This window comes from Lepisosteus oculatus, chromosome 11, assembly GCF_040954835.1.
Source record: "Lepisosteus oculatus isolate fLepOcu1 chromosome 11, fLepOcu1.hap2, whole genome shotgun sequence".
NCBI lineage: Eukaryota > Metazoa > Chordata > Actinopteri > Semionotiformes > Lepisosteidae > Lepisosteus > Lepisosteus oculatus.
Window position 1 is genome coordinate 27,101,795 of NC_090706.1, and position 60,948 is coordinate 27,162,742.

Consider the following 60,948-nt stretch of genomic DNA (forward strand, 5'->3'; position numbering starts at 1 on the left):
AGAACGGATGGGAGGAGAATCCAATCAAAACTGCAAAGAAACAAAAAGAGAACCCAAGGGGAAAGGAAAACTTCAAAGTAATTAGTAATTAAGTAGGTAATTGATTGCATGCACCCGAAACGCCAAGAGAACTATGAATGTAATATAAGAATTAGACGTTACTCCACTGGTTTGTTACTATGATGCAATTGAAATTGCAGAGCTATTTCCAGCAGGAAATCATGGCAAAGAATTTAATAGAGATAGGAAAGGAAAGAAGTAGAGGAGTGGCAGTGTACATTAAAATTAACAGACGAAAGATCAGTCTGGAGTCTTAGAATCTACATGGTTCATACTGAAAAGCAGAACATTCGAAAGGTAATAATCTTAGATGAAGTATGTCAAATTTATACATTTAAATCTAATGTATTTATATGTAATAAAAAAGTTATGTAACAGAAAGAAGCCTAGGAGGAAAGCATTCTTGTTGCCGTTGTCTAAAACATTCTACTTGTTTTTACTGCTTTCACCCATTTCTCTTGATGAGGCCATAGAAAGACCTACATAAATCCCCTTTATATGTGCCTTCAAACAGCTCACGGTCACTCAGTCAATATGCATGGTGTGTGTTGCCACTTCCAGCATAGACCACTTCATACTTGCTAATGATAAATTCTGTTTATCAGTTGTCTGCTCACATACTACAATGATTTCTGTTAAATAGTTGTCAATCAAAGTGAATAAATTACCTAGGATTCCTGCAGCTTTTAGTTCAGGAATAAACTTTTTTAAGAGGGATTTTTTCAAATGTCGTATGTTTTAGAAGTATCATTTTTTCTTGTTGCAAGTTAAAGCAATTCTAGGAGTGATGATTCTACAACACTTGAAATCAACTATTTTGTCTGCATTATTCTATTTACCATAACATCACAAGCGACAGAAGACAGATCAAGTCTATGGGTACAACTCCTGTCTTTAGTGACAGTTAAAATATCCAGGTTACACGGCCAAGCCCCGGTAATTTATTAGTTTTAAACTGCCCTAATTCCTATAGCACCTGGGTGTCAGTTGTGCTAAAAAAAAAATCGGTACTGACGGAGATCCATCTACAGTATAACCCGCAACATGCTTTTTTGACATCTTCTGTAAAAACCTGCAATTAATTTAACACATTTACCAATATTTCATATTGTGGAATAAATCCCCCATTACAACATTAAGTTAAATGTTCAGTCTTTTTACCATAAGATGCATTATTTTTAGCTTTTAGCGTCTGCAGCAATTCTTCACTTTCTCTTGGGTATTTCAATGGCTTACTTTCAGTCCTAACTGTAGCTTGGTGTGTTTCTTTCTTTTAATCTTAGGTCCCTCTGTAGAGTTTACTTATTAATTTCACCCTTTAACTACTTATTACAAACTTCAATGATTTGCTTTATGGAATGATTTTGTTGGAGCTTTAACATTATAATTCTAAGTAAATTTCTCTTCAGTCTTTTGTCACCAAAATGAACTTCACTAATCACAAAACCAGATGACTGAATACCAAGATCATAAATTGGTCTAAAGGGACCAACCTTGCTATATTAAGGGGTCAGTCTTCCCCCATGGGAGTGAAATAACCAAGCAACCATCTACAGACTAGGTCTAGGCTGGACAGGTAACTGGGTAGTGGCAGCTTTCAAGATACTAGTAGTAAACCTGTTGTAAATGTAAATGGGGAACCACATAGCCAGTATTCAGATGTACGCAACTGGGTGCTATTGAAAGGAGCAAGGACCAAGGTGCACAAGAAATGGCCTGCTGGAATATGCTTACAGATGTGTAAAAAAAGAGGTACTTTAGAAATATTTGCAAATATTGGTGGTGGTGGAGGGGAGTCCCTGTCATTACCTGTAAAGCGCTTTGAGTGGAGTGTCAAGAAAAGCGCTATATAAGTGTAAGCAATTACTATTATTAATATTATTAAATATCAAGAAGGAGCTACCCAATCATGTTGCAAAAGCCAATACCCTGTTTTTCACAAAATAAACAGATGTGATCCTTGTTTAAATTAGGGAAGTACAATCAAACAAGACAATCCAGATGACCTCCACTCATTTATGGTTCATGTTTAAGAAAGCAAAGCAATGGAATGACTGATTCAATGGCCCAGTAAGAGAATATGCTAACATCCTAAAGTCTGGCAGCCTGATATACTGTTTAAAAAAGAACATAGAAATATAATTTAGAGAAAGGCAAGTATGCTTCCATATCTACCAAACTAAAATTTTGGCATCACATTTATGATCCTGAAATCATCTGATACAACATATTGTACAAAAGCATACACAACTGCGACACCAGCACACTTGGCACCAAAGGAACGACTGCAAGAGAGTCACTTGTTTTCTTCTATTTTAAATAGTCTGTCCTGGTGTTTCAGAACCTCTCTGGGATCTTAGATCTAACACATTGGTTGTCTCGGAAGCCTGTATGGTCATCTTCCTTCTTGGTTGCTTTTTTTGTCGAGTTCCACTAACCCACAACCAACAGGAGTATTTTCATATTTGCTTAGTACACTGTTGTACTGAAAAACTGCATTAGGATCTCACACCTCCCATCAGCCCAGGTCCAGCTGACTCACCCTTAAAATGTATTTTCCTCAAGTATCCTCGATTTACTGAGGCCCACAGGCCTGTAAATCCACTCAGTGGGGAAGGCTGCTTCAGCACTCGTTTACTCAGTCTAGACACAACCTAAAACCTTTGCTCTCCCAGCTGGATTTATAAACCATTTACTGTAACAAAGAGGTGTGGCTAATTCCACACACAGCCTATCACTGCAGCTCCTTTCCTTCATGTGGAACTTCACTCTCAATGAGTGCTAACTACTTTCTCAGAGCAGCTGTATTTGCAGGTTTGCTGAATTAACAGCAGGCCATCTTGACAATGATGGAAGATGTTTTGTTCAAAATAAAAGAACAGTTGTAGAGAATTATTAAAACAGATGTTAATTGGTTTCTGGTATGGTGTGCCTTCTGTCTGTCCTGTGATAGCACTGTTGGAGAAATATTGAAAATGCTTAACCCAAAACCTACTAATCTGATAACTCAATGTAGTTGAAATTATCTTACTATGACAAACCTTGGCTTTGTTATTTTTTGATAAACATTTAAAAAAAAACTTTCTAAAATCCAATAGACAGCAGAATGGGGTATGTCAGCATGGTTTAATAAACAAAAAATGCTTATAATGTTCCAGAAAATACTTTGAAACATTTGTTCTAATATGCCTCAATGTACTTTTTTATTTCAAATCTTATTATCTTGTCATGCATCTGATCTTGATTTTCAGTTAACTTTAGTTCCTTTCCCTTGCAAAGAGACCTTTTTCACAGATCTGACACAGCAGTCTGGTTATGACAATGGAAATATTAAACCTTTCACAAAATCGTGAAACTAGCCTTCGACACATTGATAAGTCTGTATCCACTTTAGTTTGTTATTCAGGGAGCTCAGATCCAATTTCATTAACCATTTCATGAACTTTACAATACAAAACGAAGTACACAAAAGGATTTTGTACATTTTGTTCTAAGATCTATGATAACACAAAGGATATGGACACAGACTAGAAATCACAGAGTATCCCTAATGCCCTCCACTCTACAGCACACTCCTTAGAAATGTGTACTGTAGCTTCTGTTGTTGCATCTACAGACCAGTCTTACAAAATACTGTAAATACCTGAAAACTAAAAAACATGTATTGATGCCAAAACCCAGGAGCTTAAGATCTGCAAGAAATCAATTATGTAGAATGCACTACAGCAGTGTTGGGCAACCAGAAGCCATACTTCTGATGGTTTCACAATTCCTTTAAATTAATGTCTACATGCCTTTAAACACTCTATGCATTCAATAAGCAAAGCCCTCTGCAATGGTGCTCCAAGTCAGACAATAGTTCTCATTAAGCAGTAGTGTGTTAGCAGAGGACATCTTTAAGAAAACGGGCAATAATACTGCAAGAACATTTTCAAATACTTATATGAATGAAGGGAACTTAAAATGACATCACTGGACATTGATATTTCATTTTATTTGCATTTATCTGAAAACACTGAAGCCAACCAACCTTGATCCACCTTTCTTCTTCCCAGATATGGCTATCAAGGAAGCTCTTCAGCTATAGTTATGGAGTGCTCTCAAACAAGCAAGGCATTCAACAGAAAATTTGACACAGGGGTCAGTAGCTTTCTGCATTATTTTAAACAAAAAATTGTAATCACCAGTTTAAGTATAGGCCACCCATTTTGCAGTCTCCAGGTGTCTGAGTTTGCCTTGGCTTTAACTAAAGTACCACAAGGGAGAATGAGGATCTACAGATATGCTCTCCTCAATATATTTACCTGTCTAAGTTATTCATGATTTGAGAGCTAGTATCTAATGGAAGTTTTCAGTGTCCCTGTGACCACTGCAAGTTTGCTGGTACCCAACAGGTGACAGAAGTCAAAGAAATAAATCCAATAAGATACAGTCCAACCCACTAGTCCCCAACTCTGGTCTTGGAGGAACTCTGTGTCTTCTGTTCTTTCCTCCAACCAAAGTCTGGAGTTAATTACAGGCTGATTCATTTCAGTTTTCTGTTTGTTGAATACTTGAAATCTGCTTCCTCTTAAAAGGTCAGCAGGGATTTGTAATTGGAACAAACCCTGTAGTCATTTCTGAGTTTCAGGACTTCTCTCATTTAGGTGGGATGCCTGAAATGAAGCAAACTGGACTTCTGCAGAAGGAAAAGATTTATTTGGAGTGTATGGTATAGTTTCATTTCTTCCTGCATCTCACCATCATAAAGTGACTTGTTTCTTGCTAAACTAGTTGAGATGTTTAGTTGAAGTTGAAGAGAGGTGGTATAAAATTCTTTGTGCTGAAGTTATTGACGTGGAATGTTTTTGACACTCAGGGCTCACTGAGAAAAACAAGTTAAACAAAAGTCTAAACCGGGAGACGCAGTGTTCCTCCAGGATCAGTCCAGGAAACTACTGGTCTAACCCTATGCTGGCAGCACTCTGTCAGTTGTGCAATGCTGCATGGGGAATTCCAGCTATAGTTGTCCAGTTTGAACTGGGCATGTCTTGAGCATAATACACCTTCTATGCTTTGAGCTAGTAGCTTCACAGGCTTAGCCACTCAAGAGCCCTAGAAGCCCATAGCTTGAGAATTTATGTCAGGGGTTTCAGAAGATTTTAAGTTCAATAGATGATTTACATGTTATCACAGAATATTGTAATGGATTCTGATTCTTGGGCTTGTGTTCATTCCAGTTCGTCCCTGCACCACATGGGCCTAAACCCGGGTATCTGGCGTCTCTTAAAAAGGGTCTTGCTAGCTGAGCTAAAGAAGACCTTCTGCAGCCCGGACGGCCAAGGTCACTGTTATGCACAGGGGCATATTTGTTATACTCTCCCCTGCTTAATTCACCGTCCTCGACGAAGGGCAATCTCATCCCGCTCCTCACACCGATGTAACGGATTCGGATTCTTGGGCTCGTGCCCTTGCTGGGTCTCTCTCCGCACTGCTGGGGGTCTCTGCGTGCCAGGCCTCTCACCGCACCTTTCCCTCTGGCTCTCTCTGGGGTGCTCCATGCACTGTGCCTCTCTCTGTGCTCCAGTGTCTCTCTGCACTCAGTGCTCTGTGCTGCTCCAGTCTGTCCCGCTCCTCACACTAATGTAACGACTGCAGGGTTCGGTATGGAATGGATCAGGCGTAGGACTCAGGAAAAAGGGTTAAACAACACATTTGTTAACCAGAATAGAGGAAAGGTTACACGGGGACAAAGGTTACAGTGCTGCACCTACATTAATAAAGACACGGAAGGGAAGAGGCTGCCTCACAGCCCCCCCCCTTATATACAGTCCAGATCTCCCAAGTCCCACCCCTCAGGCGTTGTTTCCAGCCTGCGTTGCGTGTGCATGGCTAAAGGGGATGGCGCAGCCGTTAAAGCGCCCCACATGGGCGCTCCAATATCATGTACAGTATATATTTTAGATATACTATAGATACATGTAGAAGAAATCCCCCTTCAGCCCTTGTTTAGTCCTACATTAGTGGAAAATTGTAAAGGCAAACAATGAAGAAGGAAGGCTTCTAGTCCACTTGAATGCCCCTCCTGGCTGTACCACTCTAGGCATCACATGGGCACATGATTGCTTTATAATGACTCTCTAGGCTACAAAGATCTCAGTCTTTTCATTCTCAATTCTCAATTCTGGCAGGCTTCAGTCTAGCATCATGCAACATCTGATGTGGGCTAGGAGATCATTCCACAGTCTTGGAGAAACTGATACTGTGTAGTAGCATGGTGTCTCAGTGCTCACAGCACTGAACAGGGAGCTGAAAAAAGTAAACTATCCATAAAAGAAGTCAATTCACATGTACAGTAAGTAAAACATGAAGTAAAAATGGTAGCTATAATAGTTAAAATCATATTCTTTTTGTTTTGCACAAATGTAGTCCCACACCCCCACGCACTCATATACTAAAATCCATCCTCCCACGCTTGTCAACTTTGATCCCAACTTATCCATTCTACTTTGATATTACTAGTGTTTTATTCTGTACTTGTCATACTAATTGCAGTTTTTCCCTTTTCAAACAGATCATTTATTTCATAATCTTCACTAAATAAAATGTACTGAGAAGCATTAAAATTCAGGAAATGCTATTGGTCCCAATATTCATTTGTTGTGTTTTAAATTCCTTTCACTGCAACTAAACCAACAGAACAAACCAACATCCCCTGTGCTAATGTTTGTAGTTTTATTTAATGTTCTGTAATGTCAAGAAGGAAAAGTCAGAAATGACTTACTGTACTTGACTCATTTTTCTACAAAAAAAAAGTGAACTGCTTTATCCACAAAGGATATCACAGTATTTTTCAAAGTATTTACAGTACATTGTTCACTTTCCTTTTTATATTGATACATTTATACAAGGTTCCAAAGATGCCTAAAAAATCTTAGTCACAAATGACACAGGTCATTTTACACTCACTTACCTTGAACATGTTTGCAAGTATGAACGTGCACAAATGGCTTTTTTGTGTTACATTGATCAGCAGTTGCCACTAACAGCTGAACATAATTGGAAAGAAACAGCAGTGCAAATAAAGCACACAGAGGTAGCAGAGATTAAAGTGATTCTAATCGTTTTTAATGTAAAAAGCTAACTTTCCTAATGACCTGTATAGGGCTGGTAGGACCATAAATAAAATGGGTAATGGGGTAATGGTAATGAACACGACAATGATGGTAATCGTCATTCTGTTTTATTATTGTTCTTTACCTGTATGATGTGGTATGGTAAATTCTCCTACAGTATACTACTATAGTATAGTACTGTATACTATACTATAAAAGATCAAAGAATCTGCCAAAATCAAATCTCAAATACCTAACATCTTCCTGCAGATTCCTTCATATAATCATCCGTGATACTGTACCAATCTGGGCTACTCCCCCCACTCTCTTACTCATCTATCATATTCTTCTCTGCTCTACACTAAATCCCAGGATAGAGACTCATTAGTTTTCAGTGGGAAAATCTACATTCCTCTGAGAACTCCTCTTGTGGAAACTGCAACACAACAACTTACAGAAGCAATTTGCTTTAATAGTATTTATGCTTCTACTTGGATTTTATCCTTACCTCTCAGGAGCACACCTCATGTTTTTAAAACGTTACTGTAAGCTAATGATAGCTACCTCAAGCTTCAGATAATCCTAGACCATCTCTCATAAGAGTCTTTTTTTACTTAGCAGCTCAGTAGATGGTTTTACTTCCTCCCATTCACTCCCAAGAAATTTGGAAGACACAAGCCTACTGAGCTGGGCTCTTCAGCTGTTCATGTTTGCTCAGTCATTTTACTTCCATTGTTTTAAATCTAAATGTGTAATACTTAGGGGACACTTTTATACAAAGTGAATTAGCAAAACTCTTTTTGAGTTTTTTTTTTCAAGTCTCAGTGTAACAATTACAGCAACTGTGTAACATGGCATATTAAGTGAAACTGACATTCTGGATTAATTTTGTATTGTATGAAAATAAAAGAATATAAGGCAAATTGAGGCAATGCCTGCACTCCCCATGCACACCATGTACAGTACACTATGTAGAGTTTATGGTAGGAATAGACTGGATGTGGTTTGTACAACTGGTCTTATGCTGCACAAAAATAAACTGACAGTTTAATACAGGCAGAAATGAAGAATCCTTTTGCTTTTCTTCGACAGGATTTCCTTCGTCCTCCGACTCATTTATTTGTTTTTACACAACGGGCTTCAAAGATCATGACAATGGAGCATAGGAGCTGATAAGGTCATTGTGCGGGAGATTATATTGGTAGCTGAGGTGATGGGAGGCAGGCAAACAGACTCTACACAAACTTGTATATTTGTTAAGTATGTCATACTTCACAGACCTGGCCAGGATGAATGTACATTTGGAGTGTCCAAATATTTAAGTTCTAGATGTTCCCAATTGGACATCATATAGTGATTATCATTATTATTAACATTTATAACATAATCGTATTCTCAATAATCAATAATAGACATTACCATTATAAGGCAATTTTTTTTTGCCCTCTGTCTAAACGTTAAAAAAACAGCCCAGTATCCACAAAATGAGGTCTTCCTCAACTGTGCAGATTAATGGACAACAAGAGGAATGTGATTAATAGCGTAGAACTGAAGATACATGCAGATGCCCATTTGTTAGAATTAACAAGCTCAATGCACTTTTGTGGCACTTGGTATTCCATGAGTCAGCCCACAGCAATCAATCTCAATCTCTTCCATGGGCACTCAAAGGAGAACACATGTACAGTGGCTCTTTCTCACACAGGTTCTGAATGATGAAAGCTTTTCATCCAAATGTATTGAGGGCAGCTACTGTAGTAAACTGATAAACCCTGGAGTTATTCCCTCCTGATAAATAAAGCAAATGCACAATCAACATAGGTTTTGTTTTATTCACTGGTTGAATTAAGGGAGAAATGCAAGATATTGCAGGTACATTTTAATTGGAATGGTAAAAAAATCATACTAATTCAAAATAACTACCTGTTTTTCATTCTTGGGTTTAAAACAATAAAATCATAGTAAGACTTTCTATATAGTGGTATGTGTTTACTTAGAAAAAGTATTTAGTGAAAATGAATCTGAATATTCTATCCATTCATCCATTTTCTAAACAACTTTCTTTAGTATAGGGGAGCTGGAGAATATTCTGGCAGGCAACAGAAACAAGTACAGTAAGAATACACCCTGAATGGGCCGCCAGTCCATCCCAGGACACACACACTGACACCATGTCAATTTTCCCAGAACCCAATTAACCTACCAGTATGTTTTTGAACTGTGGGAGGAAAGTGTAAGTTAATGTAAACATGTTCAACACTTTTTCAATAATGTTTGAAAGATCTAGGTTTCTTGTTTGAATGGAAAATTCCATCTGTTGTGGTAGGAAGTTATTACAAGAAAGCATTCGCATGGAACATTGAGTTGAAAATTCAGTTTGTGTTGCTCAAATGGAGCTATGCCACTGCTGATAAAAATATATAAATAATGTACATACCATACATTTCTATATCCAAAAGATGTCACTGTTGTTAAACCATGGGGGTTTAAAAAATCCCAGTGTTAATTTGCAATAACTTGCATACTTTCATAAAATATAATTACAGTTATATAGTAAAAACAATATATCTAATCCATCTAATTTTAGTGAGTATCCTGAGCATACTTTTTTTTGCAATTTTGCCTTCTGGGTAGTAAAGTAAATATGATTTTGGCATTTCAAACTGAACTGAAATTCAATAATAATGTTTCTGTTTTTAGGTGCTTTATTATAACTAAGTGCATATGTGGGTATAGGTATTAAGTCTAGGTAGACCTCTAACACATATCAAATTTGTGCACCAACTTTATGAAAAACATATCTCCATTGCATGATAAAATAAAAATACCATACGTCTGAAAACTCTTCCCAGTTTCAAAAATTATTAAGACTTCAGTGTGTTGAAGTAATCTGTACCATTGTGCACAGGTATAATTATTAATGTTTAGTTTTGATGGAATAGTATTTATTTTATATAAATATGTAACATGTATCATATCATATTTATTTTTGAGACCCTTTTCCACAGTAATTTACAAGGTTTATATTTACAAGTTTTACAATTCACACAATTTACAAAACACAATGTCATACGGTATACTGAACAAAGAGCACAGAGAAGATACAAAAATACCTTAACTTTCCTAATGTGTTGAAAAGTTTAGTACTCAAATTTATACAGTAGTACATTGGTGGAAGCACAGTAGAGACCCAATATGTGCATTCAGTTATCAAGCATTAAATTCCTTTAATGTGTTGCTATGGCAAAACTTCACAGAACACTGGTTCTCAAAGACCTTAGCCTTGAGAACTCAAGAACAAATTACTTCTCGATGCCTACTGCTTGTTTCTCAAACCACAGGTGTATTTTTCCTATCCAAATGAGTGCTTACATCTGACATTAGATCTATTTCTAACATAGAATCATTGTAATCAGTGAACAGTCTCTGTCAGAGATGTTAACATGCCACATCAGTGACAGGTTTTATGCAAGTTGTTGTTCTGTAAAGTTAAGAATAAAATTAAAGCATTTTTGAAATTGGAGTTGAAACCTAAATATTTGTTAATATTTCATTGTGCTCTGTAGATCTTGCATTTGCACCAGCTGGTGAGAAGACCTTTTTTCTTCCTTGCCAGTAAACAACTCTGCATTTCAGTGCACTTGATATGCCTGTCCCTTTGTAAATTTGCCACATTTTGCTAAATATGGCTCCATAAGTAGTTATCTGTACTCGTGTTCAAAGCCAGTACTGTCTCTATGTGTATCCCTGGTGTAAGGTATATTACTGGCCTCCTGATTACTGTTTTATTCACTATTGGGGCTTGGAGTTCTACGCTGCATATTTTCAATTTCAGTAATTAACTCAAATCCTAATTAAAGCAACAATGCAAAAGAGTTTATGGTGGTCACATATAAAAGGTTTATAACTCACCTGACTGAACAAATGAGGAATGAGCCAGGGAGCCGCTGTAAGGGTAGAACTGGGGAGAAGGAAAGAGAATGACAAAAGAAGTGCAAGGGGGTGCTTGGGAGGTGAGATATTTATACTTAGGAGAGTGGAAGTACAGTAAGCCAAATTATGAGGGGACCTCAGTCTAGATGTCGGCCCCCCTTGCTAAGCCCTGCGTAGTTACAATATATCCATTGCATCCCCCTTGTCACGTGCCCTGCCCTTTTCACAAATAGAATTCACTGACCCCTTAATACAAAATGTGAGTTGTGTACAGATTGCTGGAAACAATTTTAAAACATGGGTAAAGTATTCTTATAAAATCAGTGACGTCTATGGTGAGAATAATGCACCATGGAACAATGCATTTTGGTATACTTACAAATGACAACTCGATGTACCATGGACATCCACAATATGCACCAGACTGCACATACATCACTAAGGTCCCCCAGACAATGTGTGCAGGTCACCAAGAAAACTAATGATGGTCACAGTAAGCTGATTTAGTACTGCTATCCACAAGAAAAAGGGGGAACATTACTGGATGGTGTAGCAGTTTCTGGACAACTGTGTTATACATGTCATGAGCTCTTTCTCCAAATGTAACCACTGTATGTTGCTTGAAAGAAACATCATTTATCAGTAGGCTTTAATATATCTATTTTTATCCTTTGGATTTACTACAGTTCCTTTAAAATAAAAATACAGTAGTATCAGATAGGTAGATTTGAATTATTATTGTTTTTTATCAATGATAATTTTATAATTGATTTTGGAATAGCATTCCGTGAGTCATATTAATGTGGAAAACAAGTTAGAATGCAGGAAGGTTTGTGTCTGGGTCAAGTAGCACAGCCATGTTGTCAAAAACATTGCCCAACTCACATACAGTATGTACTCGGCAGAGACTCTATAATGATGGATTCCCTGAGAGATAATTTATTTAAATAACTTGACTTTCAGGTTAACATACCACTTACAACCAATCAAATGTTAACTTAATATTGACCATTTTTCAACATTAAAATCTGCATTCAGGGTTATTTATCACAATGCTCTACGAAGTATTGCTATCATGACAGATTATACGCTAGTGTGTGGATTAGATTTATTTTGAAAGAAAATGTTTTATTTCCAGAGCAATTTCCTGTGGGAAAATTGACAATACTACAGCTCACACTTGACTCGTCGAGGGTTATTTGTAATACTTCTGCGAAACAAATGGACTTGGATGGATTCTTTCATGGATTCCATTTGTGCAACAATTTGAGTTCAAATGATCTCCGAGAGCTGGTGATAGGCAGGTATGAAACTGATAAAAATCTGAAACTCAGAAAGACTGACATGAAGAAAATGGGGGTCATTGCATTCTATCAAATAAAAGCAGAGAGAAGGACCTCGCAATCTAGGTGCAAAACAGCATTTTAATGGGACTAGAGAAAAATAACCAGAGCGTGACTGTGGGTTACATTGAGTGAATTGGTACACCAAATACAACTCACTGTTGAAACTGCTCTTCATTGCGAAGTAATGTTTTTCCAGATGTGCTTATACACATCTGGGTCTTAGAACAAAATTTAAAGCGGATGAGATTCGGAAACTGAAGATTTTAGAGTTGTCTGTTTGCCTGATCAAACTGTGCCTGTGTTCAGCAATTACTTTATCAGAAAAGAATGTGCTATAGCACCTCAAGGTGGTGTTCTATAAATAAAACGTGTCATCGCTACCATAACATCAATTCTTCTCAGAGGATGAAATTCAAATGCACTCAGGTACGTAAAATATGCAATTCTATGTTGTTATAGAAATAAAATGTACAGAGAAATGTTACTGCTAAAACAAAACATAATGTTTGCTCCAATCAGATAAAGCTTTAGTCGTTGAAATATGTCTGTGTTATCATGAACGCATACTGTATGTGAAACTGCTGCACCAATCTGAAGCAACTAAACAATAAGTTTTAAAACACTATAATATTGATGCTATAGAGCCAAAAGAAGTTACAGATAAAGTAAGTCACTGTGGTACCTGCTTGTTAGAAGCCTGTCCACCCAAGAGTTTTTTCTTATAAAGAATCAAAAGAACATAAGACAGGTTACAAATGAGATTTACAAAGGCCATTTTCCCATCTAACACATTTGGTTGCTAGTAGCTAATTGATCTAAGGATCTCATTAAGAATTTTTTTAAGACAAGGTCAGGGTATCATGTATCAGTTTCATCATTATGATTGGGTAACTATATCTGTAGTGCCCCAACCCATTGTGGTACTGAGCGTGCTTTGTTCTTATTTTTAAATGTACTGTATCCCCATATATGAGATGAAGACTCAGTGAAACCTCTGGTTTGTGCTTCACTGTTGATCCTGAAGAAGTCTGTTGAGTTGTCAATGTGTCTGAGAATGCTGAAAGCTTAAATCAGGTCTTCTTGTTGTCAGCTTTGCTCAAGACTAAGAAGATTGTCAGTATAGGACATTTGTTTTGAGGTCAGTAGTAGACAAGGTCACATTTCTTTAAACTATGGAGCAATGTCTTTATAGGAAAATGGTGACCAAATTGTATATCATACTCTATTCTGAATGAGGTCTACTAAAACATCCCTTCATTTAAATTTGACTAAATTCTCTAACCTTTGGTTTGCTTCTTACAGTTTCTCCTCAGTGACTAAATAAAAACGATGCGTCTATATTAACGTTTTTTTTTTTTACATTATTTGATAATTTTTTCCACTTGCAAGTAACCAGACTTGTCTATGATAAATGTCATACTGTATGTCAGGTATTTAAGTACTGGTATTTATCTTAGTCTTCTTGAATTTCCTTTGCTTCCTGTGCAGCATGTACTAATATCCCCCCTTTCCAGTATTCTGCTTGGTACTAGAGTATCATGAGTTTTGTAACTTGTGATTTTGAAGGTTTGCATGTGTTTCAGCTTTAGTGATTTTGTTTTATTTGAGAAAATAGCCACTGAAATGTTAGAGACCGGTTAGTTAAAAGTAAGACTTTCTTACTTTTCCTTAAACTTAAAAGGTAAGACGTTTCAGCGGATGTGTTTTGCTCTCTCATCAGCTCCTCTTTTTATACAAAATCCAAGGAAGAGCGACAGGTGAAATTATAGTTGCTGGAAATAACTTTGAGCTGCAGTGTGTGGATGTACTGATCACACTCACAGTCACTAGTCCTGCATTGAATTCAACTACTTCACTAAGACAAGATGTTAATACCTAACTAACCACATGAAAGGTGGTGAATGCCTCCCTACATCTCCCATAGATATTTCATTGATAAAAGGTGACAATAACACACAAGGTGATCGCCGTGTTGCAATGAATAGACCACAAAATGCAACATGTGAAGACAGAAGGCAGATATGAAAGACAAAAAAAAGATACAATATTCAAACTTAGTAATGCTATGCAAATTTAAGTGTTATTCCAAGCTGCTACAGAAAGGATAACAAAAATGCTGCAAATATGACACAAAAAAGACAATTTGCTTTGTGTTCTGGTAGATTTCAGGGTACCACTTAATGGGGCACAGGTACAGTAAGTGAAGGCTTGTACTGTTCAGGGACAGCCTGGTGTCCTTCAATTATTTCCTAAGGTACTCAGCACCTCTCTCAGCAGCCTATATTTTACACCCTCACAGTGCTGACTGACTGACTTCCCTGATACAGAGAGGGAAACGTGGGAAGAAAAGGCTGCTCAACGTGACTGGCGATGTTGCTAAGGAAGCTTAATTAGTCAATACTAGTCAAGTGCCTGAGAGCTGGAGAAGATGTCTCATGTTCTGACCGTGCCCCTGCTGTTCTTATATCCCAGATTAAATTTATTTTGTATTAGATGTTCTGAGGGTTTTGTTTACTTGTTTGGGGTTGCGTATTGCCATGGAATCCTGGCCATCTGAGACTTTGTGCAGGTCTCCTGAGTTACCTCGTTGCAGCCCTGTCACTGTTGTGCCAAAGGCTAACCGGCATGCTGCTAAAAAGGTTACCATAGCAACCTCATTTGCGTTTGCTTTTCGCTGTGCTGTTTTCTTCCGAGTATTTTTGTCAAGTCGCCCTGCTCCTTTCTGCACATGTAATTTTCATTACATGCGATTATGCTTTCAAAAAGGGTACTGGCAGCTTCTTTCACTTCAAACTCCGTGTTGACCCAGTCCATGTTTTTGGTTACTTTGAACAATCATGGCAAAGACATACATTTACACCAGAAGCTTGACTTCTTTGGGAGAAGGTGGGAATAAAGGGCCTATATGTGTGTGGGTGTTGAGGAGTTTTTTACCAAAACAATCTCAGGAGACCCCAACCATTCCATAGCTCATTCAGAAGATTAAACTCTCATAGAAAAAAAGCCCTTTAACACTACAAAAACAAAGCACAGGGTCTTGAGGGAGTCAAAGCACACAGGACATTTTACATCTGTCTAGAGCATCACAGCGGGACGGCTTTAAAGATCATAACAAGCTACCTTGATTTCTCTTGAAATATATCAGGCCCTAGTGAAGCTGTTACCAGCAGTCATTGTGAAGCCACACTAATGGATGAGAAATAGCTCCTTCTCTCAGTGTCTGCAGTAGAGCACAGAGAACGAACTGAGAAGTAAGGTAAAGCACATCATTCTCAGCTTACCCTTGGCAAGCAAGAGCCATTTTTATTCCTTTTGAAAGATTATGGCTATTTTGCTTGCTAGGGCACACACACATAACTCATGTTAGTCCAGGATTAGTATTTATTTTTTTCCCACTGCTCCACTCTCCAATCTTACTGTATGTCACTGAGGGGGGTAGTGCACAGGTAAAACTGCAAATCTGAGCTGAACTTCCCACCTTTTATCTCTGAGTGCTATCTAAATCCATACTGAAACTATTGTGATTTCAATAAAAAAAAGTTGCTGCTCCTTTCAAATATTATAAAATGTTTTTATTACTGCATGTCATGACACAATAAAACAAAACTAGCCATATAAATGCAGAGAGACTGATGAATGAAATCAACCTTATCTTAAATTCAGTCCCATGAAAGCACATAATAAGGGATAATTAACCCCTCTAGGCTGAAGTTTTATTTTCACTAACAATCAACTGATAAACAAGGCCTATCAGGGCATTTATTTTCACTACAACCATACCAGATAGGCTGGAGTCCCTGTGTGCATGAAATGCCAGGATTTATACTGTAGGTTTCAGTAACCTCAAAGATCAGTAAAAGAATGATTATCACTTGTAGGGGTTCTATGCTTTCCTCTGTGAATTGCTGTCTGCCACCTTTTTGTCCATGTTATCTTTCTTTTTAAAATCCCCCATTGTCCTTCAATTGATCTCCACTAATCCTAATCTTGCCCATGCTGGAGGAGTGACCTCAGGACCTTATAAGAAAATAATAGCAATGTGCGGTATAACGGGTGTTTGGAAAATCCTGGAATTATTTTGGTTTCATTCCCCCCTTTTTTTTTGCTGATGAAAAGGAAGAATGCACAGCTTGCACCACAGCACCCAGGAGAGAATTTGAACTCCCTGGACTCTACAGAGAGCAGACGAGGAAGGCACTAGCATTGTCTTCCTCCCCCATCCACCCAGTACTGAACTTGCAGAGATACATGGTAGGGACCACTATGAGGGATCATGTTGTTCAGGACACCCAAGACTAAGAGGAAGCATACACAGAGTTTCATCCCTTCCTTTGGTGTGGTGGAAGTATGCACACCAGGTCACAGTGGAACTGGTTTCGGGTGATAATACTGCCGGACGTTTCCTTTGGGACATTGGCTTTGGAATCTGGGGTCCATGAGGTTCTTGTACTGTTACTGTTACTGTGAGTAAGTGCCTCTTGTGGATAGAGTTTTCTAATACGTTTTCTTATGTGATCTGAGTGTCAGGCAGGCAGTTAAACTAAAAGAGGTGTTATTGAGTAGATTGATATAATGTAATAAAAATTGTATTTATGTAGGGTTTCATCATGTTCCAATGACTCTGATCTTGGGGAAATTTACAGTCCATCTACCTTGGTTGTTTTATCTTCGTCAATTGCACAGTACATGACTGGTTTCACAGAGCCAACAAAGTTTTCTTATCTGTAAATCCTACAAAAGCTTTTATCATTCACAACCTAGTTAATCATTTTAATAAATTTGGTTTAAATTCTCACTTAGAGCAAAAGCAAAATTATATACTTCTGTGATTACATGTCCTAAAATGCATTTCATTTCCAATTTATGGGAAAAAGCTTTGCATTAATAGACAGGTTTATTGCTGCCTAAATGTTTGGATGAGACCTTTACTGTAGGAAAAGAAAATGGCCCATTAACCTTAGTTAGATTAGTGATTCTACAGTTCCTGCATGCATAGCATATCAACTTAAGAAGTGTTTCACTGCATTACTTTATAAAGAACCCTGAATTTAATAAAGAATACTATCATTATGACTTTAATTTTAAAGTTTTAAAAATGTCTTTTAACTTCCATTTTCTGACAGATAAAAGTAGACTAGCGATCCTATTATTATATTATTATATATTTATTTAGTTCCTTTTTTCTGTGATAAAATAATTCCTCTTTAGTTTCAGAACAAAGGTTTAAAATCAGTCTATAGTAATTTAAATAACTAATTGATTGTAATTGTTGGTTTATAATGCACTAGGATAATTTATCACCAAACATTAATATTCCCTTTCATCAACATTAGTATTAATCTGCTGAATGATAGTGCTGTCATCCCATTCTGTTACAGTTCAGCGCAGATATTTCTACCACACTGTCACAAGTTCTTTCCACTATACAGGATTTCTCTCTGAATACAAAAGACTGCTTCTCATCTCTTTTTGGAAGCTATGTTTTGTATTGTTTAATCATCATCAAAGGCATTTTAACTATTGAAAGATAGTTGTTCTGGCTTGTACAGTGTCACGACTATAGTCCCCCCTCCTTAAGGGTGCTCCAGCCCTTTCACTAAAGACTTCATTCTCTGCACCTGTTTCCCATTCCCTGCCCACCTTAAAAGCCAGGCGCTGACGCTCTTCCGGGCTCTGCATCTGGTTTCCGCACCGTGCGAGTCCGGGACCTGGAAGCGCCTGGTCCCGTTAAGGTTTTAACCCCTGTTCCTGTTCCTGTTCCTGTTCCTGTTCCTGTTCCTGTTCCTTGTCCCCTGTCCGCCGGTTCCGACCCGGCCTTTGTGGTTTTAACGTCATGTTTTGATGGATCTCCTGGTTTTGGACTTACCTTCGTGTTTTGGATACTCTATGGATTACTCTTTGGGATTGTTCACCTCGGCCACACCTCCCCCGTGCACCAGCGCACCTTGGACACGCCCCCCTGTCTTCAGCCCCGTTTTCCTGCATGACGTTTCCCTAGTGTTTCCCCACTCCGTCGGACTGTGTCGTCCGCATAGGGTCCGGAAAGAACTGTTACAACAGTACTGTATTGTTCATTTGTTTGCAAAATGTAATCGGCTTTATATATTTTTCTAATCAAGTCTTTTACAGATTATTTCTATAGATTGTGTGCTATATAATGTGCATAACAGTACAGTTATATATACAGTGGTGTGAAAAAGTGTTTGCCCCCTTCCTGATTTCTTATTTTTTGCATGTTTGTCACACTGAAATGTTTCAGATCATCAAACAAATTGAAATATTAGACAAAGATAACACAACTAAACACTAAAATGCAGTTTTTAAGTGAAGGTTTTTATTATTAAGGGAAAACAAATCCAAACCTACATGGCCCTGTGTGAAAAACTGATTGCCCCCTAAACCTAATAACAGGTTGGGCTACCCTTAGCAGCAACACCTGCAATCAAGCGTTTGCAATAACAGGCAATGAGTCTTTTACAGCGCTGTGGAGGAATTTTGGCCCACTCATCTTTGCAGAATTGTTGTAATTCAGCCACATTGGAGGGTTTTCGAGCCTTAACCGCTTTTTTAAGGTCATGCCACATCTCACTCAGATTCAGGTCAGGACTTTGACTAGGCCACTCCAAAGTCTTCATTTTGTTTTTCTTAAGCCATTCAGAGGTGGACTTGCTGGTGTGTTTTGGATCATTGTCCTGCTGTAGAACCCAAGTGCGCTTGAGGTCACGAACAGATGGCCGGACATTCTCCTTCAGGATTTTTTGGTAGACAGCAGAATTCATGGTTCCATTTACCACAGCAAGTCTTCCAGGTCCTGAAGCAGCAAAACAGCCCTAGACCATCACACTACCACCACCACCATATTTTACTGTTGGTATGATGTTCCTTTTCTGAAATGCTGTGTTACTTTTACGCCAGATGTAATGGGACACACACCTTCCAAAAACTTCAACTTTTGTCTCGTCAGTCCACAGAGTATTTTCCCAAAAGTCTTGGGGATCATCAAGATGTTTTCTGGCAAAAGAGATGAGCCTTTATGTTCTTTTTGCTCAGCAGTGGTTTTCATCTTGGAACTCTGGCATGCAGGCCATTTTTGCCCAGTCTCTTTCTTATGGTGGAGTCATGAACACTGACCTTAACTGAGGCAAGTGAAGCCTGCAGTTCTTTGGATGTTGTTGTGGGGTTTTTGTGACCTCTTTTTGTGAGTTGTCGCTGCGCTCTTGGGGTAATTTTGGTCAGCCGGCCACTCCTGGGAAGGTTCACCACTGTTCCATGTTTTCGCCATTTGTAGATAATGGCTCTCACTGTGGTTCGCTGGAGTCCCAAAGCTTTAGAAATGGCTTTATCACCTTTTCCAGACTGATAAATCTCAATTACTCTGTTTCTCACTTGTGCCTGAATTCCTTTGAATCACAGCATGATGTCTAGCTTTTGAGGATCTTTTGGTCTACTTCACTTTGTCAGGCAGGTCCTATTTAAGTGATTTCTTGATTGCCAGGTGTGGCAGTAATCAGGCCTGGGTGTGGCTAGAGAAATTGAACTCAACTTTCCAAAGATGTGATAAACCACAGTTGATTTATGTTTTAACAAGGGGGGGGGATCACTTTTTCACACAGGGCCATGTAGGTTTGGATTTTTTTTCTCTTAATAATAAAAACCATCATTTAAAAACTGCATTTTGTGTTTACTTGTGTTATCTTTGTCTGATATTTCAATTTGTTTGATGATCTGAAACATTTCAGTGTGACAAACATGCAAAAAAATAAGAAATCAGGAAATGGGCAAACACTTTTTCATACCACTGTATACAGTATATAATCTGTAGATTTGCCCTTATATTATTCTAGTTACAACCTCGTTTGAACCCCTAAAGACACTCTGAAGATATTTCTTGCTTTAGAAACTTGGCATGCACACAAATATCCAATGCTGATTTTTTAATCAAAAGAATTCTGAAGTGGATTAAGTGGTTAGAAAATGGATGAATGGAAGAGTTGTATTTCTTGTTTTTTTGTTAAGCTTATATGATGCATTCCATTCATAGAGGTATAAGTCTAGATGTACATACTTTTCCTTTGGGACTCTCTGTGGAGGACCATGCAGTTTATGCTAAGCAGCATGGCAAACATTTTCTTTTTCATCGCCATGTTTGTGAACATGTTTCTAAGGTTAGCATGCTTCAGCGAGGAATGATAAGTGATAAACACGAATGCTATCTGGTGAAAAAGGATTCCACGCAGGAATATAAAGAAACCAATCTGAGAGGAGTTGATAACCTCCTGGGTCAGAATATGATGTTGTCTTGAATCGTGGTGACGAGAGAGGCAGGATACGGCAGAGGAATATAAAGATGTACAGTGTACTGGCGTAGATAGCTCTAATAAATTGCCTCTCACAATTATATACTGTAGCATTGATAATACTGGTTGCCACTCAAACTGGAGTTTATAACGTCAAATTCCTGATGTCATTTACTCAAGTTTATAAAAACAAAAATACTATGTCTCTTTGGATACAATTGGAGGCTGTACACATTCCCCTGTACTTGGTAGTTTCATTCTGGTTTGACATGCACGATCATTGTTGATTCTTTATAACCCTGAAAGGTAAAAAAAAGCGTTGGAATTGTCTCCTTCTTAATTTTGTAAATTGAACTTCCTGCTTTATCTCAGTGGATTAAAACAAGATTACTTTACAATGACACAGACCCTTGTAATCCTACCACCATCTATTTATAATGATACACACCTGAAGAAGGTTCAATGGCCGAAATGTTGTTTTCTTTCTTCTCTTTTCAGCATGGAATAAACCTATTACTTGTTCCTTATTTATAATGATGTCAAAGACACCCACTTCCCTGTTAGAGAGATTTGAAAATGTCCATGTTACAGACAGTAAAAAGGTGTCTGTACTACACTCCAGAGAGATTGTGAATGTTTCAGAATCATTTTCTGAAAATGAATGTCTCATTTTCCAGCTCTTCAAGCTGGCATCAATAATTGATTCCCTGTAATACCCATGAAAATGAATAGAAATGTGTCTGGGGCTTTACAATTCTCCAAAAAATACAATAGATATAACAGATGAGCCAAAAGCCCATATTGCCCTATTATATCAATTAGTCTCATAGAGGGAAATTGTGATTTTTTTTTCAAAATTATACTTAAAGGAAACATTTAAGGACAGAATTCCATCTTCTTTTCTTTGACCTCTGGTTTAATACAAGTTTACCATGGTAATCATCCATAATGTCCATGTGATGGTTGCGAGTACATGGTGCAATAGGTGTTAACTTAGTTATCTCAGATATGTCACATTCTTTAACTTGAAGAAAGAGACAGAGAGATAAACAAGATAAATGTTTTAGCTTAGAAAAAAACCTGACATTATAGGACAAGAAAATATGTTTGTCAAGCATGTCCTTCATGCATCATTATTATTCGAAAGTACAGCTGTCCTGCAGGTTGCAACTAAATCACTAGATTAACACAGAGGCAAAGGTGGTTATTGTCTCTGTAGGTAGCAGTATTTTTAGTTGTGTGTCTTAATGCAGGAGTTGGAGTGTGCGGTAGGTGAAGCAAAGAAGGAATAAAGCAGTATCATTCAGGAAAAAGCAAATGAAGGTGTACTAACAAAGAACTGAAAAGGAAATTGACCATTGAAAGGTGGTTAACTGTTTTCTCCAGATAAAAAGAATAAGTTCTCGTCAACTTTTTCTAATGCTTTAAAAATGGGAAAAAAGCAGAAAACACAAAGCCGGTGTCCTTTTTAAGTGTAACCCAACAATATGAGGTTTTTTTTCCTCACCTATTAGCAGTAAGTAGAGTAACATTTGCACTTAATGTCCTAGCCGGAATTCATTAGATGCTTTCTGCCTGCAAGCACTGTTCAAAGTGTCTCATTAGTCAGAGCCCCATGAATGTTCTTTTCACTGCTTTGGTCAGAAGAGTGAGACAAAATAGATTTAATACAGCTCCCCAATTGCTTGGCAACCTCCGTGTGATGCCTCTGTAACCCCTCATGCATTAAGAAGCTTTAACCAGAGACCTTTAACAGTGAACTCCTAATTCAAAAACAAGTTAAGGAAATGTCTCTAAAGCCTGATTAGAAATCAAGATTAATTGCAGGTATATTGTATATTTGAGGCCACCTTCTAATAGATGCAATGCTAAATACATTTGTAAGACTCTGTGGTCTATGAAATGGGTATCACCTTAAGAATTTAAGAACATATGGATGGTTGCAAATGGCAGAAGGCCAGAAAGCAAGATCCATCTTGCTAATTTGGCAGTTTAGTGTTATGGGAGTCCTGCTGCACCTCAGAAGGGACTGTCACAGCCACAGTGGCCAGCGGCCATTCCTCTTTTCTGTCCTGATCGCCATGGAGACAGGATTTGCAGAGCACCTGGCGGCAACAGGTGCTCTAGGGTATTTAAAATCTGTTTAGTCTTCGGTAATCCAGCATGATGTACTTCACTACACTTCACAAGCCACCTTCCCAGCGGAACCCTCTCTGTTATTGCATTCCAGATCCCATGCTTGTCCTGGGGCTCCACCCGGGAGCTCTGTCCAAGGCTGTACTATTCCAGGGGCTTCAGGGTTACTGAGTGTGGACTTGAGGTTGGGACCCCTCTTCAGACCTGGACCTCAGCAGAAGACTCCCTTTGCTTGGTGTCTGGTGCGCCTCCCCTGTCCACTGTGATGGCGCATAATGGCCTAGGCTCAGCAGGAGACCACCCCCTAAAAAGCATGGAGTTTATTCAGCCCAGCATTAGGTACAGTATGCTTTCCTAAAGAACACCCTGATGTCGAGCATCCTGCCTGGTCCTGATGGTCAGATCCCTCTGCTCTGCTCTACGCTCTGGAACAAGCACAGCTCTGGACCCTGGTGGCTCTCTCCTGTCCTGTACTAGTCTTCACTGCACACCTCTCCTGCTTTCCTGTCCCAGCCTGCCTGCCAACATCCCAGGCAATTCTTGCGGACTGTCCACTACCCCGTATAGCCCTTTCTCCTGGAGTCCAACCTGGAGTCCAACCACAGATCCCTCAACAGTATTGCCTCAGACAGGCTTTCTACCGAGGAGCAGTGAGCTGGCCACTTCCCCTCAACATGCCCTTGCTCTTGGGTTTGTAACACCTCCATGTCCATCACCATTCCCTGGGGGGTGGCATGTGTTGCAACATTTAGTGGCTAATCTAAAATTTCATCCAGCCACATCTTGAAGCATCCCAGATCAGATACCCAGATCAGTTACCTGTCTGGGGAGTTTATTTCAGATACCCATGACCCTTTTGCATTGGGAAAGCTCTTCATTGTAAAGATGGTCTAATATTTTACTGAGTCTGAAGCAGCCCGCTGGGTGCTCTCAGAATATTATATTTCGCAGCTGTGAAATTTACTTTGTGAATGCCTAGCTGAATTGTCGATCTACCCTCTCCATGTCATTTGCTCCAACATTGACCATGAAAACAGAGCTCTGAAGATGGAACTTGTCTTTTCATTTAAGGAGGTCGGCAATCTGAGCACCTGGCTTTCAACACATCGTACAAGACTACTCATGCGTACTACACTGTCTACAAGTCTCTCCCATTCTCCTGCAGAACTTCAATACACAGATCTATCTCCAATAAGGACTTAGGAGTAGTTGGATTCCTGTTAGATGGTAGTTGAGTCTGGGAGACTGTTGATACCATCCCTGTAAAGTGCCCTTTCCTCTGAATGAGGTCTACAGTCACACATCTACCTACTAGTAGAGTAGTTTATTGCCATATGTACCTGTACATGCACTGATCTCTTACAACATACAATACCACACAATGTAGACAGTACATTACAAACATAATAAATAATAACAACAGGAACAATAAATATGCTGTGGGACAATAAATATGTAGTATTTAAATATGTATAATTGATGTGTTTTGCAGTTAGTGTCGCGGATGTTAGGACGAAACGTGGAATGGCAGGAGAGCGGAAAAAGACCCTATCCATAGCGGCGGGACAGGGGTAGCCCGGGCTCAGCAGTTAAGGAGTTATATAGAAACCTATGCCCTCAGGCAGTGAACGTGGGGCAACCTGGTGCTAGGTGGGTTTCAGGACATCCAAATGTCAATGCTGAGCGAATGGGAATGAGTGACCCGGAAATATATAGCCCCTGGGAGAGAGACACCGGAAGGACAGCAAAGCAGAGGAAACTAGGGACAGGACAGAGTGGGAGCGCCCTCTGGCTGTAGAGAACATTACAGTTAGCTTTGAGGATGTACACTGCAGTAGGGTAGAAGCTATTCTTAAGTCTAGTGGTCTGTGCTTTAATGGTGTGGTGCTGCTTTCCAGAATGCAGTGGGGGGAACAGTTTGTTGCCAGGATGCCTGGGATCCTGAATGATGGATTGGGTTTTATTCCGAGAGATGGTATGAATCTCATTGATTGGTGGTAAATCACATCCTATAATCCTCTGTGCCATTGCCACAACACTTTGTAGTGCATATCTGTCATGCACTGTAGTATGGCTATACCACACAATGACGCCACTAGTGAGGACACTTTCTAGGGCGCAGCAGTAAAAGTTTATAGGACCTGCTTTCCCATACCACATTTCTTTAAGCACTGCAGAAAATGCTGGCTACAGTGTTGTGAGACCAAGCCAAGTTGGTAGAGATCTGCGGTCTGAGGAACCTGAAGCAGCTGACAGATCCCACTCCTGTGCCATCGATGCTGACTGGGGCATGCCACCCTCTGGGTCTCCTGAAGTCCACAATGAGTTCTCTTATCTTGCCGACATGCAGGTCGGTGGTGCAGGTCGACATGCAGGTCAGTCAATGGTGCCTTGACAACAATATGGCATGTCTTGCCGACATGCCGTATTGTTGTCAAGGCACCATCTTGTAAGATGCTCCACCTCAGTTCTGCATGCGAACTCATCATTGTTTTTGGTCAGCCCAATAATTGTGGTGTCATCTGCTTACTTAATAATGTGGTTGCTGCTGTAAGTGGCTGTACAGCTGTATGCGAACAAGGAGCCTATGACTAAGACAGCAGCCTTGGGGAGCTCCAGTGTTTAGGATCACTGTAGAGGAGATATTGTTGCCAATTTTTACAAACTCAGGTCTGCCCATCAGGAAATCCAGTATCCAGTTGCAGATAGAGTTGCAGAAGCCCAGATTCCTGTGTTTTGTGACCAGCTTAATGGGATCTCTATGCATATACTATACCTCTCTCTAAACTGAATTCTTCTCGCTAATGGACACAATCTACACGTCAACTCATGAAAGGGCATGCTAAGTAGATGATTCAATTTCTCAAATTAATTTTATGTCAACAAAAAGTTCACCCTTTCAACCCTCAAATTTGTGGAACAGGTATCTATCATTCATTCTACTACCTAATTGACTCCCAGCACCAGCCTGGGAGAAATAAAGAAAATGCAGTAACTCCTTCTGAAACATTCATCCTTGAGTCACATTTCCATTGTGAGCCCTGGGCACAAGCAGCCCTTTTGCTTGCTCAACAGAGAACTGGTACAGTTGTTAGTGATAATACCCAGACTCACTAGCGCCAGGAAAGCACTGGGCCACTGATAGACAGACCATTTAAGATTTAGTATGCATAGTCAGTGCACAGACTTCTGGAGTATTCCAGCCACAGTGGGGGGCAGGGACACTATACTGTAAAAAGGCGCTGTCCTTTGAATGAGACATAAAACCGTGGTCCTGACTCTGGTCATTACAAATCCCAGCGTGTTTCTCGAAAAGAGTAGGGGTGTTACCCGGCGTGCTGGCCAAATTCCCTCCTGGCCTTTACCAATCATGGTCTCCTAATAACCCCCATTTATGAAGTGGCTTCATCACTCTGTTCTCCACCCCACTAATAGCTGATGTGCGGTGAGTGTACTGGCGCACTATGGCTGCCGTCGCATCATCTAGGTGGGGCTGGACATTGGTGGTGGTGGAGGGGAGTCCCCATTACCTGTAAAGTGCTTTGAGTGGAGTGTCCAGAAAAGCGCTATATACAGTAAGTGTAAGCAATTATTATTAGCTCTGAATTAGCAGCTAGCATGGCTTGTCCAGTATCCAAGAGAACCCATTCTTTTAATTGCTGAACACTTTTTCATTGTTTCAAGAGTTTTTAAGAACATTTACAATTTCTAGAACAACTACATTCTAGAAAAAATGACATTTCATTGGATTTTAAACAAAACTATTTAATAATAAATGAGGTCAAGAATTGTGCATTTTAAAAGAACAGAAAAGGTTAAATTATTTCCTTACTATCCAATTCTGATATAGAACTTCTTTCTAAGATTAACAAATTTTGTTAGACTGCCTTTAATGTTTCAAATGAAACTAGATAAGGATTGGTTTTATTTCATTCCTAGCAGCTAGGAGGGAAACAGAATTCTTATGTTAACTTGTAAATTAATTTCATGCACAATGTTAACACTGTTTCTTTATTCCAAGAAAAGATTAGACTGGTTTTGAAAGCAGAATCACATCTTAATATGCTTCTTTTTCTTACTCTTATCAATTCTGAAACAATTTTCTATTTGACCTCTTTACCTAGTGCAGTGTTTTGGAAAATAAATTTATGCTCATGCAATGCAACGAGTCACCTATTTACAAGACACTTCCACATACAATTCACCAAGTAATTGTTAGGTCCCCCCAATTTGAAAATAGTTTAATTATGCTAATATTTGACCAGCATTCCTTCGACAATATTTTAATTAAAATGTCAGAAGCAATGAAGAGATCATGTTATTCGACTGAATCTGAGAGGGTATATTTTTTCTATTATTTGCTCAATGGATTCTGTTTAATATTCCTTAGTTGCAGCCTGCACTAATTAGAAAAAAATAATAATTTGGAACACACATTGAAAGCACTCTTCAAATGTATGCAGGTTCTCTGATATACAGTGCCTTGCGAAAGTATTCGGCCCCCTTGAACTTTTCAACCTTTTGCCACATTTCAGGCTTCAAACATAAAGATATACATTTTTTATTTTATGTGAAGAATCACCAACAAGTGGGACACAATTGTGAAGTGGAACGAAATCTATTGGATTTTTGAAACTTTTTTAACTAATAAAAAAATGAAAAGTGGGGCGTGCAAAATTATTCGGCCCCTTTACTTTCAGTGCAGCAAACTCACTCCAGAAGTTCAGCGAGGATCTCTGAATGATCCAATGTTGTCCTAAATGACTGATGGTGATAAATAGAATCCACCTGTGTGTAATCAAGTCTCTGTATAAATGCACCTGCTCTGTGATAGTCTCAAGGTTCTGTTGAAAGCGCAGAGAGCATCATGAAGACCAAGGAACACACCAGGCAGGTCCGTAATACTGTTGTGGAGAAGTTTAAAGCCGGATTTGGATACAAAAAGATTTCCCAAGCTTCAAACATCCCAAGGAGCACTGTGCAAGCGATCATCTTGAAATGGAAGGAGTATCAGACCACTGCAAATCTACCAAGACCTGGCCGTCCCTCTAAACTTTCAGCTCAGACAAGGAGAAGACTGATCAGAGATGCAGCCAAGAGGCCCATGATCACTCTGGATGAACTGCAGAGAACTACAGCTGAGGTGGGAGAGTCTGTCCATAGGACAACAATCAGTCTTACACTGCACAAATCTGGCCTTTATGGAAGAGTGGCAAGAAGAAAGCCATTTCTCAAAGATATCCATAAAAAGTCTCGTCTAAAGTTTGCCACAAGCCACCTGGGAGACACCCCAAACATGTGGAAGAAGGTGCTCTGGTCAGATGAAACCAAAATCGAACTTTTTGGCCACAATGCAAAACGATATGTTTGGCGTAAAAGCAACACAGCTCATCACCCTCAACACACCATCCCCACTGTCAAACATGGTGGTGGCAGCATCATGGTTTGGGCCTGCTTTTCTTCAGCAGGGACAGGGAAGATGGTTTAAATTGAGGGGAAGATGGATGCAGCCAAATACAGGACCATTCTGGATGAAAACCTGTTGGAGTCTGCAAAAGACCTGAAACTGGGACGGAGATTTATCTTCCAACAAGACAATGATCCCAAACATACAGCAAAATCTACAAAGGAATGGTTCACAAATAAACGTATCCAGGTGTTTGAATGGCCAAGTCAAAGTCCAGACCTGAATCCAATCGAGAATCTGTGGAAAGAGCTGAAAACTGCTGTTCACAAACGCTCTCCATCCAACCTCATTGAGCTCGAGCTGTTTTGCAAGGAAGAATGGGCAAGAATTTCAGTCTCTCGATGTGCAAAACTGATAGAGACATACCCCAAGCGACTTGCAGCTGTAATCGCAGCAAAAGGTGGCTCTACAAAGTATTAACGCAAGGGGGCCGAATAATTTTGCACGCCCCACTTTTCATTTTTTTATTAGTTAAAAAAGTTTAAAAAATCCAATAGATTTCGTTCCACTTCACAATTGTGTCCCACTTGTTGGTGATTCTTCACATAAAATAAAAAAATTATATCTTTATATTTGAAGCCTGAAATGTGGCAAAAGGTTGAAAAGTTCAAGGGGGCCGAATACTTTCGCAAGGCACTGTATATGGGCAATTTGTTTTGCAATCCCATTTACAGTGGCAGCCCCTTGCTGTTGTCTGGAGGATTAAAGATCAGATAGAGAATGGCAAGCAGGAAGTGATGGATAATAAACAAACTCCATTTAATCAAAGGGTCTGTAGTGCAAAAAACACTGATGTTTTGTGGGAAATGGGTCGAACATAACTTTGAAGAATCTACCTCGAGAACTTTTAACTGCAGGTAGTGCCTACCCTTGCCCAAGACAGAGATCTGTCACTGCAATGTACTGTAAGACCTAAGGCAGTAGAGCGAACCATGATAGAAGTACATCGCTTTGCAGAAAAGTCAATGGATGGGGCATTTTTTTGTTTACCATAAAATCTGAGATACCCCTTTTGTCCGCGGCCATTACCGGGAGATTGATAACTGTAATTATTCTACAAGAACTGTGTTCAATATATTCCTGACAGAAAAGTGGAACAGGAATAACATGCCATGTTCTGCAGCAGAGCCTGTTAATTATATGTTCTAATTATGCATTATCTTTTGAGTCCTGTAATGCCTATAATTTTTCAGTCATTAAGCCTTTTGAGATTTTGAAAGCTTTAATTTTCACATTGTAAGTGCCACCTCACATCTGGCTCGAGAAAGAGGAGAGACGTGTCAAGTGAAGCTATATCATCAGTGATTCATAGCAGGACTGGTGGTGGCAAGTCAACACTGCTGTCCTGCCTGGTTTTGTTACTTAATGTATTACAGGCGACTGAGTAACACTTCATCAATTGGAATGAATTTCTACAGAAACCAGCAGCAAAGACTTCTGGGTATCTCATAAGCCTGCTATTGAATTATCTCTGTGCACAACATTGCAAGTGCAATGCATTTAATTTGTGTGGGATTAATTACCTCCATCATTATGTCAGAGTTAGATGTCCTGTTGCTCCTGCAAATTAAAACCACAGTAACAAGAGAATGAAAAACACGCTTGGTCTTATTTCAGTATCCTACAAGTTTTAGAGAACTGGGGAACCTGAACAATAGGTAAATGTAGGGGTAATGCCCCTCATAGAAGTGTTTCATGTGTTTGTGAGTGCTTACACTACTCTATGTTAAAATATTTCATTATGGACCTGAGTTAACTAGTATGAATGAACAGAATGTGCTATCATTCATTAAAACCCTGTTTCATTGTTTAGGCATATGGACAGAACTTCCTTCAATGTAAGAAATGCATTCACTAAACCTAGATTAATTTGTCAAGGGTGTTCATATTACCATTATTACACATATTACACTGTTCCTGGGACATAAACTTACATCCATCAAGACAGTGAAGTTGCAGATTCCTGTTAAAAGAGGAGCACTCTAAGAGAAAAAGGAAAGAAGCAGGTGTTTATTTCCCATGTGCAGCTGTAGGTCTGGCAGAAATGCATCTCCTGAATCAGGATTGATTGCATAATATCACAGAATTACTTTCACTGGCAGATGCTTTGTTCTGCCATGTGAAGAGACTGGCATAATATTTCTCATGGCATGAAGCACAACTCTTTGCCCTGGGCAGACTCCCAACACTACTGGGCTGTACTGAAGTGGTACTGATTATTTCTTCACTGATTTGTTCTTTGGGGACAAAACAACTCCCACCACAGGAAGATATCTGGCGAATTTTGGATTTATTTTAATCTCTGACCAAGCCACCACAGAGGCAGCTCTTTCTGTTACTGCAGGTCAGTAGTTTCATCCTTCTCAGCAATATGTTATTTCCACACTGAGGATTTTCTTTTGATTTTGAACATTTTAACATGTGCTCTTGAATTGTCTAACTTCCTTCAATCTGAAAACTCTCTTCTAAGCTCCTCTGATGTTGTAAGGGTGCGGTAATGTTTTTAGCCAGAAATACTGCTCCTGAACAATGTATTGAAGTCAGGTTTAATATATAGTACCTGGCATTCAGCTTTATGTGCTGTCAGGCCCCTTCCTTCAGAATGGTCTCGCTCTAGGTTCCACAGTTGCCAAGCAACAATCCTTGCTCACGGGCACAACCTCAATACTAAACTTTTATTGCTGTATTAAAACTTATGAAGCAACACCAAATATAGAAGTGGAATTAAATCATGAGCCCCTGTGTACATCTGTTTCACGTTGCCAACGTGGCCAACACAACACAATCACAGCTCAACCTATTCAAAAGGTAATTACTGTCAGCCATTGTACTGTATTTTAAGGATCTAGATTTATTGTAATGGCTTCTCATTCGGTTTAATATCTTTCCAATTTGTTCTGCATAGGAAGGATGAAGACCTGTGCACTGTGCCAATGTTGGCACTCTGTGTCCTGCACAATGCCGATTTAGGACAAAGATTCCCTGACATCTCCTCAAGGTTCCAGAAGTCTCTGTTGTGTAGTCAGCCAAGGTTCTAGATTATGACAAGCCAACGTGGCCATTGTCCAGCTGTGTGCCACTGCTTTTGGAATTTCAGCCATTGTCAGGCAATGGGACGGCCCAGGACCACGGAGACCTGGACCATAGAGACCTGGACCTTGGAGACCAGAACCATAATAATAAGGACCTTAGATACCAGGACCACAGAGCTCAATGTGTGATACAAACAAATGCATTCACAACTGGAGCTGCTGGTGGCTCAGAGAACAGATGCCTCAGATTTAATAGATTCCACTTGTATACAGTCTTCTGGTAATATTCCAAGAAACCCAGATCCAACACTGAACTGTGTGACATGATGACAAAGAATCGCATGGTTTGCCATCAGATTTGTTTTTATTGTTAACAGCTGAAGGTTTAGCTCGCTTTTTACCAAGGCACACACTTTTGCCTTTCTCCTAGTCCAGACTGCTCAGTTGACCCTTTTCCTTTTACAAAGGATGCTTTGAGATATCTGGAAACAAACACAGCCCTGGATCTGATTGGGATAAAAGTCTTATAAAATGGTAGGAACCGTGTACCTGTGTAAGTCGTTTTTGAAGCATAAACCTCTTTTCCTTGTGGCTCTAGGTCACTCTGTTAAGATTATTAAGATCATTGAGTGAAGCCACCATGGCAGTTTTTATCTTCAGCTCTTGCAAAGAGAAGTCAAAACATTGATCCCTAGGCACTCTGCTGTCTTTGATTTTGCTTTCTGTGACTGATTGTGTAGGTAGCTTGTAAGCACATGAAAAAGATCCTATTTCCATGGTTATCAGGACAGAGAAAACCTGGTCCTATTTAATTCTTTGCCTGACAGGGCAAATCTTATTCAAATAGATATCCCTCTTACCCCTGTTCAATAAAAAACTTCTTCCTAAACCTTTTGTTCATTCTAATAAGTAAACTAGGTTTAAAATGGAAAATGGAAAACATGCCCTGGGTGTAATTAATCTATTTTTAAGGTTAAAAAGTTATAAAGATTTCTATAAGTAAAATGGATTTTTTTGTGTCTGTTCAAAACATATACTGTATCAGAAACTACTGACATGGACAACAGTATCAGCAGTACCTTGCACTCTGTCAACAGAGAAGGTTAGCAGACCGACAGATTCAATCTGAATTAGTTTGCAGTCAAATGTTTTCATCACAGAGTCTGATGAAAAAGTATACAGTATATTTTTTTAGCTACATGGTATCTATGGATGCTCTACGCTGTAGGAAAGAGGGTATAGTCAGTGCAAATCAAATATTTCTCTGAAAGGAAGGAGATAAGATTTCTCTGGTGCTTTCTGAAACAGAAGACATACATTTTGTTATTATCAATATCATGTTTAATGTGGTATGAACTGTGAGTTGTATGAAGTGTGAGTGTGTGTGTGCAAATGCATGACATAATGCAAATTATTTCTAAGAGCTCATTAATTTGGCACAAAATGTTGTGACAAAGGTTTCCCCTAAAGGCTAATTCCACCTTTCTGCGGGAGCTTACAGTCTCTGTCCCGTGCTTTTTCATCTTTTCTCTCACTGATTAGCAAACAGCAGGCTATTGATCAGCCCAGTTTCCAGTCAGAGACACTTTCCAATCCTTGTTCAATCTAAAAAAACAACAACACATATGAATCAAATATGTGCTGTACATTTTGCATAAAGCACACTGATGAAGAAATCCTTCTGTGGTGGCCTCAATGCACTTTATGAAGGTGAATGGCAGTAGTGGTGAGTAGAGGGCAGGTAACATAAGTTGTAGATCCTAAGAACACACTGTATGCCCTGGTTGTCCTACAATCTTTGTGTATGTAAAAGATTCTAAGCAATCCCCAGCCACAACGTTGTTAAGAAATGCTTGAGACATGCAATCTTCATTATGAGATATCATGAACAATCAGCCTGACTGCTGCTCTAGAAGACATTGCATTACCACACAGAAATCAGACCATACACTTGAATTTTATTTAAAATAAATACATCTATTATACTGTATATTAGTTTTCATACATATTGTTCTAAATATTTGTTGCCATCTAATTACATAATGTATTAAAAGAACACTGTTTCCACACCACATTCTGTAATACATGGATACTTTTCCAGTCTGGTAAACACACAGCATGGGGCAAGAGTGTACTATACACAACAAAGTCAACATGGAAGAGGTGTTAGTGGGGCCAGCAGGGGCGCTCACCCTGCGGCTCATGTGGGTCCTAATGCCCCAGTGTAGTGACGGGGACACTATACTGTAAACAGGCACCGTATTTCGGATGAGACGTAAAACTGAGGTCCTGACTCTCTGTGGTCATTAAAAATCCCAGGGCGTTTCTCAAAAAGAGTAGGGGTGTACCCCGGCGTCCTGGCCAAATTTCCCATTGGTCTTTATCAATCATGGCCTCCTAACAATCCCCCTCTATAAATTGGCTTCATTACTCTGCTCTCCTCCCCACTGATAGCTGCTGTGTGGTGAGCGTTCTGGCGCACTATGGCTGCCGTCGCATCATCCAGGTGGATGCCGCACATTGGTGGTGGTGGAGGGGAGTCCCCATTACCTGTAAAGCGCTTTGAGTGGACTGTCCAGAAAAGCGCTATATAAGTGTAAGCAATTATTAATTATTATTATAACATACACTGTATCTGAAGCAAGGCACTTTGTATAGATGGTCCTTTGCAGTGTGCAATATAAAGCCTGGTAATGCTGAATGCAGTGATAATGATATCAGGGATTATAAACTGTGCTCAAAAATCATTTTGCTCAAGGATCATCAGTTGACACCTTGGATTGTTGGAAAAGGACATACATTAATTATAAATTAATCACATTAAGTCCTGATTAAAGATCAAAAACAATCAGGCAAAAGGCACAGGTCAGATCTCTCTAATCTGTGTTGTTATTTTTATGTTTTAGTCATTTCGTTTTAGCCAAAGATACAAGAATCTGGCGAGGATATGATGCGGATAATACCAAGCAAGCTGATATTCAGAGAGGTGGAGATGTCTCAGTTGAGAGCCCTGTGTGATCCCTGTTGATTAACACCGTGATTCCTAAGCCACACTTCTCTGGGGCACTTGGAAGGATCTTCCCAAAAGGCAAGATGTACACCAACTCAGGGCAGTACCAGACTTGCTAAGGGTGGCAAGAATGTTGAGGATCAGGTGATTTAAAAGCTCGAGAGAGACATAGAAAATCTGGCAGTTGGATTAGCTAGGTTTTATGTAAGTAAATTGAGTTATCTTTTTTCTTACCAAATAATTAACTCGATCTCTAATTATCACAATCCTGGTCACCATGATCTCCTGCTCTGGAAGTAAAGGATCCTGTGTGTATGACATCTTTTATCTTTATACTTCATACAAAAATGTATATTTATATAATGGGAAGATTTAGAAAGCACTGTTTGCTGGTCCCCTTTTTTAGGTTCACAGCATGCCACCTCTTTCATCTCATAAACAGATAGCATATTGTATATAAACTGCCACCAAAAATATACGAAAGCTTATTAAATAAAGATGGAATTTCAGGTCACATGTATTGTACTTGTATCTGAACAAAGAGTTTGGAGTTGTAAAAAAGTCTGAAAATGAAACAAATGCAATTAGGAAATTTTCGTTTTTTGTACGAATCTGTGTTAGCAACAGCCTTTTTTAAAAAAAACAATTTCTTACACTGAGTGAAAAGTAGAATGTTTTCAAAGAAATAAAATGCACAGACAGAAAACATTTGCTCTGCTTCAGGTGCTTCATGGATAATTTCATATCACAGTAGAAGATGTGGTAGGTCCAGTTTCTTATCTATTATCTATACTGTCAACACAGTCTATTGCTGAAAAGTGTAGTGATCTCATTGTCAGTCAACAAGCATCTATCAACTCCTTGAAGGCAGACGTTAGAAATTCAGTCTCCAATGGTGTTATTGAAATGTCCAGCAATGAGAATTCCAATCAATTTGGAATACAGTTACACGTTTGAAGCATTATTAATTTATTTTAAAATAAAATATTATTTTCAAATCTTTGTTCAACAAAGCAGTTTTTTCATTTGTAACTACCAAATAATCTAGACAGTTACATATCCAGTGTTAACTTTGAAGTGTTGTTTTTATCATTTATGGTGGATATCCATGCTAGTGAATCCTCCATTTGCCACAGACTTTCCTCCACTCAGTTGGAATGCTTCATGGAAGTTCTCAGCTTTGGTGTTGATACACATACATTTCTCCCACCACATATTTTCAATCGACAACATCAGGTTTAACAGCAACAGCAACCAGGAAATCAAAAGTCTTAGGGTATTTGTAATCTAAATGAAATTGCCTTTTGTCTTTAAGATCCGACAGTTCTCCAAAATGATTTCTGCACAATCCACTATCAGACGGTCATTTCTAGATCCCTTAAAGGATTCTGATTTCTTGATCCCCAGAATATCCAGGATTTTGATTCAATTATTCAGTTTGAAAAATATAAAATGATTGAACCACGTGGTAAAGATGGAACTGTTTGTATTACTCTCTGACCTGAAACCAGTGTGGAAGTCTTTCAGAAACAGGTCAGCCTTCATCCTCATCACTGGGCCTGCTTAGAAATGTGTCTTTTCATGTCAGCACTGCTTCAGTAATCCAGGTTTGGGCTCCAACTGGAAGAACACAGCTATGAGCATAGGCTGTTTGCTATATGTTAGGCTGATAAAAACTGTAAATAGAAACTTTTCATTGTCATTATTCATGTTTTAATTGTCAAGACCTTAACTTTCCTTGACTGTTACATCCTTAAGGGAAAAAAGATATTGTATCTTCCTTTGTTGTACTGTACTGTATATTCATCCAGATCTGGTGATTGCATCACAAATACTGTATTTATTTGTTTCCAAAGCTGCTACATTTTATATTAATTTCCAACTCACTTTTCTGGAAAGTCAGGGCTTCTGTGGTGAGGCAGTTTAGTCTGTTTGGATGTTTTTGTGGACCTGGATTCCTTGAAATTGAGAAACGAAGTGGCATTGATGGGGCTCTTGATGTTCTTGCTAAAAAATAAAGCATAAACAAAATCCAAAGTTAAAGGGAATTAACAAAATACATTCTTCCAATTTTCAGTTTTTTAAAAAAACATTATGGTTAAAAGGGGAACTGCTGTCCCAATTTCTTAGACCAGTTATTAAATCTTGGTATGAATTAATTGATGGTATCACAAAATTTGACAAATTTCAAATTAAGCACAAAATCATTAACTTTGTGAATGTTGTCACAAACTGCTGGTTTCATAATGGGTGAAAGAGAGAGTTCACAAGAACTGAGACTTAAACCAGCCCTTCCCGCACATTAATTACTGTAATGATTAATGTAAAGATGTGTACCAGCAAATTAAGTATAGGTTGTGCAAGCAGATTTTTTACCACATAACTATTTGCAAAACCATCTCAAAGTCAGAGCATTATTTCTATTGGATTTAAAGATATACATTCACAAGACTGCTTGTTTGCAATGTACTAGGGCAGGTTCACATCACTGGGAGTTGTGTTGCCTCATCTGAATCGCAGACAATAACGGCAATATGGCACAACACATACCTGGAAATATATTTTATTTTGTGATGTAAATTGGAGGTTGTACATGTTACTGTTTACATTTTACTTTCATCATTTGAAATGCACTCATCAATGCTGATTCTTTCTGTACCATCAGCTACAGATCATCAGGGGTTATCGGGGTTGCTGGCATTTGGATTCCAGGTGTCAGAACCAGCTCCAGCCATGCTTGTTTTTGAGTATCCTTTCTGGCTAAACTGAAGCATGGTATTTTTGGTAATAATGTATTAATCAGGGCAATCATCAATTACTGCCTGCTTTTTCCCACTAGAACAATGTCTGGCACTAGGTTAATAGAATGGACTGTAGCCATGAACTACTTTATATACCTTACTTTGTGAATGATCCCTTTGTTGAATTCAAAAAGACATGGGTTTTCAATATTAATTTTCCTTTTGCACATGGGTTGGCTCTAGTCATCTTAGAATATGTGCTGTACCTTTAATTATGCACCACAACATGCAAGCAAATCATAAAAAATACTCCTGTAATTATAATATACTTTCATTACGGTAGGATGCATAAATGTATTGAGAAAAAAGAAATCAACATTTTCTGTCATGCTTCTTGTTTCCTTTACTTATTATTCACATGGGGCAATTTATTTTTTTTTCACTTTCATTTACCGATAAAGTTTCCATTATGGTGCAGTGCTGCATTGCTTAAGTAATGGCATTTATTTTCAATCACTATGCAACAGCAAAACCAGCTCCATGGAACGTGGAAGCAAATACAATGGGCTGTTTACTTTTAATTGCTCTTCAGGTACTCTGGAAACCAGAGCACATCTCACATCATAAAACATCTTTAAGCACAGATACAGTGCTAAACTGTCCCCAGGTTAACTATATGAATCTTAAACAAGGACTGCTTGTATGTGAGTTTTTCTTTTGTTGCATTCAGGAAAAACAAGTACTACAATTATATTTTTAAATAAAATATCTGTTAACATACAGTTTAAGTGAGCAGGTTTTAAAATAACCAATTAATTTGTTTTCTAAAGGCATAAACGCAATTTAATAGGAGTTTTATTTACTGAGCATTGAAGAAGCTTCCTTTCAGGGTAAATCTTGAATCCTTACACAGAAACACTCCTGTTGCTCTGATGTCGGACTATGAAAAATGACTGTTTCGCAATTTATTGCTGACTACAATGTCAGCTATGTAACATAAGTGTCATGCCAGGACTCAGAATGTCACAGGTGGATAGGCATGTTGAAATGAGAATTAAAACTAGATTCCTCTCGATACAGATCTTTGAATTGTACCTCTCTCTATTACCCAGGCTATTTTCATGTGCCTCACACAGTTTCTACTTTTTGGAATAGACACAAAAAAAGCACAATAAAAATATTTATCCCCACAGCTGGAAACAGCTGAGGACTCTGGTACATTGCTTATTAGTCACTGGTCTTAGCATAAGGCCTTTTCCAGAGAAAGTCAGGAAAGTTTTGTTGTCTCATCTCAATGTGATGTGCCACCTACAATTGTGAAATGAAGAGAAAAAGTTGGTAAGGCATGCTTAATTCGATTTTAATTACTGATCTTTGGATTAAGTACAATTAACTGTTTTCTTTGGTTAAATCTGCAGTGCAGTCTGCCATGCTCAATTTTCCTCATCTAGCATGTCTACAAAAAAGCAGTTAGGCACCTTGCAAAATACACATTTCACTTCACAGTATGGCCTCTTTTGACATCTAATTTGATCACTTTAATTGAACTTATTGCTTGATAAGAAGTCTAACTAGTTTCTACTAGCTTGTGCACTCAGTCTTTGGTTTCAAAGATCCTCTGCAGCACCGATTTTATTGTAAGGACATGTAGCTCCATCCATTCACTCTTCAGCTCGCATATCAAGTGGATTTTTTATTTTGTTTCTCTGTAGAGCTTTAGCAGTTAATGGTATCAAGACACAAGTGAGAATGACACTGTATTGAGTCTTAAATATAAAAATGCAGAGTTCTGCAGAGGTTCAATTACTTACTAGTAGATTCCACTCACAGGTGTGAAACACCGAAATTGTTTCAGGATTGACACAAATTAATAACCCCAACCAAGTACTTATGAACTGAAAGTTAAGTTAACTAGCTATAGCACAAATAAATTAATCCAATTAATTCAGAGCTTTATAGGGATGAAAAACAGATGTCACACGGTCACACAGAACTATGGTTGAAAACCATTGACTAGGAGGACTAATTTTTCCATAAAGTTTTGGATTCCTAGTACTAGAATGTCCTTTTTATATCTACAGTATATCAGCCAAACAAAACCAGGGAGAACACAGAGTCTGTTGCATGTTGCCATCCTTTTAATCACTGGAAGTTTTCGATCAGTATGTAAAAATTCACAACTGTTTACAACAGCCAGCACTTTTCATTCCCAAGTTCTGAGATGTCACTGCTTATTACCTTCTTCACAGCTGCTTCTCCACATGTTTTGTCAGAAGTAGCCAACATGCAAGTAGAAAAGGCAATAGCCAGCATGAGAAGAGTGGAGCTGTCGACAGCTTGCTTTGACAGCTTTGCTCCCAGCTCTCCCTGACTCAGTGAAGAATGGATTTCAGTGACTGAAATACAGCAAGAGATGACAAAAGTGTGTCCACCGACTCCACAGGGGTCAGCAAGTCACTTCCAAACTCTTAACCTTTTCGATTAGTGCATTGTGAATTGACAGACCCACTGAGACAGCCTGACAGGAAGCCAAAACATTTCTGATTCTGGCACTGTGTCACATAGCATGCCAGCAACAGCACACATTCAGTCTGTTGTGGCATGAAGTCCTACCCAGTGTCTCTGTAGTGTGGACTGCCTGTTTCTCCAGAATTTGTCCTGTGTTCCAAAATTGAACCTGTCTGCCATACTGTGGCTCTATAGAAAACACATTTTTGCCTTTAAAGAACAGACTCGTTAGTCTTTCTCTCTAATTGAATGTTCGCCAAGAATGTGTGGGAAATGCAAAACTGACATCTGGAATCCCAACTGGAGTTTCACAGCCTGGCATCACGCCACAGCTGCCACTAATGAGCCACCCTGCAAGAGGACTGGAGAGTTAGTGTTAGTTGAGCTCCTGGCTCAAGAGCCACTGTAGCTCATTTACATCCACTTGCAGGAAGCTAAAGGTTGGAAGAGAAAGAACTGAACATCTTCGTCAGCCTTCAATCTCTTCCACTTACTGCAGATTTTGAGGTCTGAGGAAACCAACAGTCAAACACAGGGAAAAGCAGAAGGGAACTGAATCAAATTATTCCTTACCAACAAAAAAGTTTGGATGGAATTACAAGAGAGCAGACATTTTAACTCCAATCCTGCTCACTGAAAAAATACTTAATTAAAATTGTTTCCTCTTTCCAGGTTCGAGTCGATATTGAATCTATCATCCAAATGCAGTCCATTGAGACTGGGGAAACATAAGGTTAATACTATAAAATTCAGTTAGATTTTTCATATTTCTGATCTGAAAAAGAATAACATTTTTTTTAAGTATTGAATTCAAGGATAGAGCTCTATCAAATCCTACAGCATATCCCTGTCAACACAATCAAAATGCCAAAAGTACAAAAAAAAAGAAAGAAATGCGTTTACGTTTCTGAACACAGTAACAATTATTAAATGACATGCTCAATAACTTCATCATTTATAAGTGACATTTCTAAAATTATCTTCAGTTCAATGAAAGAGTATCTTCTACTCTGTACTGTATTTGGGTAAAATCCATTATTAGACACATGGTTTGTGTGCAGACTGAATAAGACTCCAGTAAAGCAGTCTTTTTCAGCTCACTGGCTCCTGAATATATTGCGAAGCATTCAATTATTCTTATTCTGTTTGCACTTCATGGTCAATAGAGAAACGCACATCAAAGCCTGCAAGCAAGAACATCATGTGAACCTCAAAAAAAATATGACTAAGATTAAAAAATGACTGTGTGCTTAGTATGAGTCACCCAGAAAATAGGTGCTTGTGAAAAGCAGAAGTACGGTATGATATCCAAAGTTTGAATACACACAGATTTTGGTTGGTGCATTAACCAACAATAATTTTTTTCTGTGTCTGTGTGGGAGGAGCAGGTCGGATTAATGTTATGTAAATTAATCAAAATCAATTATTAATACTGTTAACGGGTGTATATTTCAGATGTGTTAAACCTGAACTAAGGTTACAGTTAGAATTTCCACTGAAACTAGACAGCTATTCAGGTTAAGGCTAAGTTTTAGCAATGATTAGAATTATGAGAGCAATCATATTGTGCTCGTATCGCTGAAATTAATTTTGGTTATTATTTCTATAGTACCACCATAGTGGTTAAAAATGTCAAACTTTACCAGTTCTTCTAACCATAATCCTAGCTCAGCACTAGACCTAATCCCTTTTATGAGAGCATGTGGGCACTAGGTTTAAATTAATTTCTGATCTGTCCTAAAATCAACTAAATGTTAGAAATGTTCACATTACATTGGATGTACAGTCCTGGAATTCCAGTGATCTGGAATTCGGATGTTGTATTAATGGAGTTTATAACTAAAGTTTGGTGGGGGGGGGAGGGGGTGACAACAGCCTAGTTCAATCAGACTCAACTGTCAGTAATTTGCAATCACTGCTGATGTCGTTTCCTTACCTAAAACATTATAAATACTACACATTATCCCCTTCTCTCACTCGCATACATCTTTTTGAATCCCTCCTCCACCCCATCTCCAGCTTTGCAGCTGCCTCTTGGTCATTTCTCAGTCTACATGTGGGTCCCAGCCTCCTTCTCGTCCTCTGGCCAGGAGGTCAGCCTTAAGCCAAATTTTAACTAAGACATTGCTTAATTCTTGGGTGTAAATTTTTGGGTGTTAATTGTAGTGAGTAAGGAGTATTCTGTCCGATTGACAGAAGATTTAATTGACAGAAGATTTCAAGACTAAACGGACTGCTAGTGGATTTCTGTAAAATAACATAAGGTTCTTTAACTCAGGGGTGTACTCTATACTCCTGGTCCTGTAGTAAGATTTTGTGTTGGGTTTCGTCCCAGCTTTTAATGACCTAAATTAGGCCTCATCCTATGGCCAGGAGGTTAAGACGTGGATTAAGACAAATTTAAACTAAAATCCTCTGTAAACCTTTCAGTACACTTAATTCTTTTAAATATTGTTATTGCTAGTGATCCACCATCACCTACCCAGAGTGATTCCAGTCCTGTCCAGTTAAGAAGAGGCCAGGACTGGACTCATGATTGTGTAAAACAGGTGAGTGGAAATGCCATGTCTTTGGAACCATTTCCACTAGATGCCAGTTAAGTGCTTAACTGTGAGGCATGGTGTTGAAGAAGATATATAAATCAAGTCCTTGTAGTAATAACACAAGAGCAGGATTCTGCCCCTGTGTCTTTAAATTGTCGATAAGAAAGGAGTATTTTTATTAGCAGTGTAGCACAGAGAAACAAAGGAGAATGAAGGGAAGTGGGTTAATTATGTGTCAGATGAAGAGATGGGATGCCTGCCTGTAAAAAGAGATGAGAGAGGTGTACAGCACTCTCTTTCATTTCTTTATATTTATTTCACTCTGCTATCTTTAAATGATTTTTAAAGCAAGGACTATCATGGTTTCCAATGAATGCACTAATTAAAATATGCCTTCAGAAATAAAAATGGAAAAAAATGATAACACTTTGAGCTTTTTGTCACAATATAGAGGGCTGGTTGCTGCTGATCTCTGGATTAAATCAATACTGCAAAAAGCAGACAAAGAGCTCAACAGATCAGCATGCAGTTTATTCAAGTTGCAGTACCCAGTCAGGGGAGGGAGTGTGGATTGATGGGGAGTGTGTTTTCAACGGTCAAAGAAGCAGAGCTCTTGTAGACCTTTACTTAATTCACAGTGGTATATGTCTAGATGGTCCAAATGTGCACCTGAAAAACATAATGCTCAGAACATCACAAAATCTTGAGCTTGATGGTCTGGACTTTGGAATGTGGGAAATTGTTAGGGTAATTCTGATACAATAGACCGAACTGAAAGCTATCACTTACACCAGTGAAAGCGATACTGTATATGATTTTTTTTTTATACAAAAAAATCATGGGACAACAAAAAACAGCCCATTTATTTGCACGAGGGTTCACACATCATGTATAATGTGAGAATCAGGATACATGTCACTCTGCAAGAAGCAGTAGAAAGAAAGAACACCCTTCTTGACTGCAATCCACTTCATAAAGAGCGCTTTTATGACCACTCCCAAGATCCACTGCCTTTCATATTTAACCAACAGAAAGCACTTTGAGAGCAACAACAGGGTGATCAGAATCCAAGTTTCAAAACAGGAAAACAAATGGACAAAAATACTTTTTACCTGCTGCAAGGGGGGTGGCTGTTGGGATGTGTAAAGAGAAATCCAGAAGATTATATATACTGTATATAATTTATATATACTGTAGGAGAAAAGAAATAGATGAGATTAGGATCTAGCCTTCCTCCCAAACTTCTGTTCTGTATTTTAAACTGATGATGATCCAACTTGTAAAACAAATTTTTGTACTGCTAATACCTAAAGTATCTTTACCACAGTGCATGATATGGGGCACAATGAACGATCACACATTCACACATTAATATAACAGTTTTACTGTTCATAGATCACCACCGGACACAACTCACGGCCTCTCTGTGACCTGAATAAACAAAAGAAACGTTATACCTGCACCTATTCGTCATTTAAGTTCAGCCCCACTTCTTAAAGATGTGTCCCTGCTCATTTTATAGGTCACATTAATTAATCTACTAAAATAAAGAAACAAAATTTTCATTAAATAAGAGTGTACTCACTGGAAAAATAAATTTTCTCTCTATTGGCACTGTCAATCTTTTTCTAATTCCATAAGATCTAGCTCTAGGGCATCCATGCTATAGATGAACTATTCAACAGGCAAAACGGCTTCCTAAGTTTTTGAGTTTTTTAATTTTTTCTTTAAAGTGTAATTCTCCTACAGTACACAGTATTTACTTTCTTAAAACAGAATTTATAACCCCTACATTATGCAGCCTGGGAAAAGGACTCTCCATAGTTCTAACCTGGTCAAGATCATTCCAGTGCTTTTGTATAATCTAGAAAATCAAAATCCAATCATTTCTTTTTGGGAGAGGGGGACTTGCAGATTGTTAATATGCTTTCTACTGACTGTATAAAGCAAGTGTACACATGAGCACTGCGGCAAGACTGATCTTGTCAACTAATATGCATGGAGAGTCACTCGCTGCTCAGTAATTAACAAAATTACCTCTGCATACAAATCATTGTATTATCAGAAGGCGCTGCTTCTGTTCTGAAAATCAGCTCTGGAACAAACTATCTGAATAAGAATGTATCTTTATTAGATAGATAGATACTTTATTGATCCCGTGAGGGAAATTGCAGTGCAACAGCAGCTTAACACACACAACACAGCCACAGTGTAACGAATTATATACTAATAGTACAATACATACAATACAATACAAGAGTTACTCACAGTCCGGACACACAAGAGGAAACTAGAACAGAACAGTACACAGAAAATCGTATCACACGTATGAATATAAATATAGATGTAACCATAGATATAAATATAAATATAAATGTATTGCACAGGTCCCTGGCATATATTGCACGAAAGTGGTTGTAAACGGGAAAAAGAAAAAGAAAAAGAAAGAGAACAGATGTAGCAGTAGATGTGTATATGCGTTTAGTCCAGAAACAGGTCACTGTCGCTGTTGCCTCTGCCAAGACAGAGGTGGATGCGTTGTACAGTCTTATGGCAGACGGCAAGAATGACCTCCTGTAGCGCTCCCTGTCGCACCGTGGATGAATCAGTCTATTGCTGAACGTGCTCTTCATTCCTGCAAGCCTGTCATAGAGGGGATGGGAGAAGTTGTCCATGATGGCCTCCAGTTTGGACATCATTCTCCTCTCAGCTATTACCTCCAAGGGGTCCAGGTCAGACCCAATGACAGAGCTCGCTCTCCTGATGAGCTTGTTCAGCCTTTTGGAATCTACTGCTCTAATCCCAGAGCCCCAGCACACCACTGCGTAGAAAATGGCACTCGCTACCACCGACTGATAAAACGTGTGTAGCATCTTACTACACACATTGAAGGACCTGAGCCTCCTCAAGAAGTAAAGTCGGCTCTGTCCGTTCTTATAGATGGCCTCGATGTTCTTAGACCATTCCAGTCTATCAGCGATGTGCACTCCCAGGTACTTGTACGAGTCCACCATCTCCACGCCACTCCCATGGATGTAGACAGGAGTAGGTTTGACCTTTTTCCACCTGAAATCTACCACCAGTTCCTTTGTCTTTGTAACATTCAGTTCCAAGTGGTTCACCCCACACCACTCCACAAAGCTGCTGACCAGTAGCTGCTGACCAGTAGCAATAAATATTAATATATTTATTAATATAAAATGAAGATTATGAAAGAACTGTGAGAAGTATATGGACTCAACCTTATTGATTATTAGCCTGTATATGAACCTTCTGTTTTAAAACACTGGGAAAACTACCAGTCACAACAACTCTCTCTGCCTACCAATGCAAATATGTATCACAAATTACTCAGGCTCTTTTGCTGATGTGAAAGATAAATACTGTAAAATGGATGGGCCCTGAAATGAGGATGTTGTTGTGCATTTTATTAGTGTTACAATAACTTCCTTGGTCATTAATTTTCAGGAAAAGAAGGAGCAATTGGCCTGTTTATGGCTGTGCATTTTAATTAGTGTGAGTGTTTGCTATCTGGATCTCCTTCAAGTCATTAGATACTTTATATAAGACTGAAGGCAGTTACAGTACCTTTACTTTACATAGAGCTCCATTTTGTCTTCTAAATCCAGCATTATCCATCATTAATTTTGTACTTGCATTACAATGGTATGGCATTTTAGAATCCTCTTGGTTTTAGTGTTGAGCTCTGCATTTGATTTCCCCACACGCATCTGATAAGCTTTCATAAACATTATTAATTTGGGATTGAAAAGACAATTATATCATGGTAAATGTGCCTGGCCAGTACAGGGAGGGAAGCTATTAAAAGAAAGAAAATGAGCAATTGTCCTTGTTGAAGGTAAAAAAACAAAACAGCTGACTTTTGCTAATCAACTGAAAGGAAAACCAAACAGGAAACATTTGTATACTGTGCATTAGGGAAATATTTTAATGAAAAATTAGAATTAGTTATGTTATTCATATTATCCTATAATCAAACATGGAGTAAGGTCACTTTTTCCTAGAAGAAAACAAAACTGCTGCTAAAGCCAAATGCAATATTACTATTATGTTTTAACCAGACTTTTAAATGGTGAAAACATGCTTGAATTACAGCTAGCAAAAAGCAAAACTTATTTCAGGCAAGAGATGCAAAATAAATGTACATTTGAGCTTAAGATAAGTCAAAAAAATTAATCTCATAGATGGAAGGTCTTTGGGAGACATTGTGTTTTGTAGATCACAATCCAGAAACCTACATCTGTTCCTGGTGAATCCTTAAAGCCACTTACTGGGATATATGTCAGTAACACTCTGAAATGAAATTCAAGGACCCTTTGCAAGTCAGAAAGATTAACAGAGTATTTAAACTATTTACAATAGTTTAAATAGAAATAGAAATAAACTAATTTATTTCCTTTAAACTTTCCTTTACTATGATTATAAACAAAAGGCAAAATATTATTGATATCTTAAACATTTTCAATCACACACTGCAGAATTTTGTATTATTTATTTAAGCGCTATTTAGCTTTAAATATACAGTACACTATATATATATATTAGGTTTTGCTTAAAAGAAATGTTGAAGAAAATTGTTGTGGTACTCAAAAGTAAGAATGTTTTCTTTTCTTCCTTTAATAATAGAAAAATAGCCCTATTGTTATTTTAAAAAAAAAACAGATAAAAGAAAAGCAATTGTCCTGACAGTAGGTCACGAGTTCTCTTGTCTCTGTATTCTTTCCTCTTATTTTACAATTCATAAAGACACTGGATGCTGCTAGTCAGGGAGAGGGAGATCAAAGTTTTTTTCTAAATCCTTTTAAACTTGAATCTGTTTGTACCATGCTGAGCGTGCTGTACCTGTTAGATTATAAATCCTGTGTGTCAATGTAGCACTGTCTGGCAAATCCTATTTACATACTTAATCCTGAAGGGAAAAAAGGGAATATAAAATACAGTAACTAACCACTTTTATCATTTGAGATTCTTGGTCATTACATCAAAGGTTGACATGTCACATTAGTAGTGCTTTGACATTATTTATGGGGTTCATTATTGTTGGAAATAGGATGCCAAGAGAGAACTAGAGATTATGTGATTCCCTCTATCCATAATCACTCTTTTACTGAAAAAAGAATGGTAGGGACAATTATAGAAGGTAATGTACCCTGAACAATGATGCGTTTCCAATTATAAGTTCATGCAGCTGAAGAACTAACAATAAGAAGACTGTAAGAAAGGTTACAAATGAAGGAGGCCATGTAGTAGTAATTTACTGATTTTTTTTTTCTGTGAATCCCATTGAATTGGGTTCATTCCACAACATGGCTGGGAGGTTGTTCCAGACTCTCACAAACCTTTATGTAAAGAACTGATTCCTTATTTAAATACCAAAAGCTCTCTATTTTAGTCTCCACTGGTGTGCCTGTGTCATTTCCGATCCTGAAGTAGTGCTCTGGCTTGACATTGGGCATACCTTTAAGGGTCAAATCTCCACTTAGTCGAGCTCCTTTAATGTGTTTACATGAGGCAATAGATATCACATGACACCAAATGCCGCTCCACACATTCCTGCGTGGGCTCAAATGATCTAATCATCCATGCCCTCTCCTGCGGCTTACTAATACCTGTCGAGCCCATCTGTCCTCGCTCAGTATTGGGTTTACCTCCTGTCAGAGCTCCTTCATTCTCCATGGCGGTGCTTAAACTTCCCATTGTGTCTCCCAGCTATCAACCCTGTTTGCTCCGACCTTGCCTCCTGCTTACTGTCTTGTTGACCTGTGGATATCCCGGTGTGAACCCTGCTCTTCTACTCGGACTACGCCTCTGGCACCTCTGCTGTGTTCAGACCACCCTGTCGAACCCTGAGCTGGACCTCTCCTACCATCCTCTTGCTGTGCTCAGAGTAATTCCTGCATAGGGTCCAACATCACCCCCCAGATGACAGTAACACTCTCTACGTTGTAAATATGTGTCCTACTAGTAAATTGGGACTTCACAGAGAAAAATGTAGCCCAGTCATGAGGATCTTTTATGGGCAGTTCTCCTCAGGTTAGTGCAGGTTTTCTCCAGGTGTTCTGGTTTCCTCTCACTTTCCAAAGACACTCACGTCAAGATTAAATGTTGATGCTAACCTGTCCCCTTTGTGTTTCTCTCTCGTTTTGTACCTCATTTTAAGCGTGCTTCATAGTTCCAATTCAGTCCTCTGGTTTGTGTTTCACTGTTAGATCTGAAGACATCCACTGTTTTGAGTTTGAGTTTGAATACTTGAATTGTGTCCTCTTGAGTCTTCCCTTTTCAAGACCAATGTTTCATTTCATTTAGTTTGTTCTTCTCTATGTACAGTATGACACTGCTTTGAACTTGAGAACTTGAGAATGTGTCCGGTCGCTGTTGTTTGGACTGATACCAAAGCAGCACTATATTTTTGTATTGAGATGGCCAAAATTGAATGTATTCTAGATTTCTTAGTGATCCACTGATCCAATTTAAGTAACATCTCTCAATTTATATTTTATACTGTATTTCTACCTATATATAACCTAAAATTCATTTAGCTTTTTTCATGGCTTTTCTGTTCTAATTACAACATGTACTGTAAATGATGCATCAACACAGACATGTACTGTAAGTCGTTTTTCATAGTGAGCTCCCTCAAGCTCAATGTTTTCCTTCTTAGTTCAGGTGGGTAGCTGCGTCAGCATGCATACAGTAGACACCAAAAGAACACGTAATAGGTTTATTCCATGCTGAAAAGAGAAGAAAGGAGACAACATTTGTGTGGTTTATTTTCCATTGCCCTGATCTCATTCCAAACACAATCATTACCTTGAATGCTTAATGGTTTCAATTTAATACTTTAAATATACTATTTCATACGCCCTGTTTACATCCCCTACTACTGTTGGTTGTTCAAAGAATTCTATCAAGTTAGTTAAGCAAGACCTACCTTCTCTCAATCCATGCTGACTGCCCCATAGAATCCTACAAGGAATGCAGAGGATTCTCTAGCTTAGTTCTTCTTATAATCTCTGTAACCTTACATGCAATGAAAGTATTTCTTATTGGTCTGTTATTACTTCTTTCAGCTTCATCGCAGTTATGTGGATGGGTGCTACTGTATACAGTATATGCAATTTTCCAGTTGATGGGTATTTCTCCTGTCTTGTTGAGAGTTGTCTTGTCTCCAAACTGTTGAGAGAATTTTGTTAATGGTTTATGAACAGTTTTTCCGTTTGTATATTTGCTGGAGACACTGGAGGTTTGTTTTAGGAGATTTGTTCTCCTCTGTAATCAGTGCATATCTGTACTTGTACATAACATAAATACCACTTTACTTTGATGGAGCTTCCACTTTATCTGAATAGTTAATGGTAGTTGAAGGAGTAGGCTGGTAGATATTGATTGAACTCAAAAAATGTTTTGGTAGCAAATAAGTTCATACATTGCTATTTGTAATAACTACCACAAGATCTGTCCAACATAATCTGACTAAAAGACCAGAATTGGTCACACAAGTTCTGGAAAATTCTGACCCACTTTGCTCTAGCTCCAGAAAGTGCACTGATGCCGCTGCCATTAGTGAAGGCTCTGATATCAGTAATTCATACGGGACTCAAATTCATTACAGTTTAAAGTTTTCTTTTGCAGTTTTCCATAGAAAGAATGATTCCTCTAATGATTAACCAGCATTAGATAAGCTTGTCAAGAGTATGTCAGTTGCCTCAAGACTGTGCTATTTTTTCAAACTGCACTTCCTCTAACCAAATGCCTCACCATAGTCCATCTGTCGTGCCTGATAATGAATGGGACTCTGCTTTTAAATTGCTACAGACAACTGTAGACTGAAAACAAAATTTTAAATGATGCCACAATGCAGAACTTATAGGATAGATTGTAGAACTTTTTTGGATAAATATTTAATGTTTCGTACTTTAATATCTGTTGAGGGGAAAATGGTTGTGCAGAAAGGATAAGAGATTTAAAAAGATAAAAGGAGGGTGGTAATATTGTAAGAGTTTTAGAGATTAAACAAAAAATAGAAATGACTAAGTCAAGCTTTTTGCTTTTTTGTTGTTGCATGAAATATTACACAGACAGATTAAGCCTAGAACCTTCTGAATTTTACATGAAGGGCTTGACATTTTGTTTTGCTTTTACTTTTTAGTAACTTGGAACAATATAAGAATACATTAAGGGTCTTAGTGCTCATACTGTACAAAAAACATAGTCAATTCAGGTTGTTTACCAAGTATGATATTGTCCACCAGGCAGTATTTGCTGTAAATTTATTTTGATATCTTAAGATAGTTGAGTTTGTGCCGTTCAGACCCCTGAATTGATTTAAGTTTTATGTTCAGTAAAGAATCAATTGTTATCTTATTTCATAAATTTAATTTCCTTTAAGACTGAAATGCTAATTAGATTTTTGCCATTTTAGACTTCTGGGTTGCTTCCTTGATTTTAAGAGAAGAACTGTTTTACGGTTTTAGTAACAGCAAAACAAATGCCTTCTGCAAAACAAAAAAAATATTTAAAAAACAAGTACATTTCTAATTACATTTCTAAGGCAAATAATGTGTTTTGGTTCAACTTTTAATTCCATGTAAACAAGTTATTATATATACTCTTTGGGTTCAGTTTTTGTCATGATTAAATACAGTATATCCTGTTGCCATCTAGTTCATTATAAATCATTATAATTCTGGAGTGGAGGAAAAAAGATAAAAATTAATTTTTATCTAGAAGCAGAAGAAATGTATCCTTTTAAAAACAGATGTTGAAAATAACACAATCTGTATTAAATGCTCTATACAAACATAACAGAGTTGCCACTGTATTTCTCCTTGTAAATCCCTTGTAACAAATGTTACAGATTATTTTTAGATTCCAGATAACTCAATCCTTTCAGTGAGGAAGTGAATCTCATGGCAATTTAAATTTCTAACCCAGAAACTGAATAATAACAAACAGATCACGCAGCTCCAAAAGAGAAAAAGCAAGTCTTTTTCTGCAGCTATTTCCACTTCCAAAATCAACACTGAAGGAAAAGAAGAAAACGAGACTCAAGACCTTCTTCCAAGGACACGATGACTACATAGCAAAAATTGAAATGTGAATCACATCAAACTGAGCTTAATAATTTACTGTGAATGCATCAGTTCTGACTCAGACACCCAGTTGAATGTGACACTATTATTTGCTAAACGAAAACATTAAACAATGAGAGTTTTGAATTCAGCACAATGAAAATCAACACAAAGACTTCATTTTCAAAGCTATGTCTTTTCAAATCACAAACAAAAGTGCTTTTATTATTTGTATTCTACACTCTAGTAAAGCACTGAAAATATGTCTCCATTGAATCTTTTAACTTTTAGTCTGCAGGATGGAAGCTGTTTTCAAATAGAAAATATGTTTTTTTTTTGATAGACTAACACGACTTGTAATTTTTGTTGTGCACTGTGTGTTAAATCCTCTGTGCTATTTATCAAGGCCTTGATTCATCTTCCCTAAGGCAAAGGAAGCATTGCTACTTTTCTGGACAGATGTACCTATTGTCAAGACTCTGCTGTATATAAATTGTAAACTCTTGTTTGTCTGTATTATGTACATGTTATAGTAAGAATTAGCCTCCTAGAAAGAAGTATTAAATAAAATGTCCTAAAATTTACAAAACACTTACTACCCAGTACTTATACTGTTACTGAGGGGTTTCATTCTAATACATACTGTACATCAATATAAGTTACCTTAGAGAGAAAAAGATAAATTGTGTTCCAGTGTCGTATTTCCTCTCCCACACATACATACTGTACATACATATATCTGCTCCTGGGCTCTTAAACAACTCTGTGAGCATCTTTTCGAGCACATGGAATTTTTGGTCTTGTTTGAGACAGACATGTTTAACGCTTAGCATTACTAAGACCATACCTTCTGCAGTTTTGCCTATTAAAGCCAGGACTGGAGTTGCTTTCTCGCTTATTCAACTTACAACTCTTCACAGAAGACACTCAGCTCTGTTCCTGCCATGCTATCTGCGTTTTTCTTTCAGTTCTCCTGATGTCCTCAACCCTTCCTGAAATATCAAACAGGTTTGGTAACTTCGACTCCCTTTTTCCCCTCCCATCTCTATCTTCTCCCAATTCCACACTCCACTCTCCCTTTTCTTGCTCCTCCTGGGGGTCAAGCATCCAACCCCAGCATGACAAGGAGGTATATTTGTTATGCCACCTCTCCCTTTTCAACTGTCCTTTTTTTGTCTCTGCAGGAAACCCTCCAGTTGCTGACACCCACTCCACCCATCAGGATCGAGCTGCACAGTATCAGTACAGTATGTACTGGATCCAGGCCTTGTTACAGGCCTCACCAGCACAGGTGCCCACACCACAGTCACGGCCCTGCAGTGTAGGGTTATCCCCCCACTTTTTTACCCCATGCCTCGGTTGGTGTTTAACTGGTGCAATAACAGCCCTCAACTTTTCCCCTCCCAAAGTTTCCATCTATGAATGTACTGTATCAGATATTTTTCCTTTAGGGGTTCTGCTTGAAATACATCTTGATCAATTCCATTATAGCACATTTGGACAAGTGTTAGCTCTCCTTCTATTTCCATTCAGTTTCTCCCAATGTCTTCCACTGCCCAGAAGTAGTGGATGTGTCTAGAATTTATTTTAATTTTCTCAATGAGAAATCTCATTTTGTAAAGCTATTCACATTTATTGTAATTTCTCTCAACCATATCATCACTCAGATGAATGTTTGTGAGAATCCCACTAATTCTGTAATGTAATGACATCTTTGTAATGACCAAAAACCGTGATTGGTTGAGTGCCCTTCAACCTCATTAGCACACTAATGGCACGGAACACTCAAGAAACAGGTCAAACCCTAACCATAAACCTTAAACAAATATGCAGACCAGTGTCTGCAATGAGGAACCACTAAACAATTCTAAACACAGGTGGTTACAGACACAAACCACAGTATGGTTTCAGGAAAAATTGAGAATTTGTGGCTTGATAGTAAGACCACTTTGGCTTAAAGGGATATTTATTTAGTTCATGTACATATAGTACTTCTGTTTTTCTTTATTCTATATTTTTCTTTTTTATATAAAACAACAGGAAACAAAACACAAAGAATAAAACGTTTAAATGACAAAAACCTATTCATTTGAAAACAAATCTGATCTCCATTAAAGCTCTATGGGTTGAGTGTGTGTGACTTCACCTTCCCCTGTAATACTTCTGTAACTATAGTAACTTGAAAGTCTTGTTTGATACTTTTGATATTCCCCAACTAGGGGCAATAGCATGGTTGGGCATCATACTGTAGGTTGGCTGGGATGAAAGCCAATCAGCCCTGATGAGGCTGAACAGAATCTGCCAACACCTCTTGGTCACAGTGAAGCTGCTTTGAAAGTAATATAACGCAATCAGAGGCACAGGCAATGACAGAAGGCCTTCATGAGATGGATGTCTGTTGGTATAACAGGCAGCTTCATGCAAGGGAGACATTGGCACAGCTAGGGGGGTGGGGAATCGCAGACAGTAGTAACGAAAATTTAGAAGGGAAAAGAGGTGTTTTCTCCTTGTCTCCCAGCGTTCAACACATACTGTAACATTGTATTACTGCGCCTGGCACTGTCCTGATTACTGCTCATTAGCTTCTTCATGGAACTGAAGAGGAGCTTGTGAACAGGCTGTTATTTATCACCCACTTGGGTCTAAGCCAGACAATGCATGCCATCACTTTGTTGTTAAAAAAACACATCTATGGGTGTGGTGCACACAACACGAAGTTTGGCTAGAGCTTCCCCTACAGTCTGTTTAATGAGTAACGTGTTAAGTGTTAAGTTTTGTAATTTCCAGTCAATCCTTGGAACACTAATCAAAAGCAAAGACCTACTTAAAATATTATCCCTTAAACAAACAGAAATCAAAATTATGGAGTTTAGGCCGCTTAATGCATACTTTAATTAAGTATGCTGTGATGGTTTTCATCTCCACCACACTTACAATTGTAAATCTGATGTTCCACTTTCTTTTTACTGCTTCATTAATATATTGTATTAATGTCATATAAAAGGGGGAAAAGGATAACCAAAGAGGGGGGGGGGGACCATTAAGTTTCACATTCTATTTAACAGCCACTTCATTCAGATTCATAAGATCTTAAAGAATGGGAATTATTTCACAACATATAATTCGATGATCCACATCCATACAGAATAAAACAGTAAATCCACTATATTCTGCATTCTTACATCTACTCCATGGGGTTTCAGCCAAACTTGATGATACAGTTCTTGCTATCTAATCTTAGAGTCTGTTTGCACAGTAGTTTGTTCAGGGAGAGCCGGGATGTTTGAAGATTTATGCCTTAGAGTTAGATGGCAAATCTAAAGCTATCAAGGCCAAGAGGAGCTACAGGTGTACTAAGGTCAGTTCACAATGCAATAATTCTCCCAGCAGGCTTTATCGACCCCCTGCAATGACACAACAGCAACTACCAGTGTTTTGGTTTATTGTGTCAGAATAGAAGGACTGTTTAGCTGAAGCATGGGAGGTCAGGAGCTGAAATTAGGTTGCAAGCTGCAATCTGATCAGACAGTTATAAAATGCTAGCACTGAAGCAATTTTGTTGCAAACATGAACAGTGATCATGTCACCACCAATTAAGTCATAGGTAGTGCTACAAAGCTCAGAGGACATTAGGTGCCTTGTTACTAAGGGAAACTAAATTATCACATAATATTTTCAAATTGCTAAGCGAGGAGTGAAAGAACAGGCCAGTGTTGTAAAGCACAACCAAATATGACAAAATGTATTATAGACCAGGAGTATGTGTGCAGAGTCTTGCAGCAAACTTGCTCTGTTTTGTCCTATTTACTGTAGCAAATCCTTTAACCTAAAACAGTTTGATGTATGATCTGTGTTTCCATTTGTTTACTGTTTAGTTACATGTTAGCAAATGCTTTGCTTAAAAATGTTAGCTAAATATATACAGTGTACAACTGTATAACATGAAGCTTTATTACTATACGAGAAAATGTTATATTGCCCATGGTTTTGATCAAGGGCACACAGTGCTTGTCTTGGAGAGCTGTTGCAACTGCAGGTTTTCTTTCCTGAAGCACTGGGACCTGAAATTATTAGAATTGGTCCATTTAAACAAATAATGGTCACATTTAGGCCAGTAAGACCTGGGATGTAAACCAATACATACAAGCACTGCAGGAGCAGGGGTATACTTCCCTGAATTAGAGATCCTCATGTTACTTTAGAGAAATCCAGTTAAGTCTTGAAGTCAATCTGTGTTGACAGATTTTAGTCCTTATTCACAAGGAATAACAACAATTAAGCAATAATTTACTCAAAATCTTGCTTAACCGCCTGGCTGAGGGCTAGGCTCCTGGCCATAGGAAGGGGAGACAAGGACCCCCATGCAGAGTGAAAAGAAACAAAAGGATAGCTGAAAAGTTGGAGATGGGTGCTAGGAAAAGACAGAGATTAGGTGTAGTAATTATATTGTTTTACATCAAGAAATGACATCAGGAATTATTATGAAATACTGATAGCTGGGTCTGATTGAACTTGGCTATTATCATTCTTCCCAAACTCCCAAACTTTTGTTATAAACTCCCTTTTATCATTCTTATCTTCAGGGTTGTTTTATATTTGAAGTGTGATGATAGACTTGCTTATCATTATAAAGCTTTCTATCTAGACCTAATCTAGATTGCATTCTCTTGTATGTATGTCTGCAAAAGTAGAAAATGTGCCAACAACAGTGCAGCAACACAAAATGCTCAGAACAAGGGGACAAGACATTTTGCCGGTTCCCAGTAAGCAGGGAATGGCTAAAAACAATCCACAACTTGCCATCAAAAGGCTGAAAGAGCAAGGGAAGGACACAAACAAACAAGAACTGTGTGCTGTATGTGTCCTCTCCTCGCCTGTCTTGCTCTATTTCACCTTTATTGGAGGCCCAGTGTTGTTCTGTATGACCTTTTCAAAGAGGCGAATCACATTATGATATCTTTTTGTCAAGCTAACCCTGCTCTCTTATTGCACTGGCATTTCCATTGTCAGGAGGGCAGTTCACAGTGCAATATGCACTGAAGCATCCTGCCTTTTTACTGAGCCATGAGAAAGTCAGTTCTGTGTATTCTCTGTCACAATTTCTTCCAGGAGCTGCCTCTGTCTGCCAGAGGCAGTATAAATGTTAGATGTCCTGTGTTAACACAGGGAACTTAAATAGGTCAGGAAGAACTGCTCTGCTTATCTGTCTCATTTTATCAAAATCTATACTGTAGGATCTGTAAGTATTCTTATAAAAACATGAAGATTGATTTGAAAATGTAAGATCATTAAGGAAACAATTTGTTTTTTATTTGTCGGTTTCCACGTTATGCTCCCAAAGCTTAACATCATATTACCTTGAATTACTGCAATCTCACATTTATCAGTACGTGTATGATAAGGTCAGCTACTGCACACTGCAGTTTATCATCTTTAATGAAGTAGTGTTTTGAAACATTTTTTCTCTCCTTTAGGCTCCAGATGTCCGGTTGATGTAACAGAGCTATAACAACTACACCAGCTGTGCACATTTCAAGCCCTCTGAAATCCAAAAAGAGTGAGAGCTGCTGCTTGCAGACAGTGCCGACTATTAGTATTCAAATAAGAGCAGGACACTGTTTAGAAGAGAATATCAAACACAAAATGAAAGAACATTGCTGTGTCCAGACTGAATTATTTTGTACTACCCTTAGCAAAATTATATATTCAGTTTTCCCTTTGCCATAACAAATTGGTCTTACCCCAGTTTTCCGAGTATTTGTTCAGAATCTAAACTAGACATTCAAGGCCAGTCTGGGCTACTTCAGATAGGCAGCCCATTCATATTACAGTGTGATGAAACAAAAAAACAATCTTCCATAACAACAGCAAAATAGTGACATGTACTGTAGCAGCACCGTGTGGCTTTTATTTAAGAACGAAGAACTATTTCTATTCTAGGAGGGAGAAAATTTTTATACATTAAGATAAAATCATGATGGCAAACTAAGAAAAGAGTTCACTTTTATAGGTTAAAAAACCTAAATGTTCCCATTTTGAATTTTAATTATATTAAATGCTACATTGACTAATAATACAAATATTAATTATGCTTAATTTCTTTTTTTATTTGCCTTTGTCTTAAGGCATTCCGTTGTCTGGTTCAAACACAGAATAACCCAGATAGGTTTTCTGCCTGTAAGGAAGAATGATGTTTTATTTAATTAAACTTTGTAGCTCATCTTGCTTCTGAAAGATTCCCCTGCACTGAAGGTCATTCAATAAAATACATGATCAGACCTGTATCTAATTTTTAGGATATGATCACACATTGGTAAATAAAAACAGGCACAATAATAAAAACCTTAGGGCAATTTATTCTGCACACAAAAATCATGTAGAACATACTTTAAAAGGTGAAACTCTATACTTAAAACTTTATGTTGAAATTACCCAGAATAGGATCTTTCCAACCATATAATTACAAACTGGCCTTGGGTGCACAAGCTGTACATTTAATTAACCAATCAATTTAAATCAATGCCTGCTGTTTCACTCAGTCAGAACAGCTCAGAATTGAAACAAAGAGGTGCTGGGTGATGTCCTTTATTTCTAGAGCTTTGCTGAAAAATAAATTCATATTGCAGAGAGAGCTGTCATACTTAATAGTTAAAAATGCAAGTGTTTTTTGTTGTCTATCACTGAATATTCTGATTGATTGGAGTCACATGCTGCTCAATTTTAACAGAGTCTCTGTGTTCAAATTATTGTGAATAGCTTGGAATCTGGATTATTGGTTGGGCCACCTGTATAAAAGGTTTTATAAACTTCCAGACTGGATGGTCATGCTGAGAGGTTAATTGAACCTCCACTGCGAATGAAGCAATGAGAGTGGTGCAAGCACTGAGCACTGACAATTTGTGAAATACCATTTGGACAAAGCAGAAGCTCACTGTGTCACCTTCACCGTAGAACCCAACTTTAACTGTAGTGGCAGTTAGTTCAGTTAGACCTACTGAGGAGATGTTATGAATACAGTACATCTGTGTCTGAGCATTAAGTACTGTATGGCCTCCTAAGTGAAATGATCATGAGGAAATCAGATCTGGAAGAATCGGAAATCGGTGTGAAGATTGGAGGCAGAAATCTTAATAATCTCTGCTATTGGCGGAAACGGAAGATGGTCTGAAATATCTCATATTAAGAATCAAAAAGGAAAGCGAAAAGATGGGTCTCCACCACAACATCAAAAAGACGACGATCATGACAACAGCTGGAAATGGAGCAGTCAAAATAACCATCAATAGTGAAGAGATCGAATGCGTCAAGGTTTTCTGCTTCCTGGGATCCATGATCGACCAAACTGGAGACTGCGGCCCAGAAATCAGGTGACAAATTGCGTTAGGCCATAGTGCGATGCTGAGCATGCACCAAATCTGGAAGAGCAAAGACATCAGCCTCACAACCAAATGCAAAATGGTCCATGCTATTGAGTTCCCCATTTCAATGTATGGGTGTGAAAGCTGGACCCTGAAAAAAGCTGACCAAAAGAGGATGAATGCTTTCGAGCTATGGTGCTGGAGAAGACTGTTACGGATACCATGGACAGCAAGGGTCACCAATAAAGAGGTTCTGGAGCGCATCAAGCCAGACATTTCGCTTGAGGGAAAGATGACCAGACACCGGCTCACTTATTTTGGTCATGTGATGCAAACAGATTCATTGGAGAAAGCAATGATGCTTGAAATGGTCAGTGGAACAAGAAGACTAGGCCGCCAAAGAACGCAGTGGCTCAACGCCATCAAAACGGACACTGGCTTAGGTATAGAACAGCTGAAAGGGAAAGTTCAAGACCGGAAAGCGTGGCGAGAGATGGCCTATAGAATCGCTGACTGACTGGATAACATCATCATCTCCTTAGTGAAACAATCAATAAAAGCAGTCACCCAAGTGTAGGTCGAGGTTTACAATTCAGCTGTTACGTGTTGGAGATTAGGTTATGTCATTGGCCTGTTAATGTTGTTTTATTTTGTTGAGCAGTTTCAAATATTTTTGAGTTGTGTGGAGTTCTCTGTTTCAGTGTGTGGATGGGTTTGCGCTAATGTGACTTGCTGTGTTTTCTGATTGGTTTTCTGATTGGTTATGGGGAGAGTGTGACTGGAACAGAGGAAAAATCAGGTATAGAGAGAGAGGGAGAATGCAGCAGGTGTAATGTGACTGTTCAGTAAAAAACTGTAAAAAGAATATCCATCTCCATACATTTCCTATCCTCACAGAGTGTTTAATCACCATTCCAGATGAACCCTACAGTTACACCAGGATTTTCCAAACAGCAGTGCACGACTGGCTGAGTCCTGCCAAAAGAGGAGGGTGGGATTTGTCGGCCAGGGCTGTCTGTCTTGAAGGGCAGAAGTGCTCTCAGTGAGGGACGAAGAAGCACCAGTACAGGGCTGTGACATGTTAAAAAACAAATAACTCAAAGCTGGGCCAATCAGGAATTCAATCAGGATTTCTTGCCTTCATCGGGAAGAAAGGATGAGGAAAGAAAGAAAAAGAAAAGAAAGAAAGGATGAAGAGTATTTTATCATACTCCTTTGTATACAGTTACTGCACTGCAAACTGAGATGTGAAAAAATATTATTAGGTACTCAATTCACAATTGGCAATTATGTGTGTTAAATGTAATAGGATGTACCTGTAAGTTCTGTTTAATCATGAGATGTTGTACATATAGTAGGTTGTGCACCCTAAGACTGTCACACACTCACATAATCAACAGCATAATTCGGATAAATGCTGGCGCATTCCCACAACCCCTGTCAATCAGACATCAGCCCGATCCAATTCCCAAAAACAACAACGCACAAGCTAATCATCCTATCACGTCTCTTGCTTCCCACCGCAACTGCTATTTAATTGTCTTCTGTTTTCATAGCTCCCACCTTTTGAAACTTTGCGATTCCCTTTTCCTTCAAGCCTCATGGAAATGACACTGATTGCCTACCCGACTACATCTTTGTCTCTCCCTTTGGATTTGTCGCACTCTCTTGACAGCCTCTTGGATAATGACCCTGCCTGCTTACCCGACTACGTCTCCATCTCGCCCTTTGGATTTGATCACACTCTCTTACTGCCTCTTGGATACAACCTTGCCTGCATACTTGACTCAATCTTCGCCTTGCCCTACTGGACTTGTTCACTACCCGACCTGCAAAGGGTTCTTCACACCGCTCGTGACAGAGACATTGTTGATCTACTGTATGCATTCTTCTTGCACATGCATAATTAATTAATAATTTACTTACTGTATCCTTTATCCCTTGGAAAGTAATACTGGCTTTAAAATACATCTTGCGCAGTAAACTCATAAACAAGATTCACAACTGGGGCATTACACATACTTTCCATAGTAAACTGAAGTGTTGGAATTTAAACATTGTGGCAGCAGCTGCCAGAAGGGAGTTGCAGTTCCTAGACTGCTCAGAGGTCTGATCCAACACTGCACCTGATCCAACACAAAGAAAAAAATTCATACAGGCATTAAAAAAGAAAGTGAAATATTTTCAGATGCTGTCATGGGCTTGGAGGAAGCCCTCAATCAATGTTTGGGTTCAAAGAGAGAGACTGAACGTCTTACTTAAGGCCTTGGGGGGGGGGGAGGGGATCTCTTCAACAGCTGTCAAAAGATGAAAGTGAGAGAAACACACCCC

General features: G+C 38.5%; 1 long non-coding RNA gene across 1 annotated transcript; it reads right to left on the reverse strand.

The window, feature by feature from the left end:
* Window positions 1-33,303: 33,303 nt before the first annotated feature.
* LOC138241765 (uncharacterized) lies at window positions 33,304-60,654 on the reverse strand. The gene is made up of 2 exons (XR_011191040.1): window positions 60,544-60,654; window positions 33,304-36,382 (listed from the first exon to the last, which is right to left on the reverse strand). It is a non-coding gene; the product is annotated as an uncharacterized lncRNA (long non-coding RNA).
* Between the last annotated feature and the right edge of the window lie 294 nt (window positions 60,655-60,948).